Source organism: Oncorhynchus clarkii, chromosome 7, assembly GCF_045791955.1.
Source record: "Oncorhynchus clarkii lewisi isolate Uvic-CL-2024 chromosome 7, UVic_Ocla_1.0, whole genome shotgun sequence".
Lineage (NCBI taxonomy): Eukaryota > Metazoa > Chordata > Actinopteri > Salmoniformes > Salmonidae > Oncorhynchus > Oncorhynchus clarkii.
This window is the reverse complement of record NC_092153.1, coordinates 33,843,714-33,915,802: the sequence shown is the minus strand read 5'-3', so window position 1 is coordinate 33,915,802 and position 72,089 is coordinate 33,843,714. Positions and strand designations below refer to the sequence as shown.

General features: G+C 40.5%; 2 protein-coding genes across 3 annotated transcripts in view; one reads left to right on the top strand and one right to left on the bottom strand.

The window, feature by feature from the left end:
* The window catches only part of LOC139413218 (actin binding Rho activating protein a), an 8,129-nt gene extending 5,040 nt beyond the window's left edge, over positions 1-3,089 (top strand). Inside the window, exon 2 of the mRNA XM_071160339.1 lies at positions 1-3,089. This exon is cut by the window's left edge and continues 597 nt beyond it. The gene's annotated coding sequence lies outside the window, so the exon portion shown is untranslated.
* Positions 3,090-24,857: 21,768 nt separating this feature from the next.
* Positions 24,858-66,307, bottom strand: LOC139413217 (regulating synaptic membrane exocytosis 4). 2 transcript variants are annotated; one of them, XM_071160337.1, is made up of 6 exons: positions 66,105-66,307; positions 50,182-50,320; positions 28,417-28,529; positions 27,996-28,097; positions 27,562-27,701; positions 24,858-26,142 (listed from the first exon to the last, which is right to left on the bottom strand). In XM_071160337.1, the coding sequence occupies exons 1-6, from the start codon at positions 66,256-66,258 to the stop codon at positions 25,924-25,926; spliced, it is 867 nt and encodes a 288-aa protein (XP_071016438.1). In that variant the 5' UTR covers positions 66,259-66,307; the 3' UTR covers positions 24,858-25,923. The 2 variants fall into 2 exon arrangements, with proteins under 2 accessions (XP_071016438.1, XP_071016439.1); XM_071160338.1 differs by having other exon boundaries at positions 66,120-66,307.
* Positions 66,308-72,089: the final 5,782 nt, after the last annotated feature.

Below are 72,089 nucleotides of genomic sequence, written 5' to 3'. Positions count from 1 at the left end.
CCTCAGTAGGATATTCTAAACATGCTGCAGGCCATTTAAAAAAATTACATGACAAAATAAAGTGAGAAAAAAACATGTGGTTTGTGGACACAATAGTGATGTGTGGGTTGACTCAAAACCCGCAGTCGATGCAGTTGTCGATCCATGAATGTATAACTCTTGTGAAATTTATATCTATAGGCTACACTGAATTTTTTCATTAGTGTGTAAGCCTAAGCTTTAGGACCTAACTGTTCGTGCTCCAAATAGCCTAATGCCAAATGCTTATGGTAATGGGCAGAAAGAGTTCATGTTGATCCACTGATTAAATAAGAGAAACGTTTGCAAAAATGGAGAGTTGAAAATAAAGAAGTGGTAAAAAAATTGGTGAAGTGGTAAAAGAGGATGAAAGCAGTGTTACTGTATGTTACTGTATGTCTAATGATTGTGAGGCGCTATACAAATTTGACAGTCACAAGACAGGTACTTATAAAAGGCCTATGGCACATCATGGGAACTGTAGCCTACTGTTCAGGTGGGTTAAATGGAAACTGACATCTGGACACTGACTGTAGGTCTATAACCTTTGCTAGCGGTTAGAAGCATTGGGCCTGTAACCGAAAGGTCACAGAGTCATATCCCAGAGTAGACTAGGTGAAAAATCTGCCGATGTGCCCATGAGCAAGGCAATTAATCCCAATTGCTCCAGGGTCGCCATCAATAATGGCTGATCCCTAGCTCTGACCCCACTCTCATGGGGAGTAGGATACGCAAAAAAACGAATGTCCAATTCACACGTGTGAAATAGGAAAAATGCAAGTGTACATTTTGATTCGGGAAGAGGAGTGGCGAAAATGATTTCTTTCAGGATCTTGAAAGAATTTGAATGTGTAGTTAGTGACCTTCTGTAGAGGTGCTACATAAAATGTGGCTCCAAGCAGAACTGAAATCTTATCAGTGTCAAATGACCAAATCTTATTTGGTCATTTTCACAGCTTTCTATTTCCTTACGAGCGTGCAATGGCCAAGAACATACTTCCATTTTATTGCATTTTCTAGATTGTATCCTTCATTCTATCGATGTATTACATTATTATTGTCACGCCCTGATCTGTTTCACCTGTTCTTGTGATTGTCTCCACCTCCTCCAGCTGTCGCTTATTTTTCCCAGTGTATTTATCCCTGTGTTTCCTGTCTCTCTGTGCCAGTTTGTCTTGTATGTTTTCAAGTCAACCAGCGTGTTTTTCCCATACTCCTGTTCTCCATTCTCTTTTTCTAGTCTTCCCGGTTTTGACCCTTGCCTGTTTTTTCTGGACTCCGTACCCGCCTGCCTGACCCTTCTGCCTGCCATGACATCTAGCCTGTCTGCCACTCTTTACCTCTTGGACTCAGAATCTGTTTTTGACCATTTGCCTGTCCACGACCATACTCTTGCCTACTTTTGGATTAAATAAACAACAAAGACTCGAACCATCTGCCTCCTGTGTCTGTATCTGGGTCTCGCCTTGCGTCCTTATTGTACGAACTGGCCATGACAGACCCAGCAGACTTGGACCAGCTCCGCCACGCTGTCTGCCTGAAGTGAGCCATGTCTGGAAGGGCTCCGTTCCTTGACGTAACTCCACGACCAAGGGTTTAAGAAGATTATGGAGAAAATCAGGGAGTTAGATCAGAGGCTGCCTGGCACCTCTTAGAAACCCCAACCACCCAGTAATGTTTTTCCTATTAGTGGTAAGTTTGATCAGCCTTCCCCGGCTCCCCGAGAATCTCGCTTACCTCCTCTGGAGCAATATTCTGGTGATCCTGGTACCTGCTGGTTTTTTTCTCTCAGTGCTCTCCTATTTTTGAGCTACAGCCATCTTCGTTTCCTTCAGACCGATCTAACCGATCTCTGTTATTACGCTAATGTGGGGAAGGGCGCTCTCCTGGGCTACGGCAGTTTGGGAGCAACAATCCGTAATTTGTTGTCATCTGGAAGATTTCATGGCAGAAGTGAAGAAGGTATTCGATTCTCCGGTATCTGGGAGAGAGGCGGCCAGTAAACTTCTGGAATTACGTCAAAACTCCCATAGTGTGGCAGACTACGCGGCTGATTTTCACACATTGGCCGCCAAGAGTGCCTGGAATCCAGAGCGTCTTTTCGATACTTTTCTTCACGGATTATCTGAGGTGGTAAAAGGTGAGCTAGCTGCTCGGGAACTACCAGTGGACCTTGACTCTCTCATCGTCCTCACCATTAGAATTGATGGACGACTAAGGGAACGCATGAGTGAGAGGACTTCTGGTCTCTGGCACACTCGTTCATCCGCAGTGGCTCCCTCACCTCCGAGGGAACCCAGAAGTCCCCGAGGATGGTTTTTCCAAGAGGATCCGAAGCCACCCGAGATCCGTCGAGAATCATCGACGACGGGTGAATCGGATACACCAGAACCTATGCAACTGGGAAGAGCTAGATCCTGGTTGACGACATCCTGGTTTTCTCCCGTTTTGCCCAGGAACACGTTCTCCACGTGCGACAAGTTCTTCAATGCCTTCTGAAGAACCAGTTGTTTGTTAAAAACTTCTCAGGGATAGGCGCCCCATCAACGCGACAGTTGTAAATCATGCAGAGCCTTTTGTCACCATTGCAGATTTTAGAGAAACAACAAATGTCGGTACATATATATCGGCTGAAAGCTTACATTCTTGCTAATATAACTGCACTGTCCAATTTCCAGTAGCTATTACTTCGGGAAAAAAATGCTATGCTATTGTTTGAGGAGAGCTCCTAACAACAAAACACTTTTTTTCACCGCGATAGGGTTGATAAATTCACCTCTGAAGGTGAAATGTGAACTTACATTCTGAAATCTTGCTCTGATTTATCATCTGAAGGGTCCCAGAGAAAAGATGAAGCGTTGTTTTGTTAGATTAAATCCTTTTCATATCCTAAAAAGGTCCATATAGCATGCACGATCAATTTTGTATTTCCACTCGTTCAATTTGCAAAGAAAGGAGTCTATGAAAATCTAACCCTAAACATTGTTTCAACCAGTCAAATCACGTTCGTATTTACAGTGCCTTGCGAAAGTATTCGGCCCCCTTGAACTTGGCGACCTTTTGCCACATTTCAGGCTTCAAACATAAAGATATAAAACTGTATTTTTTGTGAAGAATCAACAACAAGTGGGACACAATCATGAAGTGGAACGACATTTATTGGATATTTTAAACTTTTTTAACAAATCAAAAACTGAAAAATTGGGCGTGCAAAATTATTCAGCCCCCTTAAGTTAATACTTTGTAGCGCCACCTTTTGCTGCGATTACAACTGTAAGTCGCTTGGGGTATGGCTCTATCAGTTTTGCACATCGAGAGACTGACATTTTTTCCCATTCCTCCTTGCAAAACAGCTCGAGCTCAGTGAGGTTGGATGGAGAGCATTTGTGAACAGCAGTTTTCAGTTCTTTCCACAGATTCTCGATTGGATTCAGGTCTGGACTTTGACTTGGCCATTCTAACACCTGGATATGTTTATTTTTGAACCATTCCATTGTAGATTTTGCTTTATGTTTTGGATCATTGTCTTGTTGGAAGACAAATCTCCGTCCCAGTCTCAGGTCTTTTGCAGACTCCATCAGGTTTTCTTCCAGAATGGTCCTGTATTTGGCTCCATCCATCTTCCCATCAATTTTAACCATCTTCCCTGTCCCTGCTGAAGAAAAGCAGGCCCAAACCATAATGCTGCCACCACCATGTTTGACAGTGGGGATGGTGTGTTCAGCTGTGTTGCTTTTACGCCAAACATAACGTTTTGCATTGTTGCCAAAAAGTTCAATTTTGGTTTCATCTGACCAGAGCACCTTCTTCCACATGTTTGGTGTGTCTCCCAGGTGGCTTGTGGCAAACTTTAAATGACACTTTTTATGGATATCTTTAAGAAATGGCTTTCTTCTTGCCACTCTTCCATAAAGGCCAGATTTGTGCAATATACGACTGATTGTTGTCCTATGGACAGAGTCTCCCACCTCAGCTGTAGATCTCTGCAGTTCATCCAGAGTGATCATGGGCCTCTTGGCTGCATCTCTGATCAGTCTTCTCCTTGTATGAGCTGAAAGTTTAGAGGGATGGCCAGGTCTTGGTAGATTTGCAGTGGTCTGATACTCCTTCCATTTCAATATTATCGCTTGCACAGTGCTCCTTGGGATGTTTAAAGCTTGGGAAATCTTTTTGTATCCAAATCCGGCTTTAAACTTCTTCACAACAGTATCTCGGACCTGCCTGGTGTGTTCCTTGTTCTTCATGATGCTCTCTGCGCTTTTGACGGACCTCTGAGTGCCTATCACAGTGCAGGTGCATTTATACGGAGACTTGATTACACACAGGTGGATTGTATTTATCATCATTAGTCATTTAGGTTAACATTGGATCATTCAGAGATCCTCACTGAACTTCTGGAGAGAGTTTGCTGCACTGAAAGTAAAGGGGCTGAATAATTTTGCACGCCCAATTTTTCAGTTTTTGATTTGTTAAAAAAGTTTGAAATATCCAATAAATGTTGTTCCACTTCATGATTGTGTCCCACTTGTTGTTGATTCTTCACAAAAAAATACAGTTTTATATCTTTATGTTTGAAGCCTGAAATGTGGCAAAAGGTCGCAAAGTTCAAGGGGGCGAATACTTTCGCAAGACACTGTAGGTTGTTTTGTTCTTTGTATTTTCTTCTACCAGATATATTGTGTTATATTCTCCCATATTCACATTTCCACAAACATCAATGTTCTTCCTTTCAAATGGTACCAACAATATTAATATCCTTGTTTCATTCCTGAGCTACAGGCCGTTAGATTTTGGTATGTCATTTTTGACAAAAATTGAAAAAAGGGGGCTATCCCTAAGAAGTTTTAAAGTGGAGAAGAGCAAGTTCCACCGCTCCACAATCACTTTTCCGGGATACATAATAAAAAATCCAAAAATCCTTTATTTAACTAGGCAAATCAGTAAAGAACAAATTCTTATTTTCAATGACAGCCTAGGAAAAGTGGGTTAACTGCCTTGTTCAGGGGCGGAACAACAGATGTTTAATTTGTCAGCTTGGGGATTCGATCTTGTAAACTTCCGGTTACTAATCAAACGCTCTAACCACTAGGCCACCTGCCGCCCCAAAATCATCTCTGAAGGGAATGTTCAGATTGATCTGTAAAAAGTGAGCGAGTGGTGGATTGGTTCCAACCCACGTACAGGGTGCAGCTACAGCGGTTTCTGGGGTTTCTCATTTTTACCGTTGTTTCATTCGGGGCTACAGCAACCTGGCTGCTCCCCTCTCTGCACTCACCTCTCCCACAGTACTTTTCACATGGTCCCCTGCAGCAAACAAGGCTTTTGTGGATTTGAAGCAACGATTCACCACTGCCACCATCCCCTTCCATCTAGATCCGACCCGTCAGTTTGTGGTGGAGTTTGATGCTTTTGACGTTGGAGTAGGGGCCGTTCTTTCTCAGCGATCCGTCCAGGACCAAAAGCTTCATCCCTGTGCCTTCATGTCCCATCGTCTCAACTCGGCGGAGAGGAACTATGACGTTGGCAACCGGGAACACCTAGCAGTAAATATGGCCCTGGAGGAGTGGAGGCACTGGCTGGAAGGGGCGGAACATCTCATTTGGAATATCTCCACACAACCAAGCGCCTTAACTCTAGGCAGGCCCGGTGGGCTCTGTTATTCACAGAGGTTTAATTTCACCTTCTCCTACCACCCAGGGTCCAAAAATGTGAAGCCGGACACCCTTTTCCACCTGTACAGTTCCGCTACCACACCCTTGGAATCAGAGACCATCCTCCCTGCCTCATGTTTGGCGGCTGCGCTTCTCTGGGGTATTGAGGCTCTGGTTCGCAAAGCACAACGTTCCCAGCTGGACCCTGGGGAAGGTCCCGCTAACCGGATGTTCGTTCCTGATTCAGTCCGGTCCCAAGTCCTGAAATGGGCTCATTCCTCCAGGCTTACCTGTCATCCTGGTTCTCGTCATACCCTGGCTTTCCTTCGACAGCGCCATGGCTCCTGATGTCTTGGCCTTCGTCACTGCATGCATGGTGTGTGCTCAAAGGAAGACTCTGCAGTAGGCTCCGTCTGGTCACCTTCACCTTCAGCCATTTCCTGTTCCTCATCACCCCTGGTTCCATATTTCCCTGGATTTTGTCACTGGGCTTCCTCCGTCAGATTTTTTTTATTTTTTTTTATTTTTTATTTCACCTTTATTTAACCAGGTAGGCTAGTTGAGAACAAGTTCTCATTTGCAACTGCGACCTGGCCAAGATAAGGCATAGCAGTGTGAACAGACAACACAGAGTTACACATGGAGTAAACAATTAACAAGTCAATAACACAGTAGAAAAAAGGGGAGTCTATATATACATTGTGTGCAAAAGGCATGAGAAGGTAGGCAAATAATTACAATTATGCAGATTAACACTGGAGTGATAAATGATCAGATGGTTATGTAAAGGTAGAGATATTGGTGTGCAAAAGAGCAGAAAAATAAATAAATAAAAACAGTATGGGGATGAGGTAGGTGAAAATGGGTGGGCTATTTACCAATAGACTATGTACAGCTGCAGCGATCGGTTAGCTGCTCAGATAGCAGATGTTTGAAGTTGGTGAGGGAGATAAAAGTCTCCAACTTCAGCGATTTTTGCAATTCGTTCCAATCACAGGCAGCAGAGAACTGGAACGAAAGGCGGCCAAATGAGGTGTTGGCTTTAGGGATGATCAGTGAGATACACCTGCTGGAGCGCGTGCTACGGATGGGTGTTGCCATCGTAACCAGTGAACTGAGATAAGGCGGAGCTTTACCTAGCATGGACTTGTAGATGAGCTGGAGCCAGTGGGTCTGGCGACGAATATGTAGCGAGGGCCAGCCGATTAGAGCATACAAGTCGCAGTGGTGGGTGGTATAAGGTGCTTTAGTGACAAAACGGATGGCACTGTGATAAACTGCATCCAGTTTGCTGAGTAGAGTGTTGGAAGCAATTTTGTAGATGACATCGCCGAAGTCGAGGATCGGTAGGATAGTCAGTTTTACTAGGGTAAGTTTGGCGGCGTGAGTGAAGGAGGCTTTGTTGCGGAATAGAAAGCCGACTCTTGATTTGATTTTCGATTGGAGATGTTTGATATGGGTCTGGAAGGAGAGTTTAGAGTCTAGCCAGACACCTAGGTACTTATAGATGTCCACATATTCAAGGTCGGAACCATCCAGGGTGGTGATGCTGGTCAGGCGTGCGGGTGCAGGCAGCGAACGGTTGAAAAGCATGCATTTGGTTTTACTAGCGTTTAAGAGCAGTTGGAGGCCACGGAAGGAGTGCTGTATGGCATTGAAGCTCGTTTGGAGGTTAGATAGCACAGTGTCCAAGGACGGGCCGGAAGTATATAGAATGGTGTCGTCTGCGTAGAGGTGGATCAGGGAATCGCCCGCAGCATGAGAAACATCATTGATATATACAGAGAAAAGAGTCGGCCCGAGAATTGAACCCTGTGGCACCCCCATAGAGACTGCCAGAGGACCGGACAGCATGCCCTCCGATTTGACACACTGAACTCTGTCTGCAAAGTAATTGGTGAACCAGGCAAGGCAGTCATCCGAAAAACCGAGGCTACTGAGTCTGCCAATAAGAATACGGTGATTGACAGAGTCGAAAGCCTTGGCAAGGTCTATGAAGACGGCTGCACAGTACTGTCTTTTATCGATGGCGGTTATGATATCGTTTAGTACCTTGAGCGTGGCTGAGGTACACCCGTGACCAGCTCGGAAACCAGATTGCACAGCGGAGAAGGTACGGTGGGATTCAAGATGGTCAGTGATCTGTTTGTTGACTTGGCTTTCGAAGACCTTAGATAGGCAGGGCAGGATGGATATTGGTCTGTAACAGTTTGGGTCCAGGGTGTCGCCCCCTTTGAAGAGGGGGATGACTGCGGCAGCTTTCCAATCCTTGGGGATCTCAGACGATATGAAAGAGAGGTTGAACAGGCTGGTAATAGGGGTTGCGACAATGGCGGCGGATAGTTTCAGGAATAGAGGGTCCAGATTGTCAAGCCCAGCTGATTTGTACGGGTCCAGGTTTTGCAGCTCTTTCAGAACATCTGCTATCTGGATTTGGGTAAGGGAGAACCTGGAGAGGCTTGGGCGAGTAGCTGCGGGGGGGGGGGGAGCTGTTGGACGAGGTTGGAGTAGCCAGGCGGAAGGCATGGCCAGCCGTTGAGAAATGCTTGTTGAAGTTTTCGATAATCATGGATTTATCGGTGGTGACCGTGTTACCTAGCCTCAGTGCAGTGGGCAGCTGGGAGGAGGTGCTCTTGTTCTCCATGGACTTCACAGTGTCCCAGAACTTTTTGGAGTTGGAGCTACAGGATGCAAACTTCTGCCTGAAGAAGTTGGCTTTAGCTTTCCTGACTGACTGTGTGTATTGGTTCCTGACTTCCCTGAACAGTTGCATATCGCGGGGACTGTTCGATGTTAGTGCAGTCCGCCACAGGATGTTTTTGTGCTGGTCGAGGGCAGTCAGGTCTGGAGTGAACCAGGGGCTATATCTGTTCTTAGTTCTGCATTTTTTGAACGGAGCATGTTTATCTAAAATGGTGAGGAAGTTACTTTTAAAGAAAGACCAGGCATCCTCAACTGACGGGATGAGGTCAATGTCCTTCCAGGATACCCGGGCCAGGTCGATTAGAAAGGCCTGCTCACAGAAGTGTTTTAGGGAGCGTTTGACAGTGATGAGGGGTGGTCGTTTGACTGCGGCTCCGTAGCGGATACAGGCAATGAGGCAGTGATCGCTGAGATCCTGGTTGAAGACAGCGGAGGTGTATTTGGAGGGCCAGTTGGTCAGGATGACGTCAATGAGGGTGCCCTTGTTTACAGAGTTAGGGTTGTACCTGGTGGGTTCCTTGATGATTTGAGTGAGATTGAGGGCATCTAGCTTAGATTGTAGGACTGCCGGGGTGTTAAGCATATCCCAGTTTAGGTCACCTAACAGAACAAACTCTGAAGCTAGATGGGGGGCGATCAATTCACAAATGGTGTCCAGGGCACAGCTGGGAGCTGAGGGGGGTCGGTAGCAGGCGGCAACAGTGAGAGACTTATTTCTGGAGAGAGTAATTTTCAAAATTAGTAGTTCGAACTGTTTGGGTATGGACCTGGAAAGTATGACATTACTTTGCAGGCTCTCTCTGCAGTAGACTGCAACTCCTCCTCCTTTGGCAGTTCTATCTTGACGGAAGATGTTATAGTTGGGTATGGAAATCTCCGAATTTTTGGTGGCCTTCCTGAGCCAGGATTCAGACACGGCAAGGACATCAGGGTTAGCAGAGTGTGCTAGAGCAGTGAGTAAGACAAACTTAGGGAGGAGGCTTCTGATGTTGACATGCATGAAACCAAGGCTTTTTCGATCACAGAAGTCAACAAATGAGGGTGCCTGGGGACATGCAGGGCCTGGGTTTACCTCCACATCACCCGCGGAACAGAGAAGGAGTAGTATGAGGGTGCGGCTGAAGGCTATCAAAACTGGTCGCCTAGGGCGTTGGGGACAGAGAATAAGAGGAGCAGGTTTCTGGGCATGGTAGAATATATTCAGGGCATAATGCGCAAACAGGGGTATGGTGGGGTGCGGGTACAGCGGAGGTAAGCCCAGGCACTGGGTGATGATGAGAGAGGTTGTATCTCTGGACATGCTGGTTGTAATGGGTGAGGTCACCGCATGTGTGGGGGGTGGGAGATGGCAACATCCTGACAGTGGTTGACAGGTTCTCCAAAGCCACCCATTTATCCCTCTTCCTAAATTACCTTCCGCCAAGGAGACGGCCCAGCTCATGGTGCATGGTGCCAGGAACACTCTCTCCTGCTCGGGTACTGGACTATCCCCCTTCGAATGCTCCAAGGGATATCAGCCCCCACTCTTCCCAGTGCAAGAAGTGGAGGTCAACCCATCTTCACCCCAGATGTTCATCCGTCGCAGTCGGCGTACCTGGAAAAGAGGTCCGACGGCTCTTCTCAAGACAACCTCCAGGTATCGTCCACAAGCAGATTGCCACCGGACTCTGGCTCCCCACTGTCGGGAAGAGGGTATGGTTATCCACTCAGGACCTACCCCTACTGGTAGAATCCCATAAACTTTCCCCAGTCTCCATTCTCTTTTTCTAGTCTTCCCGGTTTTTACCCTTGCCTGTTCTGGTCAGCAAAGGTTAATTTTGTCTTCTAAGGCAACATATTATAACAGGAGAGATGCTGCATATATCTAGTTACAGACAAATTGTTCTGCCGTCTCTGACTGTAGCCTACAGCGCATTTTCAATATTTCCTGGTTAGAGTCAGGTGCGGTCAGATTTTCACTTCGTCACATATAGTTGGGTGGTTGCGGAGGTTTATTAGCAAATGCGGGCGGGTGCAGGTAAACAATCAGCTGACACCACTAGAACACACGCTTGAACAAGTCACATCTGAAAAATGTCACGTGGATATTTTGTTTACATGAGTCAGACATGGTTTTCCGTGGTTTCACATTGATTTTCACATGTACATTTGTTTGTACATGTACATTTGTTTGTACACAAATAATCCTTTGCAAAATGTTAACTATGCAAGCCATTGGCAAATGGATACAGCTCTTCATCATGCAAACAATGATAGCCATTGAACATGAGTAGAAAGATCAAGGGAAAGTCAAGTCTGAAATTTCAAAGTGGAAATTACAAACTTCAGAAGCCTTTTTAAACCTTAAATACACTACAAGTCAAAAATGTCCTGCATATTGCATGAAAGTGCTCCTGCAACATTGCGATCAAATTAAGATCCGACATCTGTATTAAAGTAAAGGACACTTGTGATGTTCCACAAACTAACAGTGGTTGCAGTTCCTGAGTTTCGATTACCATTTATGCTAGAAGCTGGTTTTGAATAGAGCCTAATGATGTGGGAGGCAATCTTGAGTATGCTGAACATGATATGCTAAACATTTAAAACATTATAAGATCATGTTACTGGAACGTATAATAAGCTATCAGCAATCAGTGTAGTTTTTTCATTCCATGATTGAAATATGATATACAAGAAACAGCTCACATCTTTATATTAACAGGGATAGTTGCTTAACGTGAACATTTATTTCAAAATTAAAGCATGTAAGTCTTCTTACAGAAAGTCAATGTGTACATTTCCAGATTTGTATACAGTGATACAGGTTATTTATTTGTTTGTTCTTGACTGTATTATATTTCCCCCAAACAGCTGTATTTATAATGAAAATATTTTTGTGTTATTTGAAATATGTTTTTGGTGGGAAAATGTTGGTTTCCCTCTCTTTGATCATCTTTGACTTGTGGGTGACAGGTCTTTAGTTGTGAGCCAAAAGCCCCTTATCTAAGAATTGTGTGTGTGTGCGTGGGTGCATGTCTCTATGTACGTACAGTACCAGTTGAAAGTTTGGACACGCCTACTCATTCCAAGGGTTGATCTTTATTTTTACTATTTTCTACATTGTAGAATAATAGTGAAGACATCAAAACTATGAAATAGCACATATGGAATCAAGTAGTAACCAAAAAAGTGTTAAATAAATCAAAATATATTTTAGATTTTAGATTGTTCAAATAGCCACCATTTGCCTTGATGACAGCTTTGCACACTTTTGGTATTTTCTCAACCAGCTTCATGAGGTCACCTGGAATGCATTTAAATTAACAGGTGTGCCTTGTGAAATGTCTTTCCTTAATGTGTTTGAGCCAATCAGTTTTGTTGTGACAAGATAGGGGTGGGATACAGAAGATAGCCCTATTTGGTAAAATACCAAGTCCATATTATGGCAAGAACAGCTCAAATAAGCAAAATGACAGTCCATCATTACTTTAAGGCATGAAGGTCAGTCAATCCAGAAAATTTCAAGAACTAATATTTCGTCAATTGCAGTCACAAAAATCATCAAGCACTATGATGAAGCTGGCTCTCATGAGGACTGCCACAAGAACAGAAGACCCAGATTTACCTCTGCTGCAGAGGATAAGTTCATTAGAGTTACCAGCCTCAGAAATTGCAGCCCAAATAAATGCTTCACAGAGTTCAAGCAACAGACACATCTCAACATCAACTGTGCAGAGGAGACTGTATGCATCAGGCCTTCATGGTCAAATTGCTGCAAAGAAACCACTACTAAAGTACACCAAAAAGAAGGGACCTTCTTAGGCCAAGAAACACGAGCAATGGATATTAGACCGGTGAAAATCTGTCCTTTGGTCTGATGAGTCCAAATTTGAGGTTTTGGGTTCCAACCGCCATGTCTTTGTTAAATGCAGAGTAGGTCAACGGATTATCTCCTTATGTTTGGTTCCCACCGTGCAGCATAGAGGAGGAGGTGTGATGGTGTGGGGGTGCTTTGCTGGTGACACTGTCTGTGATTTATTTAGAATTCCAGGCACACTTAACCAGCATGGCTGCCACGGCATTCTGCAGCGATACACCATCCCATCTGGTTTGCGCTTAGTGGGACTGTCATTTGTTTTTCAACAGGACAATGACCCAGCACACCTCCAGGCTGTGTAAGGGCTATTTGACCAAGAAGAAGAGTGATGGAGTGCTGTATCAGATGACCTGGCCTCCACAATCACCTGATCTCAACCCAATTTAGATGGTTTGGGATGAGTTGGACTGCAGAGTGAAGGAAAAGCAGCCAACAAATGCTCAGTATGTGTGGGAACTCCTTCAAGGCTGTTTGAAAAGCATTCCAGGTGAAGCTGGTTGAGAGAATGCCAAGAGTGTGCAAAGCTGTCATAAATAGGAAGCTACTTTGGTTACTACATGATTTCATATGTGTTATATCATAGTTTTGATTCCTTCACCATTATTCGACAATGTAGAAAATAGAACAAATAAAGAAAAACCCTTGAATGAGTAGGTGTGTCCAAACATTTGACTGGTACTCTATATGAGGTGTGTATAGTCGGGTGTGTGGATGAGTGTGACCTTACATACCTTAAGGGAACATTTCGGCATTTCGTGTATGATCAGTGAGAAAGTCCATATTGCAAATGTACGGTCCCTTACTAGACGTCCGAAATCGTTTGTAAAATTCGCGGTCGGCGTCGGGCCGTGCGGTAGGGCCAGACCTACCGGGAAGTCATCAAATGAACTTTGTCGGACATTCGGTTTCCGTTTTAAAAAATAAACAAGTTTTTGACCGTTTTTCCGCTGTCCCGGAATTTCCCACAAGAGGGCATACGGAATCATATGGCAATTTGGCAAAACATCACGAATCACGACGGGGCCTTATCTCGAAAACGGAAAATATTTCGAAGCCGAAACTCGGTGAGCGTAGGTTTGGCATAATGGGCAGTTGGCCCCGAACAAGATGGCGTCTAGGCCTCGACGGTTTTTGAGTTATGGCCGTTTTTCTGGGATTAAAGGTCCTAAATGGAAATAGAGAAATTATTTTTCCACTTCAGGTCAAAGTCAAGGAGCCTCCGGTGTCAATAAAAAAAAAAACAGCCATTTATCTATCGTCATTTAAGAGAAACGGAACAATGACATCTTGGTGATGGTCACAAATAGGCGTTTTTTTTTTTCAACGGTTACAGATCCAGTTGCAGGGTGTTCATACGAATCTTTTTAAAGTGTGCTGCGGAGCTCTGCGACATTTCTGTGATTTTCTATGATTTTCTGAAATAACACACACATACTAAACCCTCCGTAAATAACTCAGTTCTTAACGTAAAGACTTAAAACTCAGGATTCTGTAAAAGCATACCCCAATGAGGATATGTGGTTAATTATAGCTTCCTGTGCCAACCGGAAGTGCCTTAAATGGTGTCTCAGGGGCTGTTTCGAAGGGTTAAAAAAGTCAGATCTGTCCAAAACTTCATATATGTGATTAGGCAACCCCCATGAACTGTAAATCAGTCATTTTTCCCAAAAAAATCAAAGGAAAAAAAAATCACACTAAAACACAACTTGAATGGAGGGACGTATTGGGGTGCGTAGAGACAGACAGTGGCTGCAATAGTTAGCTTTGTTGGAGCTAAAAAAGAACCGTCAGACCTAGAGTTCCGAAACTTTAGAAACCTGTTCTAGACCTCCGGTCGATGGTGCGTGGTGAGTTACGTGGCTCTAGACGGTTCTCGGACCGAGAAACAGCTTCGTACATTTGCAATACCTTCAATTCATTTTGACCATTACGAAAATGACGACGTTTAGAAAAGTCTCAGAGACGCAAGGCTAGGTGCATTGAAACCGGCTCGGCCCATAGAGACGGACCCCAACGTTTCTGTCCGATAGCTCGTTCAAGGACCCCGTAGGAAGGCATGGAAAATAGTGGATTTTCAGCACCAATTAGGGTTTTTCTCGGACGCCAAATGACCTATCGAGCCGAAACTCGGGATTCGGGGTCGCCTCACATAGGACTTCACATAATGTCCGAACTGGACCCGCAGCTAGAACGTAACTATGTGTTTTACCTTTTTATTATGTTTTAAACTGAAGACGCTGTGAATTATGGGCCTGCTCTGACATATGTGATAGTTGGCTACTAAATGAGTAGGAAAAAGTGGGTTTGGTGTCAATTGATATCCGTTTGGTGTCATAATGACATCTAATTGACTGATGGACACTGACTTGCTAGTTGACTTTTGTGCATTTGCAATATGTTTAAACGGAGAGGGACCATCACCAAAATGTCATTCTGAAATCAACACAAAAAATGGCATCACCATAGTCTCCAGACTGTGACGAGTTCAACGAGACGCCCCGCTTGACCGTAGCTCGTTCTGAGTGCAGCAAACTTGAAAAAAAGAAGGCCCAAAATGAAGCCTGCCCCACAATGTCATTTGATTTTGGGTGGCAGTGAGAGAACCGTTAGGGTGAGAAGCACAATTCGACCTCAGGTACGTTCCTGAGGTCCTCCCGATCCGTGCAAGCCTAAGCTTGACCGTGTGGCATTAACCCTTCACAGTAAAAAGAAGGTGTTTACTTGAAACAGCTTGCTTTGACTTCTCTCCCCATAGGAATACATTGCCTGCACCTCTAAATTCAACCTGAAGCCTATGTGGGTTATGAATGCCTTATGAACCTGTCTTCTATGACAGTCCATCAGACCACTATGAGGTCTACCTGTGTCGAATCTAAGCTTCCTGAAGCAACCGGAAGTGGTTAAAATGCCCCTAAAAGTGTTTACCCATACCCTGCCTGCAGTTTGATAGACATAGTGCATTCAACCCTTTGTAGATCAGTCAATTCTTAACGTAAAGACTTAAAACTCAGGATTCTGTAAGTGGCTATGTCATTCAAGATATGTGTTGACTTATAGCTTCCTGTGCCAACCGGAAGTGCCATAATTGGTGTCTCAGGGGCTGTTTCGAGGGGTTAAAAAAGTCTGATCTCTCCAAAATGTCATATGTGTGACTAGGTAACCCTTCTGAACTTTAAATCAGTCATTTCTCCCAACAGATGTCAAAGAAAGCTCCCTCACACACACACAGGAAGGATGGAGTGATAAAGTGCGGTGCTTAAAGACACAGAGAGCAGGAAATGGCATTACCATAGTCTCCAGACTGTGCTGAGTTCAACGAGCTATCCCGCTTGACCGTAGCTCGCTCGGTCTAGGCGCAGCGACCATTAGAATAGTAGGCCCAAAATGAAGCCTGCCCCACAACGTCATTTGATTTTGGGTGAGAGTGAGAGAACCGTTAGGGTGAGAAGCACAATTCCACCACATGAATGTTCCTAAGGTCCTCCCGATCTGAACAAGCCTAACCTTGACCGTGTGGCATTAACCCTTCACAGTAAAACAGGGTTTTTTGATCTCACAGATTACAGTGACATCTCTCCCCATAGGAATACATAGCCTGCACCACAAAATTCAACCTGAAGCCTATATGGGTTATGAATGCCGTATGAACCTGTCTTCGGTACCAGTCCATCAGGCCACTATGAGATCTACCTGTGTCGAATCTAAGCTTCCTGGAGTACCCGGAAGTGGTTAAAATGCCCCTAAAAGTGTTTACCCATACACTGCCTGCAGTTTGATAGACATAGTGCATTCAACCCTGTGTAGATCAGTCAATTCTTAACGTAAAGACTTAAAACTCGGGATTCTGTAAGTGGCTATGTAAATCAAGACATGTGTTTACTTATAGCTTCCTGTGCCAACCGGAAGTGCCTTTAATTGGGTCACACTCTCTGTTTCGAAGGGTTAAAAAAGTCACATCTCTCCAAAACTTCATATGTGTGACTAGGTAACCCTTCTGAACTGTAAATCAGTCATTAATCCCAACAGATGTCAAAGAAAAGCTCCCTCACACACACACAGGAAGGATGGAGTGATAAAGTGCGGTGCTTAAAGACACAGAGAGCAGGAAATGGCATTACCATAATCCCTAGGCCGTACCGAGTTCAGCGAGATATCCCGCTTGACCGTAGCTCGCTCGGTCTAGGCGCAGCGAGCATTAGAATAGTAGGCCCAAAATGAAGCCTGCACAACAATGTCATTTGCTTTTGGGTGACAGTGAGAGAACCGTTAGAGTGAGAAGAAAAATTGCACCACATGAATGTTCCTAAGGTCCTCCCGATCTGAACAAGCCTAACCTTGACCGTGTGGCATTAACCCTTAACAGTAAAACAGTGTTTTTTGATCTCACAGATTACAGTGTCATCTCTCCCCATAGGAATACATTGCCTGCACCCCTAATTTCAACCTGAGGCCTATGTGGGTTATGAATGCCGTATGAACCTGTCTTCGGTACCAGTCCATCAGGCCACTATGAGGTCTACCTGTGTTGATTCTAAGCTTCCTGGACCAACCGGAAGTGGTTAAAATGCCCCTAAAAGTGTTTACCCATACACTGCATGCAGTTTGATAGACATAGTGCATTCAACCCTGTGTAGATCAGTCAATTCTTAACGTAAGGACTTAAAACTCAGGATTCTGTAACAGCATACCCCAATGAGGATATGTGTTGATTTATAACTTCCTGTGCCAACCGGAAGTGCCATAATTGGTGTCTTAGGGGCTGTTTCGAAGGGTTAAAAAAGTCTGATCTTTCCAAAACTTCATATGTGTGATTAGGCAACCCCCATGAACTGTAAATCAGTCATTTTTCCCAAAAAAAATCAAAGGAAAAAAAAATCACACTAAAACACAACTTGGAAGGAGGGACGTATTGGGGTGCGTAGAGACAGACACTGGCTCCAATAGTTAGCTTTGTTGGAGCTAAAAAAGAACCGTCGGACCTAGAGTTCCGAAACTTTAGAAACCTGTTCTAGACCTCCCGTAGATGGTGCGTGGTGAGTTACGTGGCTCTAGAAGGTTCTCGGACCGAGAAACAGCCTCGTACATTTGAAATAACTTCAATTCATTTTTGCATCACGAAAATGACGACATTTAGAAATGTCCCAGAGTCGCAAGACTAGGTGCATTGCAAACGTCTCGGCCCATATAGACAGACCCCAACGTTTCTGTCCAATAGCTCATTCAAGGACCCCGTAGCAAGTCATGGAAAATAGTGGATTTTCAGCACCAATTAGGGTTTTTCTCGGACACCAAATGACCTATCGAGCCGAAACTTGGGATTCGGGGTCGCCTCAGCTAGGCCAACACATAACATAAGAAATGGACCCGCAGCTAGAACGTAACTACGTGTTTTATGGTTTTTTTATGGTTTGAACCGAAGGGGTTGTGAATTTTGGGCCAGCTCTGAAGTATGTAATAGTTGGCTACTAAACGAGTTGGAAAAAGTGGGTTTGGTGTCAGTTTGTATCAGTTTGGTGGTCAGAATGATATCTAATTGACTGATGGACTCTTGTCCACTTGACTCTTGTACATTTGCAATATGATCCTATAGTGAAAAAACATCACCAAAAGCGACATTCTGAAATCAACCCAAACGAGCGATTGAGATGACCCAGAATCACTGCAAAGCCATCCCGAGTTCATCGGGCCAGTCAATTTCACATTCCTGCAAGATTTTTATAGCATGACAAATTCGTGATGGTACCTGCCCTTTAAAACATATTGCAAATGCACAGTGACTTTGAAAAAGTAAGAAACAAAAAAAAATACATCTAAAAAATTTTGAGCATGACAAATTCGTGATGGTACCTGCCCATTGAAACATATTGCAAATGCACAGTGACTTTGAAAAAGTAAGGAAACATAAACAAAAAAAATCCAAAATTTTTATTTTTGGGTGACCAGTTGCACGTGCATTTGCAATATGATTCTATAGTGAAAAAACATATTGCAAATGCACAGTGACTTTGAAAAAGTAAGGAAACATAAACAAAAAAAATCTAAAATTTTTTGGGGGGGATGACCAGTTGCATGTGCATTTGCAATATGATTCTATAGTGAAAAAACATATTGCAAATGCACAGTGACTTTGAAAAAGTAAGGAAACATAAAAAAAATCTAAATTTTTTTGGGGGGGATGACCAGTTGCATGTGCATTTGCAATATGATTCTATAGTGAAAAAACATATTGCAAATGCACAGTGACTTTGAAAAAGTAAGGAAAAATAAACAAAAAAAATCTAAAAATTTTTTGGGGGGATGACCAGTTGCACGTGCATTTGCAATATGATTCTATAGTGAAAAAACATATTGCAAATGCACAGTGACTTTGAAAAAGTAAGGAAACATAAACAAAAAAAATCTAAAATTTTTTTGGGGGGATGACCAGTTGCATGTGCATTTGCAATATGATTCTATAGTGAAAAAACATATTGCAAATGCACAGTGACTTTGAAAAAGTAAGAAACAAAAAAAAATACATCTAAAAAATTTTGAGCATGACAAGTTCGTGATGGTACCTGCCCATTGAAACATATTGCAAATGCACAGTGACTTTGAAAAAGTAAGGAAACATAAACAAAAAAAATCCAAAATTTTTATTTTTGGGTGACCAGTTGCACGTGCATTTGCAATATGATTCTATAGTGAAAAAACATATTGCAAATGCACAGTGACTTTGAAAAAGTAAGGAAACATAAAAAAAATCTAAATTTTTTTGGGGGGGATGACCAGTTGCATGTGCATTTGCAATATGATTCTATAGTGAAAAAACATATTGCAAATGCACAGTGACTTTGAAAAAGTAAGGAAACATAAAAAAAATCTAATTTTTTGGGGGGGGGATGACCAGTTGCATGTGCATTTGCAATATGATTCTATAGTGAAAAAACATATTGCAAATGCACAGTGACTTTGAAAAAGTAAGGAAACATAAACAAAAAAAATCAAAAATTTTTTTGGGGGGGTGACCAGATGCACGTGCATTTGCAATATGATTCTATAGTGAAAAAACATATTGCAAATGCACAGTGACTTTGAAAAAGTAAGGAAACATAAACAAAAAAAATCAAATTTTTTTGGGGGGGGGTGACCAGATGCACGTGCATTTGCAATATGATTCTATAGTGAAAAAACATATTGCAAATGCACAGTGACTTTGAAAAAGTAAGAAACAAAAAAAAATACATCTAAAAAATTTTGAGCATGACAAATTCGTGATGGTACCTGCCCATTGAAACATATTGCAAATGCACAGTGACTTTGAAAAAGTAAGGAAACATAAACATTTTATTTTTATTTTTAGGTGACCAGTTGCACGTGCATTTGCAATATGATTCTATAGTGAAAAAACATATTGCAAATGCACAGTGACTTTGAAAAAGTAAGGAAACATAAACAAAAAAAATCAAAATTTTTTTTGGGGGGGGTGACCAGATGCACGTGCATTTGCAATATGATTCTATAGTGAAAAAACATATTGCAAATGCACAGTGACTTTGAAAAAGTAAGAAACAAAAAAAAATACATCTAAAAAATTTTGAGCATGACAAATTCGTGATGGTACCTGCCCATTGAAACATATTGCAAATGCACAGTGACTTTGAAAAAGTAAGGAAACATAAACAAAAAAACATCAACACATTTTTTGGGTAACCAGTTGCATATTTTAGATCACAAGATGACAAAGGTATAGTTTGAGCAAAGTAAAGCTTGAATTTTGAGCATGACAAATTCGTGATGGTACCTGCCCATTAAAACATATTGCAAATGCACAGTGACTTTGAAAAAGTAAGAAACAAAAAAAAATACATCTAAAATTTTTTGAGCATGACAAATTCGTGACGGTACCTGCCCATTGAAACATATTGCAAATGCACAGTGACTTTGAAAAAGTAAGGAAACATAAACAAAAAAACATCAACACATTTTTTGGGTAACCAGTTGCATATTTTAGATCACAAGATGACAAAGGTATAGTTTGAGCAAAGTAAAGCTTGAATTTTGAGCATGACAAATTCGTGATGGTACCTGCCCATTAAAACATATTGCAAATGCACAGTGACTTTGAAAAAGTAAGAAACAAAAAAAAATACATCTAAAATTTTTTGAGCATGACAAATTCGTGACGGTACCTGCCCATTGAAACATATTGCAAATGCACAGTGACTTTGAAAAAGTAAGGAAACATAAACAAAAAAACATCAACACATTTTTTGGGTAACCAGTTGCATATTTTAGATCACAAGATGACAAAGGTATAGTTTGAGCAAAGTAAAGCTTGAATTTTGAGCATGACAAATTCGTGATGGTACCTGCCCATTAAAACATATTGCAAATGCACAGTGACTTTGAAAAAGTAAGAAACAAAAAAAAATACATCTAAAAATTTTTGAGCATGACAAATTCGTGACGGTACCTGCCCATTGAAACATATTGCAAATGCACAGTGACTTTGAAAAAGTAAGGAAACATAAACAAAAAAACATCCAAAACATTTTTGGGTAACTTTGACTTTTGACTTCCTATGAAATCATATTGCAAATAGACAAATCATATTCCTTATGCACAAGTAAAAAAAAAAAATTATGATAATAACATTTTACAAAAGTATATTCATACACTTCTTACACATGATTAATTGTCTTAAAATCGAAACAATTTCGAAAAACGGTCCAGAAAGCACTTTTTTTAGTTTTTAAAGTTTAAAAAAAAAATCAAATTTTCGACTTTTGACTTCCTATGAAATCATATTCCAAATGGAGAAAACATATGCCTTATGCACAAGTAAAAAAAAAAAAAAAAAAATGATAATAAAGTATGACTAAAGTATGTTGATAAAGTTCTTATACATGTGTAATTGACACAAAAATTGAAAGAAATTTGAAAAACGGTCCAGAAAGCACTTTTTTAAGGATGTGTGAAGTTTTTTACCAAATTTTGACATTTTTGACTTTTGACTTTTGACTTCCTATGAAATCATATTCCAAATGGAGAAAACATATGCCTTATGCACAAGTAAAAAAAAAAAAAAATAGGATAATAAAGTATGACTAAAGTATGTTGATAAAGTTCTTATACATGTGTAATTGACATAAAAATTGAAAGAATTTTGAAAAACGGTCCAGAAAGCACTTTTTTAAGGATGTGTGAAGTTTTTTACCAAATTTTGACATTTTTGACTTTTGACTTTTGACTTCCTATGAAATCATATTGCAAATGTACAAAACATATGCCTTATGCGCATGTAATTAAAAAAATAAAAAAATATGATAAAAAAATTGGACAAAAGTATATTCATACAGCTCTTACACATGTGTAATTGACAAAAAAATCGAAAGAATTTCGAAAAAAGGCCCAGAAAGCACTTTTTTAAGGGGTGAAAAGTTTTTGAAAAAAATATCCTTTTTTCAAAAATTTTCTTTTGGATGTTGACTTGGGTTACATTTCCAATATGAAAAACCCCGGTGGAGCGCACTCGCCCCCTGTTGGATTTTTGAGGTGTTACAATTGGCAATTGCCATATGGCATTTGCCATATACTTTACACGAATCAACGCCGCTTTGGGTGGTATTGGACATCGTGTATATGGTTTGTCCAATGCCAATATCTTGCCATTCATTTTTGTACAATTCAGGGGGGTATTCCCTTACTGTACTACACACTAATCAAATCACACGAAGTTGAAGCGGATCTTAAAAGAGACTGAGAGCCAGGAAGGCTCCCAGACACAAGCAGAAGTCTGTTGTGTTGACATTCACACGAAAAAGGACTAGAGGCCAAATTATTCCGTGACCTTCGGAGGTCTATTCAAACATTTCAAACAAATCAATTAAAAAAGTAAGTTCCCTTATGTATGTTCATCCACTTCAAAGTAATTCCAGCATCCAAACTGCACTGTGCACTCGCAGCATTTGATTTACTGTATGTAACAGCTCAAAAAGTGTAATGACATTCAGCAATTGTCTTTGGGTGTACACTCTTGTAGCCTGAAATAATTTATGTGTCTTGCTGACAAAAGGATATTTTTTGTTGAAAGAAAAGTTGGGACACCTGAAGAGGGGCTGAAATACAAGACTGTCCTGGGAAGACATGTGCAGCCACATGGAATTAATTTTTTAAACCATGACACAGAGTAATGTGCACTCTACAAAGGACAACCAACAACCAGGCTGTGCTCTGTCTATGACCGCCATGGAGTGAGTGCCCTATACAGTCTACAAATGCTGTAGGTAACGTTATTCCTCAGGCCAACAGTCTGAAAATGCAGAAAATATGACTTTAGGCTAGGTTGCATTGTTTACATAATCCGTTCATAAATAATTAACATTGATGTATCGGTATAGATTTTATTGCTTACCATAATCTGTTGATTTCATGTTGTCTGTCAAAGATACACACAGCAATGTTCACAACATGTTGTTACAAATAGGAGTAAACTATTTTATTGACAGTTGGAATAGAATAATAATTCACCAAATTGTGCATTACTCAACAATTAGTTTGAAAGAATTTCAAATATTCATGTTATAAATGATTGTGAATAAACCAAGGATCCACATGCTTAACAGCATCAGAAAGGATGTGTTCCCCATTTCATCCCACACCTCTGCACAAGAAAATGATATGCTCTGGATCTAGTTGAAACACACCCATGTATTTTACGAACATAAAACAGTGCTTTCCTCTTTTAAATACCCAAACCCGCAAAGCAACAGAGGCGCATGGGGCAAATGAAACTGTGACAAAATAAGCATTGGACAAAATTGAATTCAAAATAAGTTGAGACATCGAAGAGAAAAAAAACAGTTCACATTTTCACACTTTTTTTTCCCTTGAATTACATTTTAGGATTGTTAAGTCATCTGGTATGATTCTTGTGTTTTTAAGGCCTCTACTTGCATCACAATTGATGGTAATGAATTTAGATGTGCATGACAGATACGAGTAAAACAAAAGGGATAAGGATTCTGAAGATAGCACATTTTTTGTGTTTTTGACATTCTCCACCAATTAACCATATTGAAACATCTCATTACAACAAACTCAAAGTCACACACCACTGCATCAGACCCATGAATTAAACTGTTGAATAGGCGATATCATACCTCTATGGCTGAGATACAGTATATGAGACAACCACAAGTTAAATTTGAAATCGGGTTGCACTTGTAAGTAGTTACATGGTTAATATTTTGAGCATTCTTCAAACATTTCCTACAATACCAATGTTTTTCATTCAATCATAACATGTATTTTTTATTATATCACAGTTGGTGAATTTTACAATAAACCATGTTCCATTCCATTTGGAAATCCAAAATGGTACACCGAAGTACTAAAGTAGGTGAATGACAACCATGCAATGTCAATATTATTTTATTAATTTTTCATATAGCTACTTTAAATTGATTTTGAAAGTAATGGTATAAGGAACAGAAGCCTGGAAGCTATTGTCTTTCATTGATAAAGGTTATTCCTCAAACTAAAACCTTCCATCAGTTTTTGATTGGAAAATGACTTCAGTTTTAAAATGGAGATTATTTAATGCCATGTGTATCTTTCAGTTGACATGGTACTAAATAATATCAGTTATTTTTGAAAACATAGATTTTTCCCCAAAGGTTTGTTTTACATATAAAAAGAAAATATTTTGGCACAAAGAAATAAAAAATACAAAAACATTCCATTTAAGATAAGTAGATTGATTTGATCTATACATTTTTTCATGTGTGAAATGTACAAAATACAATCGTACAGTACAATGCACTTTTTTACAAATGTTTTAAATCCTTAACTAGTTTTTCCAATATTCTTTAATAATATGGCGTCTTTCTTTTCATGTCTCTTCTATATAATATGTTCAGGCTAGTAAAGGTTCAATCCAAATGTTTTCTTGTTTGATTGTAAACTTGGTACAATGTGGTAAATGAGTTTTCTGGTCAGACTATGAGTGAAACTGTTTCTCAACATATCACCAACTCTGTTTAATTTTGTCCTCTTGTCCTATTGGGCCACCCTAATGATGTAGCATTTGTCAGTTCAAACACATGCATACACTTATACACTCACTCACACAAATGCATGCATACATACATACATACAGCACATACATACTTTACACACTTATTGTCTACACTGGATTGCATATAAATTACTTACAGGTTGTATTAGCTTAATAATAGTTTTAGCCTTATACATCACACTTCGAGGGACATAACATTTGTTGTGGATTGTTGTGGATGGGTGCTGCTACTTATTGCTTTACAAAATGAAGATATTGGTTGGAAAAATACATGTTTCAAAACAGTAAGTCTTGGTATCATATTCCTGTACCAGTGCTACCTGCTCTAGTGAACTCTTATCTTTATCACTTTGATGCTGTGCCTACAATTTAATGTTCATCTTAAGACTTGAATTTAGTCTTCAAGTTAATTCAGCATTTTCAAAATGTTGTCTCCATATTATTATAATTTTTTTACATTTCATAAAAATTTGACTTAATACATTATACACAACATGTAGGCTCATTCTAGCTAGACCCAGGTGTTCTGTGTAGTACTTAAACAGACCAAATACACTTGATTCTTTTGTGATAAGCTAATACGGTATTCTGTCATGCAGATGCTACCACCTAATGCTACAACCTTACTATGCTACCAAGTTCTGCGTCTCTGCCCTTTGAACATGAATAAATCAGAAAACACACTTTGGCTCACTCAAGACTAACATTCATAGAAAAACATCTATAATAAAGCGGCCAAATAAAATACATGTTATTTTCATTACCCTACAGCTCTACAATTTTCTGTAAATTCCTTTGATTTAATTATATATCTGTCATATTTCCTCTCAGACCTTTGTAGATGATGAAAAAATATATTTCAAGCTTTCCTCACTGCTTCACTTGTGGAGTTGTGTTAATCACTACCTGCTTTGACAGTGTCATAATGATGATTGTAATTTAAAAAAGGACAGCTCTAACTGAAGCTTCAGTGCCCCTGTCACGAGCTGTAATCAGATGTTTCCTTTCCAAAATTACCCTTTTGAACAATGGCACAAGCCACAAAGTCAAGACACTTACTGGTAAATTGGCACAGTTGAAACTGTTAAAATATTAGACAAGCTTCAAAGACAATCTTAAATCTATTCAAACAACACTTAAGCTCAATTTAAATTTGAATTCTCAGCTTGGCTTATTTAATTGTAGAGAGAATCTGCTTTCCTTGGTGGTAGATGTCTAGAACTTGTGTTGGCTTATTTGCTTCTGTACCAGCTACATTATAACCATGATATTGCACATTCCCCTCTGTGTTGCAACCTTCAGCTTCAGACCCAATGGCTGCCACCAGAACCTCTCTCTTGCTCCCATGACACGCATTGACATATTATCTGGGGCCATGTAAAAAAAACAGCCCAAGTCAAGAGTAAGAATAAGGAAATCCTATTCTCAAAGTCTTTCTAGAACTTTGGTGCCCCCTTTTTCTGCTGTTTCAAAGAAATTATTTCTGAAAAACAGTGCAAGGCCAGTGTCACTAACCATCTCAGAGCAGTACACTACGGTCAATATATGTCCCTCTGAAGGGGTAGTGCATTTCTTTTGGGGGGCACACAAAGGGAAGGGTGTGTTCAAAAAAGAGCCTGTTAGCAAAGTTCTTAAGAGCGCTCAAAGGATGGGCCCACGGTGCTCTCCAAGGACAGTTGGGAAGAGTGCCGGATCAATGGTGCCATCGTGGGGTCCACCATGGACGAGGTGGGGAAAAGCTTGTACCAGCCAATCACCATGCTCGTCAAATCCAGCTCCTCCAATAAGATGCGGGCGACACCCATGAAGCATTTACGATCCATGCGTCCATAGTTTCCCCAAACAATCACCTGTTGGAGAAATAAAATGGGAATGTCAGTGAGACAAACAGAGATGCTATTTCCTGCAGGACAAAATAATCAATGACCAAAATTGATTTCCTCTGTGACTCAGTAGACAAATCACTTCTACTAATGTCTCTCAATCTTTGGACGGAAGATTGTTTCCCTGCCTCGGCATCCACTACAAATATGGTTCCTCCTCAACCTCAGGTTTCCAGAGGACATTTTGCAGAGGGGCTGGGTTCTATTTAAGCCTATAATGTTTGTTATGACAGAAAGGAGTAAATGTTCTCCTCTGAAAATGTTATTTCAGATGAATGTTCAACATCCCCTTTCCTTTCTAATACCAGAAAACCAGGCAGTTTATCCCTGTGTTCCCATGCCAAGTCTCCTAGAGGCAGAAATGTGTCTGAACAGAATGATAAGGAGGGAGGTGCAAAGATCTAATTATGCAGTGATAGGACACCAAATCATTGCTGGGATTAATCACAAGCTGTCAAGTAAACAGTGACTGTTTCGAAAGGCTATTAACCTCTCTGTTCTGTTCTAACTGCTAGGGCATGACTTTAGTTAGCCATATCCATGCAGAGCCCTTTTGCGGCTTCAATAGAGAAACTAAACTTGGGATATACAGAGCCTGGCTCAAATGGATAAGGCTATCAAAATTTGAAAATAGGGCAGTCACTATACTTTATTCTTTCTTTGGCACAGTCACTAATGTGTGTCGGTGGAGTAAACTCAGCATGCCTTCAGTCCTTCCATTGTGCTTGTTCTCATAGCCGAATGGGCAAGCCTGATCCCATACTAATAGAAACGGATTTTGTATGTCTGTACTGCCACAGGTGTGTGTGTGAGAAGTAAACAGGAAGAAGGTGTGAGAGGGCGCAGGGAGGAAAGAATGAGTGGAGAAAAATCTCCCGTGGACTTGTATATCAGGCATCCTGGATCAATCGTCCAAATCATCACTTTTCATCGTCTGATTGCACCTTCGGGGCATGGAATTTGTTCCACTGGTAATGGTAGATGGTAGCTGACGCTACACTTATAGATGACACTTTACATGATGTTGTCTTTACATCTTCATAGGCTAGTCTGCAAAATTAGACAACAACACTAGTTAACATTAACCCGGTGTCCTGCATTTGAGGTTATCATCAACAGGAGTAAATATTCAGAGATACAGTATCTTTGATTGCCGCAGTCACTGCCATTGTAATTATCGTAGAGACCACCAGGGCCATGTTCATTGGGCACCAAGCGGAAGAAAACAGATGGAAAAGGGGAGGGACTACCTGGACCTGGATACTCATGATCAATTCCTGTTTCAAAACATTTTTAAACATTTTTCATTGCGTGCCCTTATGAACATGAAACTGATGAATATTACGTATATGGAGTGAATAGTGACTGAAATCTGTTTTACCTTACCTGAACGACTTTTGCCTGTGGACTCTCCGAGAACACCAGCACTTGGTTATACAGAGGGTCCAGGGATTTCCTAACCGACTTTGTCTTCTTTTTTGCAACACAGATCCCCTTTTCAAGTAGGTACACTTTAATGTAAGCCGCTGGCAACAAGAGAAGACAGGTATTATTGCATTGTGTGTCTCTGGGGAACGCGTAATACCTCAAAGCAATCAGATCACACAGATACGCTTTTCATCCCCCATTTCAGATTACAAGATTAAAGATTAGACTTTGACATCTTGAAATCTACCATGAGGAACAAGGTTTGCAGTGTCTCAAAAATTGTTTTGTTTCTTCCTCCACTGTAGCAATATATGGTTTATTTTGAGTTCTGATTGGATATCATCTCCCAGAGAACTAAAGGGATTAGATGATGGTTGCATCTCCTTGCTCACCTGGAGGTCCTTTGGATCCAGGTTTCTGTGTGAGTCCTCTGGCCTGCACAATCTCCACCTCCAAACCACCATTTCTCTCCAGCAGGCCTATTTCAACATCACCTGGATAATTATAAACATATCTATTACTATAGTCACTCACTCACACTCACAAACTTTACTACTATTGAATGTTGGCTGTATGGTTCATACACATTACCTAATTTTAATACATTTCCTAACTCATGAAACCACACAAATCTTTTTACTTTAAGACAAACAATATATATTTTGCTCATGTGGTGAAGTGTGGCCCCTTCTGTCCATTACTGCACAATATATCTGTCCAGTTAAATAAAGGTTAAATAAATCAAATCAAATCAAATTTAAGGGACTTCTTTTGGCTCCAGAGCTATCTCAAGCACAGCGTTGTAACTCTCACCCAATGATGTTGTGGCTAATGTCTGTCGCCCAACAAACTGTGCAGGGCCCATCCCATCTAGGAAGTCACTGAATTGGGCGTCAGAGGCAAGGCACATCCCACTGTAATTTAGACTGGCAAAAAGGAGAAAGAAAAATAATTGGGAGAAACTGTTAGCTTCGCTTCTCTAAAGAGCAATCCTAGTAAGGCTTTATTTAATTAAGCTTTGTTTTACAGCTCCCTGCCAGGTAGCTATGTAGGAATTACATTTTGGTTTCTTTGAGATTCAGTGACACAACTTTTGTTGAATTCTTAGTTAATAATACCTTGTAAATAAAAGTTAAGTATGAGTAAGCACCAGTGTTACCCTTTATTTTATGAGTATTTCTGAAAAATCATCGGATGTTTTGGAATCAAAACATTACTGCACGTAAGGCGCCAATCTAAAGTGAGATTTTTGGATATAAATAGGCACATTATCGAACAAAACATACATGTATTGTGTAACATTGTCTGGAAAAAAGGCTGTTTTTTTTACTTGGCTATGACCTAACATAATCAATCATATGTTCTGCTTTAGCTGTAAAGCATTTTTGAAATCGGACATGATGCGTAGATTAAAAAGGATGTTTATCTTTCATTTGCTGTATTGGACTTGTTAATGTGTGAGAGTTACATATTTAAAAAAAATATTTTTGAATTTCGTGCGCTGCCTTTTCAGCGGAATGTTGCCCCTAGCGAAACCCCTGCACTAGAAAAGTTCAAACTTGTTTTTCAACCACTCCACAAATGTATTTTTGGCAAGTCGGTTAGGACATCTACTTTGTGCATGACACAAGTAATTTTTCCAACAATTGTTTACAGACAGATTATTTCACTTATAATTCACTGTATCACAATTCCAGTGGGTCAGAAGTTTACATACATTAAGTTGACTGTGCCTTTAAACAGCTTGGAAAATTCCAGAAAATGATGTCATGGCTTTAGAAGCTTCTGATAGGCTAACTGACATCATTTGAGTCAATTGGAGGTGTACCTGTGGATGTATTTCAAGGCCTACCTTCAAACTCAGTGCCTCTTTGCTTGACATCATGGGAAAATCAAAAGAAATCAGCCAAGCCCTCAGAAAAAAATTGTAGACCTCCACAAGTCTGGTTCATCCTTGAGAGCAATTTCCAAAGGCCTGAATTTACCATGTTCATCTGTACAAACAATAGTACGCAAGTATAAACACCATGGGACCACGCAGCCTTCGAGACCTATATCAACACAACCTGAAAGGCCGCTCAGCAAGGAAGAAGCCACTGCTCCAAAACTGCCATAAAAAAGCTAGACTACAGTTTGCACTTGCACATGGAGACAAAGATCATACTTTTTGGAGAAATGTCCTCTCGTCTGACGAAACAAAAATAGAACTGTTTGGCCATAAAGACCATGGGATGAGCTGAGTATGGCCGAAAAAGGAGGAGGCTTGCAAGCCGAAGAACACCATCCCAACCGTGAAGCACGGGGGTGGCAGCATCATGTTATGGGGGTGATTTGCTGCAGGAGGGACTTGTGCACTTCACAAAATAGATGGCATCATGAGGTAGAGAAATTATGTGGATATATTGATGCAACATCTCAAGACATCAGTCAGGAAGTTGAAGCTTGGTCGCAAATGGGTCTTCCAAAAGTACAATGACCCCGAGCATACTTCCAAAGTTGTGTCAAAATGGCTTAAGGACAACAAAGTCAAGGTATTAGAGTGGCCATCACAAAGCCCTGATCTCAATCCCATTGAAAATGTGTGGGCAGAACTGAAAAAGCGTGTGCGAGCAAGGAATGGGCCAAAATTGACCCAACTTATTGTGGAAAGGTTGTGGAAGGCTACCCGAAATGTTTGACCCATGTTAAACAATTTAAAGGCAATGCTACCAAATACTAATTTAGTGTATGTAAACTTCTGACCCACTGGGAATGTGATGAAAGAAATTAAAGCTGAAATAATTTATTCTCTCTACTCTTATTCTGACATTTCACAGTCTTAAAATAAAGTGGTGATCCTAACTGACCTAAGACAGGGAATTTTTACTAAGATTAAATGTCAGGAATTGTGAAAACCTCAGTTTAAATGTATTTGGCTAAGGTGCATGTAATCTTCCGACTTCAGCTGTAAAATGTCTGCTAAATGGCATATGATAATTAGTTTTGAATAAAATTACTATTTTACTTCTTCACACCCCTCACTCAATCACAGTGATTGGAGAGGCACCTGAGCTCTTATACTCAGCTCATCCCGATTTCCTTTGTATTTTATTCCGTCAGAGACAAAATGCTGCCAAAAATCACACATCAAGTAATTCCCTTAATTCTGCCTCCAGGCTGGTGGTTTAGCTGCTCCTCAGTGCTGGCCTGCCGCCAGAGGACCACTCTGTTCTGCTTCCTGCCATAGACAGACCGCCCAAACTCCAGCCTCATTGTCAGACACCATTAAGCCAAAGCTGCCGCTATTATATAAGAGCACTGAGTTCCACTGCACCAATACAGTGGCAGTTCTCTATCGAATGTTTAATTGACATGAACCCACAGGGGTTTGCCTTGAATATTGGAGGGGGTAAGGCTGATGTTGTGTTGAAGGGAGGTGTATGAGGAGGGCATTTGTTATCGCTTTACTAGGGGTGGCCATTGCTATGTTTAGATGTTGTCATTGAATAACTCAGTCCATTACAGGACATGACAACTGACATACTGTAATAAAGTGTAATGCAGTGTGTGTTGTTGTGGCTCCCAGGTCAGTGTTACAGACTGCTGACATTGTGACTGCAGATACAATTATTCTTCTAGGTTCACAGGTGCATTTGATTTTACTGTGTTATTTACATTTCACTATATGTACACCATTGCAGCTTTGAAATATATTTAAAAAATGTACCATCCCAAACACTGGTACCCAGTTTGTTTTTGTTGAAGTACCAGAAATGTGATGAATTGTTACCACTTAATGAGTTGGACGCAAAGGATATAATGTTGCCCCCAGACAAGGCCCAAATCCCTGTCATTCACATGAAGAAAATAAGGAAATACAGAGGGAGGAGATCAGGGTGCCTTGTGAGAATCGTTGACGAGTGTGTAACCGCCTCTACCATCCGTTCTATTATCCAACGTGCAATCACTGGATAATAAACTGGATGAGCTCCATTCGAGATGATCCTACTGTCATGATGTGACAATCATTCATCTGATGACTGTTATTAATTTTATCAACTAACTATGTTTAATTGATGCTCTATTCAATTAACATAAACACACATGATATAGGTTATCGATCACTAACGTGATACAATGAAAACAGGTCCCTAGTGGACAAACAAAAGCATGACCATTTGCTTACACAAAGGGAAACAAGGGGTAGGTAAGGAGAGGGAGAGACAAAGTGAGTCAACTTATTGTACATACACCACCGTTCAAACGTTTGGGGTCCCTTAGAAACATCCTTGTTTTTGAAAGAAAATCAATTTTTTTGTCCATTAAAATAACATCAAATTGATAAAAAATACAGTGTAGACATTGTTAATGATGTAAATGACTATTGTATCTGGAAACAGCAGATTTGTAATGGAATATCTACATAGGCGTACAGAGGCCCACTATCAGCAACCATCAGTCCTGTGTTCCAATGGCACGTTGTGTTAGCTAATCCAAGTTCAGCATTTTAAAAGGCTAATTGATCATCACAGAAAACCCTTTTGCAATTATGTTAGCACAGCTGAAAACTGTTGTTCTGGCCTTCTTAAGACTAGTTGAGCATCTGGAGCATGGGATTGATAAAGGCTCAGAATGGCCAGAAACAAAGAACTTTCTTCTGAAACTCATCAGTCTATTCTTGTTCTGAGAAATGAAGGCTATTCCACGTGAGAAATTGCCAAGAAACTGAAGATCTGGTACAACGCTGTGTACTACTCCCTTCACAGAACAGTGCAAACTGGCTCTAACCAGAAATGAAAGAGGGTTGGGAGGCCCCAGTGCACAACTGAGCAAGAGGACAAGTACATTAGAGTGTCTAGTTTGAGAAACAGATGCCTCACAAATCCTCAACTGGCAGCTTCATTAAATAGTACCTGCAAAACACCAGTCTCAACGTCAACAGTGAAGAGGTGACTCCGGGATGCTGCCCTTCTAGGCAGCATTGCAAAGAAAAAGCTATTTCTCAGACAGGCCAATAAAAATAATAGATTGAGATGGGCAAAAGAACACAGACACTGGACAGAGGAACTCTGCCTATAAGGTCAGGATACTGGAGTCGCCTCTTCACTGTTGACGTTGACACTGGTGTTTTGAGATATTGCTTGCCTGAGGTAGAGTACCTGTAGACCACACTATCTACCAAGAGAGTTTTCATCAGTGGTGTAAAGTTTTTTTGGGTATGTGCACATTAATTTACTATTTATATTTTTGGCAACTTGTACTTTACCTTCACTACATTCCTAAAGACAATAATGCACTTTTTACTCCATACATTTTCCCTGACACCCAAAAGTATTCGTTACATTTTGACAAGAAAATGGTCCAATTCACACACTTATAAAGAGAACATCCCTGGTCGTCCCTACTGCCTCTGATCTGGCAGACGCACTATACACAAATGCTTCATTTGTAAATTATGTCTGAGTGTTGGAGTGTGCCCCTGGCTAACCATCAATAAAAAAAGTTTGCTTAATATAAGGAACTTTTACTTTAGATACTTAAGTACATTTTAGTAGTTCCATTTACTTTTGATAATTAAGTATATTTAAAATCATATACTTTTAGACTTTTACTCAATAAATATTTTACTGGGTGACTTTCTCTTTTACTTAGGTCATTTTCTATTAAGGTATCTTTACTTTTACTAAAGTATGACAATTGAATAATTTTTCCACCACTGGTTTTCATCTCTATTTTTTGTAGCCATCTATTTACCACCCCAAACTTGGACTAAGACCGCACTCAGTGAGTTGTATAAGGCCATAAGCAAACAAGAAAATGCTCATCCAGAAGCGGAGCTCCTAGTGTAGAGTGTTTAACACAAAATCTGGGGAGGGGTTAGCTTAGTTTAAGACTGCATCATCTGCATTTAAATGGATAAGAGAGCTTCCTACTGCCTGAGCTATGTAAATTGAGAAGAGCGTTGGGCCTAGGATCGAGCCATGAGGTACACCATTGGTGACAGGCAGTGGCTGAGACAGCAGATGTTCTGACATTATACACTGCACTCTTTGAGAGAGGTAGTTAGCAAACCAGGCCAAAGACCCCTCAGAGACACCAATACTCCTTGTTCGGCACACAATAATGGAATGGTCTACCGTATCAAAATCTTTGGCCAAGTCATTAAAAATAGCAGCACAACATTGCTTAGAATAAAGGGCAATGGTGACATCATTGAGGACATTTAAGGTTGCAGTGACACATCCATAACCTGAGCAGAAACCAGATTGCATACCAGAGAGAATACTATAGACATCAAGGAAGCAAGTCAATTGATTATTGAAAAGTTTTTCCAACACTTTTGATAAACAGGGCAAAATAGAAATAGGCCTATAACATTTAGGATCAGCTTGATCTCCCCCTTTAAATTAAGGACGAACAGTGACTGCCGTCCTAGCAATGGGAACCCCCCATAGAGAAGAGCCAGGTTAAGAAAGTCAGAGATAGGCTTGGCAATTATAGGGGCAGCAACATTAAAGAGGAAAGGGTCTAAACCATCTGACCCAGATGTTTTTTGGGGGGTCAAGTTTAAGATAGCTCCTTTAGCACCTCGGACTCAGTGACTGCCCGAAGGGAGAAACTTTGTTAGCTGAGCAGGGGGAAAAGAGGGAGGAGCATCAGGGCTAGTCACATTAGAAGGGTGAGAGATGAGGAAATGTTGGACAGGCAAGGGGGCATGGCTGAGTAAAATAGGAATCCTGACATAATGAAGTGGTGATTAAAAAGCTCAGCCATGTGCTTCTTGTCAGTAACAACAACATCATCAACTTTAAGGGACATGGGCAGCTACGAGGAGGAGGGTTTATTCTCCAGGTCTTCAACTGTTTTCCAGAACTTTTTGGGGTTAGACCCACAGAGAGAGAACTGCTCCTTAAAGTCACTAACTTTGGCTTTCCAGATAGCCCGAGTGGACTTATTTCTAATTTTCCTGAACGAGAGCCAGTCAGACTGAGTATGCATGTGCCGAGCATTTCGCCAAATGCAATTATTGAGGTGGAGTAACTCTGCAAGAACACGGTCGAACCAGGGGCTGAAGCTGTTATTAATTCTAATTTTCTTCATGGGGGTGTGTTTGTTAACAATATCAATTAAAATATCAAGAAAGAGGGTCGAAGCGACAAACTATCATGGCCCAAACACATCAAGAAAGTCGTGAAGAGGGCACGACAAAACCATCACAAATTTGTACAGATGCACAATTGAAAGCATCTGGTACAGAAAATGCACCGCCCACAACTGCAAGGCTCTCCAGAAGGTAGTGTGGTCTGCCCAACGCATTACTGGAGGCAAGCTAGGACACCGACAGCACCCGATGTCACAGGTAGGCCAAAAAGATCATCAAGGACATCAGCCACCCGAGCCACTGCCTGTTCATCCGCTATCATCCAGAAGGCGAGGTCAGTACAGGTGCATCAAAGCTGGGACCGAGAAACTGAAAAACAGCTTCTATCTCAAGGTCAACAGACTGTTAAACTTCCATCACTAGCACATTAAAACTTGTTGAGGATAGGGGGCAGTATTTTCACTTTGGATGAATTGCGTGCCCATAGTGAACTGCATCAAACTCTGTCCTAGATTGCTAATATATGCATTATTATTACTATTGAATAGAAAACACTCTGAAGTTTCTAAAACTGTTTGAATTATGTCTGTGAGTATAACAGAACTCATAGGGCAGGCAATCTTCCAAACAAGAAGTGAAATTCTGAAAGTTGGGGCAACTTTGATCGCCCCCTCCTTTCCCAACAAGATATGGATCTGGAAGCACTTCCTACGCCTTCCACTAGATATCCTCATTCAGTAGAAAGTGGAATGGAGCATTTGCTGTGAACTTTGACCGAATGGGAGGGGAAATAGTCAGTGTCCCGACAGAATGCCATTTTCCTGTGGCGCATTTCTCTGTGGGAGATATCGCTGTTCCATTTGGCTACAGATGAAAACATATGATCCGGTTGGAACGTTATTGGATATATATGATAATAACATCCTGAAGATTGATTCTCTACTTAGTTTGACCAGTTTATTCGACCTGGAATATATCTTTTGGAAGTTTTCGTGCGAGTTATCTTGGACCAGCAGTCAGTTTTTGGGCACGTGAGATGAAAGTGATAGCAAATGCAGCTACTTGGACACTAGTATTGGACATTATGGAACAAAACAACGATTTATTTGCACTACATTCTGATGAAAGATCATCAAAGGTAAGGGAATATTTATGTTGTAATTTTGTATTTCTGTTGACTCCAACATGGCGGAGAAATACTGTCTGAGCGCTGTCTCAGATTATTGCAATGTTAGGCTTTTTCCGTCTGTGAGTATAACATTTTTAAAAAATCTGACACAGCGGTTGCATTAAGAACCAGTGTATCTTTAATTATATGTAGAACATGTATCTTTAGTCAAAGTTTATGATAAGTATTTCTGTTATCTGGCGTTCTATAATTCCTCCGGATATTTTGTAGGAATTTCTGAAAATGGCATCAATGTAAACCGAGATTTGTGGATATAAAAATGCATATTATCGAACAAAACATAAATGTACTGTGTAACATGTCATATGACTGTCATCTGATGAAGATTTTCAAAAGGTTAGTGATTAATTTTATCTCTAATCCTGTTTTTGTGATTTTATCTTTGGCTGGAAAAAATGGCTGCTTTTTTCCTTTGATTTGGTGGTGGTCTAACATAAATATATGTTGTGTTTTCGCTGTAAAACATTTGAAAAATCTGACATGATGGGTAGATGAACAAGATGTTTATCATTCATTTGAGGTATTGGACTTGTTAATGTGTGAAAGTTAAATATTTCTAAAGAATATTTTTTAATTCCCTGTGCCACCTTTTCAGCTGAACGGGGGGGGGGGGGGGGGGGGGGGGCTGCTGCTGTCTATGGGCATATACTAGGAATTACTGGCCACTTTATGGTATCTTAGTCACTTAATGTTTACATATCTGGCAATACTCATCTCATGTGCATATACTGTTTTCTATACTATTCTATGGTATCTCATTCACCTAATAATGTTTACATAACTTGCATTACTCATCTCATATGTATATACTGTTTTCTATACTATTCTACTGTATCTTAGTCCATTCTGCTATGACATCGCTCATCCATATGTATATAGTCTTAATTCATTCCTACTTAGATTTGTGTGTTGGGTATATGTTGTGTAATTTGTTAGATATTACTTGTTAGATATTACTGCACTGTCGGAGCTAGAAACACAAGCATTTCGCTACACCCACAATAACATCTGCTGATCACGTGTTAATCACGTGTATGTGACCAGTAACATTTGATATGATTAGATCAGATTTTTCCACCTCAGGAGACTAAAAAGATTTGGCATGGGTCCCCAGATCCTCAAAAACTTATACTGACGCATCATCAAGAGCATGGTTGCATTCACCGCCTGGTATGGCGGTGAGTAAGCATTTCATGGTGGTCTACACTTGTTGTATTCTGCGCATGTGACAAATAAATGTGATTTGATTTGAATTATGGTCTTGATTATGATGAAGCAGCTTGACAGGAGGTTGGTGGCACCTTAATTGGGGAGAACAGACTTGTGGTAATTGCTGGAGCAGAATCAGTGTAGTGGTATCAAATACATCAAACATGGTTTCCATGTGTTTGATGGTATTCTATTTCCTCTGTTCCAGCCATTATTATGAGCCGTCCTCCCCTCGGTAGCCAACTATATAGCGGCTATACGACTGAGCTGATTAATGATTAATTTCTACTCATTAGCGGGCAATCCAGGACTCACTTTCTATAATTAGTTAACGCTGTTGTTACTTATTGTTAGATGATAGGGACATTTTGACGGTACATGTGTACATGTGTGCAATTAATTCAGTACAAACAATTAAAGCCACAATCTGTCATTTCAACTGCCTGACCCTGCCACAATGTTTAGGAAGTAGAGGGATGGGGGTGTGGAAATGTAACCACTCTTAAATGGATTGCTATGGGTCACTGAGTATAAATCATAACCTGATAGTTCAAAGATGTACTATGCCTTCAGAAAGTATTTTGTTGTGTTACAAATTGGGATTAAAATGGATGTTGAATTTTTTTTACAATCTATACAAAATACTCTGTAATGTCAAAGTGGAAGAAAATAAACTATTAATGAAAAATAAAACACTAATATATCTTCATTAGATAAGTTTTCAACCCCCTGAGTCATTACATATTAGAATCACCTTTGGCAGCAATTAGAGATGTGAGTCTTTTTGGGTAAGTGTCTAAGAGCTTTGCTCACCTGGATTGTACAATATTTTCCCAATATTGTTTTTGAAAATCTTTAAGCTCTGTCAAGTTGGTTGTTGATCATTGCCCAGACAGCCATTTTCAAGTCTTGCCATAGATGTTCAAGCCGCTTTAAGTCAAACCTGTAACTAGGCCACTCAGGAACATTCAATGTCGTCTTGGTAAGCAACTCCAGTCTATATTTGGCCTTGAGTATTAGGTTTAAGTCCTGCTGAAGGTGAATTTGTTTCCCGGTGTTTGTTGGAAAGCAGACTGAAACAGGTTGTCCTCCAGGATTTTGCCTGTGCTTAACTCTATTCTGTTTATTTTTATGGTAAAAAAAAACCCCTAGACCTTGCCGATGATGATCATATCCATAGCAGGATGCAACCACCACTATGCTTGAAAATGTGAAAATACTCATTGATGTGTTGGATTTGACCCAAACATAATGCTTTGTACTCAGTACAATAAGTAAATTTCTTTGCCACATTTTTTGCAGGATTACTTTCGTGCCTTGTTGCAAACATATGCATGTTTTGGAATATTTTTATTTGTAGTCTTCCTTTTTTCACTCTGTCTTTGTGGAGTAACTACAATGTTCATGATCCATCCTCAGTTTTCTCCAATCACAGCCATTAAACTCTGTAACTGTTTTAAAATCACCATTCGGTCTCATGGTGAAATCCCTGAGCAGTTTCCTTCCTCTCTGGCAACTGAGTTATGAACAACGCTTGTATCTTTGTAGTGACTGGGTGTAATGAAACACCTTCCAAAGCGTAATTAATATGCTCAAAGGGATATTCAGTGTCTGTTTTGTCTACCAATAGATGCCCTTCTTTGCGAAGCACTGGAAAACCTCCTTGGTCTGTGTGAATTTTTTCAAAAATCTAAATTTCACTTTGACATTGTGGGTTATTGTGTGTAGATCAGTGGCACAACATCTCAATTTAATGCATATTCAATTCAGGCTGTAACAACAAAATGTGGAGAGAGAAAAAATTAAGGGGTGTGAATACATTCAGAAGGCACTTTCTGAATATTCAAATGAAAACAAAAACAAAAACACTAGAATAAGCAAACCCCCCAACCCCCCACCCCTGTACCAACCTTGCTCATTGAGCTGAACATAGGTGCTGAAGACGCATAATGAATTTCCTCCCTGTGTTAAAGTTATGACCTCGATTCCTCGTTTTTTCCCCCTTCTCTCTGGTTCTTCGCTGATCTATTTTTAAAGCACTTCAGGGACAGTCCAAACCAGCTGCCACACATTTGGACAGGCAGTCTTGGGAGATTTCTCACCCTATCTCATCTATCTTCTGCCATCACTCTCGACTCAGGTTCACTGTTTCTTTATCAAATAGCGCTTGAAGAAACACGGACATTCTGGGTAATGAGTGGGATAACAAAATACAGACTGACCCAATAACTCTTTTGCACTCTGTTGCTATTATGCATTACATCCTGTTCCACTGAAATTAAAGTTTTACTCTTGATAAATGAAAATGATTACCCCTATGTCTCTAATGTACCGTATATTCTAGTTGGCAAACACAAAATATATTAGAATTTGACTAACAGGTCTATTTTCATGCATTAATAATGATCCTGTGCCCATTGCCTTATTAAAATACACATGCTCAATCACCATGCTTCATTACTTTGACAGCTGAAATATGCAGAGGTACACTACATGACCAAAATTATGTGGACACCTGCTCGTCAAACATCTCATTGCCAAATCATGGGCATTAAAATGGAGTTGATCCCCCTTTACTGCTATAACAGCCTCCACTCTTCTGGGAAGGCTTTCCACTAGATGACGGAACGTTGCTGCGGGGACTTGCTTCCTTTCAGCCGCAAGAGCATTAGTGAGGTTAGGCACTGATGTTGGACAATTAGGCCTGGCTCGCAGTCTGCGTTCCAATTCATTCCAAAGGTGTTCGATGGAGTTGAGGTCAGGGCTCTGTGCACATCAGTCAAGTTCTTCCACACCGGTCTCGACAAACCATTTCTGTATGGACCTTGCTTTGTGCACAGGGGCATTGTCATGCTGAAACAGGAAAGGGCCTTCCCCAAACTGTTGCCACAAAGTTGGAAGCATAGAATCGTCTAGAATGTCATTGATGCTGTAGCGTTAAGATTTCTCTTCACTGGAACTGAGGAGCCTGAACCATGACAAACAGCCTCAGACCAGTATTCTCATCCACCAAACTTTACAGTTGTCACTATTCATTCGTTCTGTGAGCTTGTGTGGCCTACCACTTCGCAGCTGAGACGTTGTTTCTCCTAGACGTTTCCACTTCACAATAACAGCACTTACAGTTGCCCGGGGCAGCTCTAGCAGGGCAGAAATGTAACGAACTGACTTGTAGGAAAGGTGGTATCCTATGACGGTGCCACGTTTAAGTCAATGAGCTCTTCAGTAAGGCCATTCTACTGCCAAGGTTTGTCTATAGAGATTGACTGGCTGTATTCTCGATTTTATACACCTGTCATCAACAGGTGTGCCTGAAATTAACGAATCCACTCATTTGAAGGGGTGTCCACATACTCAATCACATTTTAGATGTTTGTTTGTTGTGACAAAAACTAAGTCAACATATTTCAGCGACACTGAAACAAATACTATGGTCAAATCCTGCAATTTGTATCTAATGTTGTACGTCAGGGATTATGCACATATTTTTTAGAAAACGAGAGCCAATCTCACGCAACCTATGGTATATAAAATAGCTTTTGAAATTAGATTGGGTGAGTTGACTGAGAATACATTCTCATTTGCAACAACGACCTGGGGAAATGTACAAAACATAGGCCTAGTAACATACAAGATCTAAGCAAGCAAAAAAACACAACACAATACAAAATAAAAAAAACTTAAGATCAATCATAGAAATATAAAAACCAAACACATTATTCCTTAAAAAGGTTCTCACATAGCTCTCTGACTGCATCAGAGGCACCAATTCATGAAATTTAAACCATTCCACAAGCAACGTGCAAAATAGATATATAGACAGATTTACATATCTCTGTCAAGATCGAAGGGACCTCTAGAGTTTACCGTTCCCGAGATCTTGTCTGATAGCTTGTATCTCTATAGGTTACCAGAGAAGTAAGGTAGGGTGGTAGTTTACACAAGAGGGCTTTATAGACAAAAAAGCTTAATGCATAGATCTGTGAGACTTCGAATAGGGCCAGCCTACTTTCTCATACAGAGTACATTGATGTGTGCTGAACCTACTGCCCGTAAAGAAGCATTATGCACTATTATATACAGTGGCTTCAATACAGTGGCAGCTGCATTCATATAAATTATATTGCCATAGTCTAAAATCGGAATGAATATCGACTGAATGATTTGTTTTCTGCTATTTACCGTAAGGTACAGCCTATTCCTGTAAAATAAGCCAATTTTTATACTTAACTTTTTAACAACTCATTAACATGTATCGGGATATCCAGATACAAGAAGGGATCATGGAAATCTGCCTCAGTGGATTGTTTTTATATCAATCTCCAGCAAGGCATATAGCACATGACAAGTACAAAGTTGTTGAAATGAAAACAAAGATTCACCAGAAGAGAGGGAGGAGCCATCTACTGACTGACCAGGGCCAGCTAAACCAATATTTATTTCAAATTAAAATTGTACTGAGATAAAATCATGATTAAAAGCATCACTTATTTAATTTTTCCCAGTAATGATGCCAGAGTCTGACAGAATTTGCTTAGGCAGGGAAGGAGGGGAATTCCCAAACTTTATTGCATTTACTGTTTTTAAATATTTAGACGGATCACTAACAGTCAGAAATAGAACTTAGAAAGTAGCTGGATTCAACTTTCTAAATTGAGGAAGTACATGTATTTCTCAATTGTCTGAAAAGCTGCCAATTGGCTAACAAGTCTCTTTTTTTGTCTTTGCTCAGGCCTGATTTCTCATCATAATGAGATCTGAAAGTTCTATAGAGAATCATGTATTAGCTATATTTGTTACTCTAAGGTGTTTAAAGCGGGCGTTTGTCTCCCTCAGATTTACAAAGAGATTAGAAAATACCTGCTATAAACAAGTAACCAGAAATTCAAACTTTTTGGGAATAGTGACACTTAGGGAACATGATGCTACAAGAGTCAATTTCCCATACAGTACCAGTCAAAAGTTTGGACACACCTACTCATTCAATGGTTTTACTTTGTTTTTACTATTTTCTACATTGTAGAATAATAGTGAAGGCATCAAACTATGAAATAACACATATGGAATCATGTAGTAACCAAAAAAGTGTTAAACAAATATATTTTAGATTCTTCAAAGTTTTGCATTGACAGTTTTGCACACTCTTGACATTCTCTCAACCAGCTTCACCAGTAATGCTTTTCAGACAGTTTTGAAGGAGTTCCCTCTTATGCTGAGCATTTGTTGGCTGCTTTTCCTTCAATCTGCGGGTCAAACTCATCCCAAACCATCTCAATTGGGTTGAGGTCGAGTGATTGTGGAGGCCAGGTTATCTGATGCAGCACTCCATCACTCTCCTTCTTGGTCAAATAAACCTTACACAGCCTGGAGGTGTGTTGGGTCATCATCCTGTTGTAAAACAAATTATAGTCCCACTAACGGAAAACCAGATGGGATGGCGTATCGCTGCAGAATGCTGTGCCTTGAATTCTAAATAAATCACAGACCGGGTCACCAGCAAAGCACCCCCTCACCATCACACCTCCATGTTTCACGGTGGGAAACACACATGCGGAGATCATCCGTTTACCAACTCTGCATCTCACAAAGACACAGCGGATGGAAGCAAAAATCTATAATCTGGACCAAAGGACAGATTTCCACCGGTCTAATGTCCATTGCTAGTGTTTTCTTGGCCCAAGCAAATCTCTTCTTCTTATTGGTGTCCTTTAGTCGTGGTTTCTTTGCAGCAATTCAACCATGAAGGCCTGATTCTCGCAGTTTCCTCTAAACAGTTGATGTTGAGATGTGTCTGTTACTTGAACTCCGTGAAGGATTTACTTGGGCTGCAATCTGAGGTGCAGTTAACTCTAATGAACTTATCCTCTGCAGCAGAGGTAACTCTGAGTCTTCCTTTCCTGTGGTGGTCCTCATGAGGGCCAGTTTCATCATAGCGCTTGATGGTTTTTGCGACTGCACTTGAAATGTTCCACATTGACTGACCTTCATGTCTTAAAGTCATGATGGACTGTCGTTTCTCTTAGCTGTTCTTGCCATAATATGGACTTGGGTATTTTACCAAATAGGGCTATTTTCTGTATACCACCCAGTGTGTTATATGTGAAAATGTGATTGTATTATAAATTGTATTTTGATGTTTAAGGACTCTTGTGAGATTAGTCCAAATGAGGAATTAAAGAGATCCTAATAAAATCCAATAAAATCAACCCCTGCCTTTTCACAACAAAACGGATTGGCTCAAACGTAAAACACTAATTAACTTTTAACAAGGCACACCTGTTAATTGAAATCCATTCAATGTGACTACCTCATGAAGCTGATTGAGATAATACCAAGAGTGTGCACTTCTGGGACTATTCTATCAGTTTCATTATACATGCAACCCAAATTAAGCACAGCTCAAGTATTTAAACATTATTATTCTGCAATGTAGAAAACAGTAAAAATAAAGAAAAACCCTTGAATGTGTTTGTTTGTTCAAACCTTTGACTTGTACTGTATATAGCCACCCCTACACCTTTTTTCAGTCTATCACACCTGGAAATTTTGTAATCTGTTATTTCAATGTCCTTATCCATAATCAAGCAATTAACCAGGTCTCTGTGAGAACCAGAGTGTCAGGGTTAGTGTCATGCATGCAGACATCTATATGGTCCATCTTTGACATCACGTTTCTGTAGAACCATCCAAGCCCTCTACGTGCTTTGAAAACAGCAGGGGTATCCTTATACTGTAGGTATTTTTAAATAATAGCATTGGGTAAGCTGACCACAGCAGGCCTCTCGTTTTGGCTAACAGCAACATAGTTAAACTTTATGGGTACAAGATTACTACTGACAATACCCCAGGAAGCATGGAAATCTATAGCATTACGATGATAATGCTGTGAAATAGTTGGAATTGGAAGAATTACCTGAACCGTGGTTCGGCTGAGTAAATGTGTGATAAGAGCCTCTTCGATATTTTCTGAGGGAACTTTTGCACCTCTCATATTTAGATGCAAGCCCTTGTGAAGCTGGGGCCTCTCCCAGAAGTGGTCCAAATTGTCAATGAATTCCAAATCCATGGTGGAACAGTAGGATTCAACCCTTGTGTAGTCTTAACATTCTGTATACTCCCCTTGTCCTAAGGTTAAAAAATGACAGGCCTTCACTAAACCCTGAAAATAAAGCAGCTTAATTGAATTTTAAACCCCAAATCTATTATGCATGAAGAAACAACCTGTCATTCATCACAAACGTTGTGAATATCTGGGTTTTCTCTCTTCACAATTCAGAAAGACTGCATTTGATCAGTGGACACCACTTGTTTTTATTAAAACAGACCTGTCATAATGTTTTCTTTACTAAAGTAGAGGTTTATTATTATTATCATTGCTAAAGGTGCTGCATAGGTGTAAACATTAATTTTGTAGCAAGAGGTAGCACTTGTATAGCCTAAGAAAGTAGCAGAAATGTGCAGAAAGTAGTTTTGAATGCATTTTATTGAAGGGAAATAAAAGTCTTGAACTTTTTTGGGCAACATAGTGATATTCTTATATACTGTACAATGAGGAATTCAACTACAAAAAAAGTAGTCTTCTCACATTTTTTTACCATTTTCCCCACCAACAAGGTGTTTAAAACAACAACAATAAAAAATAATAAAATATGATAAAATATGATAATAGATACAAAACAAGAAACTTGATGAACATAAACTCTAATTATGACATGAAGGACAATATGCACGTGTGTGTGCATGGACTTTGCATGGTATTTGTTTTACAGTCCTTCTTTGGGGGACAGAATTGGCATCAGCCCCAGCTGCAGCCTCAGGTGGATCAGGACAAGATTCAGCCCCCTGAACAGCTTACACAAGCGCTGCAGAGGCTGCTGTTCGGGGGAGGCGCTCCCCCGAACAGCAGGAACAGCTGCTCCAGGAACACCCTCCTCTTGTTCCACTAATCAGGCAACCAAATGGGTTTTATCTTGTTCCATATCACGAAGGCATTGTATGAGGACACATCAACAATGTTATGAAAGATGAACAGGGGCCAGCGGGCAGTCATCCTCCTGCAGCTGTAAGTTCCCATCACCTTGTCCAGGTTGTCCATGCCTCCTTTCTTGTTTTTTATTTATTTTAATTTTACCTTTATTTTACTAGGCAAGTCAGTTAAGAACAAATTCTTATTTTCAATGACAGCCTAGGAACAGTGGCTTAACTGCCTGTTCAGGGGCAGGATGACAGATTTGTACCTTGTCAGCTCGGGGATTCGAACTTGCAACCTTTCGGTTACTAGTCCAACGCTCTAACCACCCTGCCGTCCAGGATGATCGCTGGCTTCCTGTCCTCGCGATCACTGATCTCAGCCATTTTGTGTAGTGCGCTCAGGAGAACCACATTCTTCTTCCTCTTTGGGAGGTAAGAAACTAGAGTGGTGGTGGGGGTGAAGGAAAACTTTGATGAGAAGGCCTTTCTCCCCCTTGTTGCAAGGACTGTGCCAACCATGGTGATCTTTCTCTTCTGGAGCTACTGGCTGAGTTCATAAGAGGTGAAGAAATTGTCACACTTGACATTGTGCCCCCTCTGTCCATCTATCACATCCCCTGGTTCTTCTCTGGGCCTCCACTGGTTGGCTTCCCTGTGTAGACTTGCATCTTCCACGCGTAGCTGGATTGTGCGTCACAGGCCACCCATATCTTGATGCCATACTTTGCTGGCTTGCTGGGCATATACTGCCGAAAAGGATAGCAAACTGTTAACAAAAGAGATTGCTATCAGTAATTAGTATCAGTGTCACAGAAAACAAATCACATAAATCAATTATATTACAGAAATACAATAAAATACAATAAAATGAACAGTGAAAATCACTTACATTACAGATATGAAATTAAAATGTACCTCTGAATGGAACCAGTTGCTCATCCTCTGTTACTTCAGGCCCAGGGTTGTAGAGGTACGACAGACGCTCTACCCACTTCTCCCAGACCTCTCTTATGGCCGCCAGTTTGTCTCTCACACGTCTTGCAGATCTTGACTCACGGTTACAGATTGTAGCATTCTTGAGAAAGTGTGAAAGACTTTCAGTGGCACCGTGGCACGGAAAATCGCCCTTCTACTCTCTGCATGCCAGGGACTACATGTAGCCTCACCTCGGGACCTATACACACCCGCTAAAATTAGCAGCCCTATGTAGGCACGCAGGTCAATCTTATCCATCCTTTTCCAGTTGTCTCCATATTTACAGAAACACTCCAAATTTGTAATCTCCAGGATTATTTTTTTTTTAAGGCTGGTGTGATTAACATGTAGAATGTTGAGGCGATGTCCTGAGCATGGGCAACTGCTTGTCTTGTGGGCCCTGGGGTCATGCTTGTTACATTTTGTGCTGACATCCTGTCATGGTTGTTATATGGTAACAAGGACCATGTTATTTTGCTGTAATTTGACAAAAATGTATCTCTTTCAGCTTGGGGGATTTCATCTTTATCTGAAGATGATGCATCGTGCTCTGGGTTGTATTTTTCCCCGTCTTCTTCTTCAGATACCTCCTCCTCTTCTAAATCATTGTTCTCTTGTTCCTCCTGGACATCTGAAAATTCAGATCTATGACCTGTTGGGCACTGAAACGTGCTCTCCTGGCTTCAGCAAAGATAGAACGTGGACGACGACTGTCATCTGCAGCACCTTTACAGCCTCTGACTGCATTACCAATTAGTAAACAATGCGTTCAAGAAATGTTTATTTTGTCTGAAATGTTGTTGATTTTTTTCTGTGAACTTGAGTCATATATGGTCTCGTGGAGGGGAGATGCTGCAGATGCACAAGAACGTTTTCATTTTGTCTGAGTTCACTCAGCAGCACTCAATCTCAATTTTGTGTGCGTGTGTGTGCGCGTGTGTGTGTTTTTTGTTGTGTTTAAATTATTTTATAACTGCCGGGTCAAAAATGACCCTAAGACAATTTTTGTACCCTGGTGGTGTACAGCTTTCATGGAAATATGAACATAGTGATGTTTAACTGGGTTAAACCAGCAGTGTAGACCGAGGAGACAACCAAAGCCATCAACTACGCAGCCTATTTTTGGTCCATGCCCAAGATATTATATGATCTACATTGTCGATGATCTACATTGTTCTTTAATCTCTGTTTGACCTCATCCCACCCTAACACCATGTTTTCCCTCTATTCTCATTGCTTACGCTGGGGGACTGGGGAAAGAAATATCAACAGAGTAGCAATTGATAGTTCATAGTTTGAGTATCTGTAGATCATCTATTGGGGACTAACCAAATATCTTTCCAGCATCAACATAAGGTGCTGACTTGTATAAACCTAAATTGATAAGAACGGAACTCACCTACTATAGAGGTTGCTGCAAAAAAGTTACTATTCATTTGGCTGTATAAGAGCCTCAGCCTATACAATCAAAACTGCAAACCATGCTTTCAGGTGAGATGGAAAAAAACAATGAAACTGATTGAATAGTGTGAGTGTTTGTTCATGTTCTGCATGAGTCCTCATCTGAACCGGAGCAGTCTTTTTGTTTGGATTGTTTAAATTGCACCCATTTCTTTGCCTTTCAAGAATGAACTTTCAGAGAGAAAACCAAATCAAGGTAATAGCCCATTTTTCCCTCGCCGGTCGGCCCCAGGTTTTTCGACGGCTTGTTTATGTAAAGATGTTATGTATTCTGTTCATGAGATCCAATAAAATATGGTGAACCATCCTCTGTGCCAAAAAAAGTAATCCCTGACTGTTCAATTCCCTGTTATCCAGCTTCAATGAGGTTGATTTCCCTCCCTGATGCTGTTTCCCCTGTCGGAGTAGCCACATATGTTACGTAACACTACAGTGTGCATGCAGTGGTCATCCCTGGTCCTTTGATGATGGCTCACTTTGCAGAGTACCGAGCTTGCTCACGTTTAGTAGGCGGCTGTCAACAAGGGAAACTTCCATAGAGGAAAGAAATACTGTATTTTCCTCTTACTCGTGATAAAATTAAAGCAAAAAAGGGCACCGATAATGCCACCCTTTTTCCCTTCTTTTGTGTAATGTGTGTAAGCATTGTTCTTTTAATAACACTACAGGACTATGACGCTGTTACACCAGCTACCATTGGTGTTAGTCTGAGCCAGCCAATCCACATGTTTTGTGTGGTATACATCAAAATCACACTGCACCTATCCACATTACATTCCCTATGGTTTAGAAAAAGAACAGCAACACTGGATACACAAAAGCTTAGCAGAGGCATTTTGCATTCTGACTCTGGATTAGTACTTGTAAGTGCAAATAACTTGTATTGAAATCACCGGTTCATCGGTTCACAACAATTCTTCAGGAATATTTATATTATAGTGCCATAAGCCACAACATTTCGGCCGGATCTCCTTCAATTATTTTTTATGTTTTCTTAATTTTAGGCATGAAAGAAGAAAATCATGTAGTGAGATGGCAATTTATGTTCTGCTTTGTTTGTATTTTTGTTTATTTTCAAATTGTTTTTGGGATGTTTTTTTGGGATGTTTGTAAATCGGAGCAACCTCAATGTAGGCCTGAAATCCAGAACCTGTTTTGTGCTGACATTTCACTCCTCTTACCCCGTGTCATTGCCAAATAGTCTAGCCTTTCTGCAATCTCAACGTTCAATATGCAGCTGGATTTTGTGCATGATCCCTGATTGGTTGTTAAACATAACATAAATAATTTCATGACAATCACTGCACCAAAGACAATAGTTTCAGTCTCCTAACTAGTCTTTCACCTCTGAAGACTAGATACTTCTATGCCAACTAATAATAATTTTGCACGCCCAATTTTTCAGTTTTTGATTTGTTAAAAAAGTTTGAAATATCCAATAAATGTCGTTCCACTTCATGATTGTGTCCCACTTGTTGTTGATTCTTCACAAAAAAATACAGTTTTATATCTTTATGTTTGAAGCCTGAAATGTGGCAAAAGGTCGCAAAGTTCAAGGGGGCCGAATACTTTCGCAAGGCACTGTATATATATACATATATTAGTTTGGATACACCTATTCATTCAAGGGTTTTTCTTTATTTTTACTATTTTCTAATTGTGTAGATCCAAACTATGAAATAACACATATGGAATCATGTAGTAACCAAAAAAGTGTTTCCAAATTGGCCTACAGTTTCCAAATTGGCCTACAATCTAATTAGGAGCTATGTTTTTCAATTTTGAATGTTGGATGCTTAGGAATATTACAATTGTGATGTGAGTTCCACAACCAACAAGACAGGTCGGTTGAGGGATGAGCGGTGACGCTCATGAGGAGTGACGCAACCTGTCGGAAGACAATGCTATTCTCCTCGTTCATTAATGATATAATGTTTATATTAGAAGGCCTTTCTCGGCCAATTTGGAAACTGTAGAATGATTTCCCAAAGTCTTATCTGCTTTTGTTCCATTATGCGCTGTATTTAAATGCATCATAATGGATGCATCTTAATACTTTTGATAAAATGACCAAACTATCGCAGGTGTTGGAGGTATAATGTGTCCACTCCCAAATCAACAACTGCATTTCATGGCCTATAGCTGCTCTGTTTTATCCTCTAATCCCTACTAATAAAGCAAGGTTCAAAATATAGACATCAAACGTGAGCTAGTAGATTAATCAGCCCACACTGGGGAGAGGGAAGTTTGACGCATTGCATTTCCAAGAGAAAGCCAGTGCCATGATTCCACAGGATTTATGGGAGTTTTTTCAAGATGAGAGATGAGAGATGAGCGCAATCAGCGGCATATCCAGACACCAAAAAGCTGAACAGATAAACATATTTTTGAGGAGGGGGGAATTGCATTGAATCAAATGATTAATTACCAATGATTTACCGGGCGGGTGCCACTAGTAACAATATACTTCACTATACTATACTTCACCTCACTTAGCAGATGGTTTTATCGAGAGGGACGTACAGTACAGTAAATGCATACACATTTAGTATGTTTATGTGATTTGCGCTGGAGTGGACCCACAAGCTTGGCTTTGTTAGTGCCACATGCATACCAACTGATCCACACAGAACCACTGTGAATCAGTGGGCGCCCCAAGTGCTAATGGTGCTGGTTATGTTGCTGTACTCACTTGCCCTCTGAGCCGTAGCTGTTCATGCTGTCTTCAATGGACTCGTGGCTGGCTTGGCGTACAGTGCGGCTGGGCATCTCTACAGCCAGTCCCGTCTCAGTGCTCCTTTGGATCCCCTTTAGCCTTCTACCCTCAGCATCTACAATTCACACAGGGAATAGACATGTTTGGTAAACAGAGGTAACACTTCACTGGCTAACTCTAGAGGTCCCGTTGATCTCTAGAGAATTAAGTAATTCTGCATTCCGTTTTTTGGCGCCCCGTAAATGGAATGATCTGCAGAGCTCTCTGCACCTTGATACTCTGGTGCATCTAGGGCAGTTCAAGCTATTAATGAAGGACCTCATTGTTAAGGAATGTGTTTGTTTCTTAAAGGTCAACAGCCCCTTGGAACCAATCTCTCTGGTTTTAAACAGCCAATGTGGCATTGACATGAGTCAGAAACTTGTACAAAAATGTACTACAAAGTGTAAATAGGATCATTTTATTCATAAAGTCAGTCTCGTCCAAAACAGATTTTGGTAACTGACTTACCTGAGGGTTTGGTTTGGATTACAATTATGTCATCAATTTATGCTCCCTTTTGCCTATTAATATGTGGTGGCGCCGTGTTTTCTGGGAAAAGACTGGGAGATTTCTATTTGCATGGAGCTTTCCTTAGGAGGACCAATGGAATGGTTGAAATGGAGCAAACCCCGCCCACCCGGCTTGATTTGCAATGCACATATTGATTGGGAAATAGCTACTCTAGTGAAAATGGGCTTCCGTAAAGTTCAACAATCAGATGGCCAGGATATGGATTACATCCAACGCTAGATACAAGTTCTGCGGGCTGTCAACCGTCAAACTTGAGACTATACGTGGTGTTGTTGGTGACGCTCAGTTGGTTACGCATGTCTTGTGGGGTATGCTTGGGTGTCTGAGCTGTGTGCTAGTAGTTTAAACAGACACCTCGGTACATTCAGCATGTCAACACTTCTTACAAAAACAAGTAGCTATGAAGTCAATCTCTCCTCCACTTTGAGCCATGAGAGATTTACATGCACATTATTAATGTTAGCTCTCTGTGTACATTTAAGGGCCAGCCGTGCTGTCTTGTTCTGAGCCAATTGTAATTTTCCATGGTGACTCTTTTGTGGCACCTGACCACACGACTGAACAGTAGTTCAGGTGTGACAAAACTAGGGCCTGTAGGACCTGCCTTGTTGATAGTGTTGTAAAAAGGCAGAGCAGCGCTACATTATGGACAAACTTCTCCCCATCTTAGCTACTGTTGTATCAACATGTTTTGACTATGATAGTTTATACAATCCAGGGTTACTCCAAGCAGTTTAGTCACCTCAACTTGCTCAAATTTCATATTATTTATTACAAGATTTAGTGTTGAGTCATCTGCATACATAGACACACTGGCTTTCCTCAAAGTTAGTGGAGTGTCATTAGTAAAGATTGAAATTAATTGTTTATTATGTTGGAGAGACTTCTATAAAGAACAACCTCTCTTTATCCACAATATAGCAGGGGGTGTAAAGCCATAACACATATGTTTTTCCAGCAGCAGACTATGAACGATAATGTCAAAACCCACACTGAAGTCGAACAAAACATCTCCCACTATATTTTTATCATAAATTTCTCTTAGCTAATCATCAGTAATTTGTGTAAGTGCTGTGCTTGTTGAATGTCTTTCCCTATAAGCATGCTGAAAGTCTGTTGTCTGTTGTCTATTTTTAGTTGAATCCTGGAATTTAAACAACAGCTATTGATGACTTCCCAAATGCTATATAGGCCTAAATAGCAATATTGATGATATATGATTGATAAAGTATGGTTACATTTAATTTGCTCTGTTAAATCTAACCTTTGGAATTACTTCGATAGCAATGGTAAATCTATTAAATGGAGATCTCTCAACAATCAATCTCAGGATTGCACATTGGTAATAGTCAGTTAAAGATATGAAAGCTAAGCAGTGCTGGGCTTGGTTAAAACCCTGGATGGGAGACCAAGGGGATAGCTGTAGACAGATCAACTCTCCAGTAGAAGGTGCAGCCCAGCCTATTGTTTTCTTGCTTATAGTGGATATTTTGGATATTATGTTGAAGAGCTGTTGTTTCAAAGGTACAAATTCAACATATTTTATACAAGGTTTGTTTATGTTTAAAATTGGTTACCATGATGACCTAATAGTGTGTTGGAAAATCCACCCTCAAAACAATAGTTCATATTTTAAAATCCAATGTCTTTTTCACGTAGATTCCACATCACAAGGTGTTGACAAATTACATTAAAACAACACAGATTTAACCAGTTTGTGCCTGTGTGGCAAGGGTCGATGGGTTGTGCCATTGGGTCATTTGAGGTTCATTATGTGCATCTGTCCGTTTCACATATGATCTTGTTTATTATGTAAGGATTTAGCCTGCATCAAAGTGTCAATGTTACATTCAAATCTCCACCCAAACCTCCTTTTCCAAAACCTAAAACAAAACAATAGGCTATATCAATAATAGGATAATGTTTGCTCCACATACTAGCTCATGAATCACTTCCTTGATTTAGCCTCCAACTGCAAACACACTAGCAACATTTAAAAACAGGGCTTTGATTTTTCAAAAGGCAGTATTTCTTAACTCAGAGGGAGAATTTTTCCAAATTGAGGTGTTGATGTACAGCAGTGCAAAACTTTAATTTGGAATTCTACAGAATGCCAGAACTGTTGTACAACAAGTGCCAACCACACAGCCACATTATTTACAGTAACAATTCATAGTTATTCCTGTCCATCAACGCATAACAATGAATTAAGAGGAACCTTACCGGTTCATGATGTCAAGGTAATAATAAATTGGCTACCCTGTACCTTGTTATAGAGACAAAGGTAGTTTTAGTTATAGAGACAAAGGTCGTTTTTTTCTATTTCTAATTCTCAGTAAATACAAGATGTTCACAGTAGTAGCCTCGCCTACCTAACATTTATCATTCTAAGCAAGAGACACTTTTTGATAGAGTGCTCCAACAGGCTTGATAAAAAGTCTTTGACATCGTCAATCTATTATTAAGGACAGGAAAATGTCCCCTTTTTACAGCCTGGTGGAGCAGACAGAGTGCAGTATCAGTTGCAGGTCATCCTAGTCTATGTTAACTTTGTACTGTGCCATTGTCTCACAACCATGCAGTACAGTACTGAACACTATAGACACCTTACCCAAAGATACAGAGAATTGGTCCATAGTCTTCCGTGCAATAATCATACAATTGAGATTTGATCATTTGGTGCGTGTAAAATAACTGTGATATCTGTACATGGCCCAGTCTTACATAGCAACTCCAGTAGGGGGTGTCAGGGATTAGGTTTTTAATATTGCTCAGATGTGACCCAGAACATTGCTATTTTCATGCTGTTCACTGGGAAATTAAACATAGGCATATTGGGGTTACTCAAAGACTGGTTTCAAATAATTGTGCATTGATACGCATCCTGTCTGCAGGTAACCAAATTCCACTCATTAAGAATGGGAATAAAATCATGTTCAGCATTCAAATCCTGAATCTTAGACACATTTCATATACTACCTGTACATGCTGTCTGAAACCATATCAACCCGAGTGTATTATATAAAAGCAATGAGCAGCATGCTGTCCTAACAACTTCTCTAAAGCTATGTCTGAAAAAGGACATTCTGCCACAAGAAGTATGAAAAGGATGTTGTTGCTATGGGAAACCACACCAAAGACATTCTGGAAGTGTGTCCCGTGGCTTTGAAAATGTTTTAACACTGTTAAAATTTTAGAGAAGGATCATTATGTCTTACTCATACTCTCTTAGAGTGTAACACTATTTCACCTTTCCAGCAAGATCCAGTTTAAGAATAGTGTTGTGCACAGCAGGTAGGACTATAATGGTTCTTGCAAGGTTGAGACAGATGTACAGTACAAATGGAATAAGAATTCATATACCATAGAAAGGGACAATAAACATTCAATAAACCCTGAATACAGAGACCTGTTCTGTTGCAAATAGTATAATAAATGACTTGCCATTAAAAATAGTGCTATAAACTGAAGGAAAATACACAGGCTCATTGATTTCTCATCATAAAAAGCATTATTGGTACAATGTTATATGTGCTCTAGTCTATGAACATTAAATTATCTGGCAACAGCTCTGTTGGACAGTCCTGCAATCCACATGTCAATTGCACACTCCCTTAAAAGTTTAAATATCTGTGGCATTGTGTTTTGTGACAAAACTGCACATATTAGAGTGGCCTTTTATGGTCCCCAGCACAAGGTGCACCTCTGTAGTGATCATGCTGTATAATCAGCTTCTTGATATGTCACACCTGTCAGGATGATGGATTATCTTGGCAAAGGAGAAATGCTCACTAACAGGAATATAAACAAATTTGTGCACAGAATTTGAGAGAAATTCCTGGGATCTTTTTCAACTCATGAAACATGGGACTTTACACCTTGTGTTTATATTTTTGTTTAGTATAGCAGCAATATAACAAATTGATAATGTATACAGTATTTAAATACATTTCAATTCTCTGTAACAAATGTACACTAAAAAACAGACTCAGAAAGCAATGCATTTTCAGCTGATTACCTTGTTTTGTCATTTCAACATAGGTTTGTTTTCAAGCATCTGCTTTTTTTTTTTACATTATAAGAGACTTTGTCTTTACTTAGAGGCCTCTAGGAAACCACCAATCTACAATGCTTGCATATGAAGACAAGAATCGGGACCGTATGACACACATACCTTCCCATCAATGTGAACCAGATTGATAACTTTGGTGTCCAGTCTAATGTAGCACATGTACAAGTAGGTCTCATTACAGAGGTCCCTAGTGTGGGGATATAAATGAAATAGAGCACATTGATTAAGTTGGCTGAATTCATTTAGCACATAAATTTGAAACAGGGAAAGGGAGAGAAGGGGTATTTTTAAAGCACCTGCTGATAATTTTTCTTATTAAATGGTTCACAAGATAGCAGTAGCGGTACATGGGTAAAATCACTGCTGAAGCCAAGCAAAGCCTATGTTGTGATAATTGCGATTTTTGCTCTTTAACCCATTTGTTCATACGGCACCATGATATACAATAAGGCCAAGACAACAAAAAGACAACAGTCACACAGTGGCGGTTTTGTGTTTCATTACAAAACCGGAGAGCAACATCTGTCCAGTCCACAAAGCAAATATCGCATGGTCAAGCAACTTAATGTTTTCGACAGTTTACTAAACAACTACTGATTTAGAACAACGGAGTTATTGCAAGTCAGCACAAAGTCCACTGCCACAGCTATTCCAGCACCATTTAAACTTAAACGTCATCAAATAAACAAGGCTATATATGCTTAATTTAATACAAACAAAACAAACTTAAAGATACTGAAAACTATTTAGTCCAATCAATGTTCCTAAATATGGTGTGGCTGTCCATGGTACTGATTTGTGTGTGTGTGTGTGCGTGTGTGTGTGTGTGTGTGTGTGTGTGTGTGTGTGTGTGTGTGTGTGTGTGTGTGTATGTGTGTGTGTGTGTGTGTGTGTGTGTGGACTACTTGTAGACTAGTTGAACGCCAATGCCATCCTCCTCACTTTCAGGTTGGCAAAACGGTCTATGGCTCTATCATAAAGTACACTTTTAGTTTTTGTTGTCATAGGCTACCTAGCTTAAATGCTTGCAAGCCTAACTTCGTCGCATGGGAAACAATGAACCAGCTAAGTTAGCTAGCTAGTTGACATGAGCCTAGGTAGGCTACATATTGAACATATTGTCTCAGGCCAGAGGCACAATATATGATTCAGGCACTTGTGAATTGAAGGAAAATTATCCAAACAGTCTTTTGTCTGCAATGTATTTTTCGTTATGTGTTAGATCCCAGTAAAACTAGCAGTCACTAATGAGGATCCTAATAAAAACATATAAAATATATACATTATTTTATCATCTTTATTTTTTATTTGTCAAATATTTGGGGATATTTGGGGCTTTCCTTGGCATCCTTGAACACACGACACTACAAAACAGGCACAGGCCTTGTAAATGCCTGTGGTGTGAAAATCCCATTGATTGATGAAATACATTCTAGTTTTTTAAGTTCACGAAACTGAACATTGTATTTCTTATCTTCAAAAACTCATGCATCAGAAACAACATGTTTTATCACTATCTCTATCAACATCTGTATCTTCTTCTCCTCCCACAGAGAATGGCTTGTGAAATGGATATTTTCTAATGTTTTAATATAATTAAATGTACCATTCCTATCACCATTCCTATCACCTGTTATCGATCCCAAACCCCAGTCGTCAATGCTCTATTTAATTCTGATCATTGATTGGGCCATCATATAGCACTCCATTACTCACTCTTCCATGAATGAACCATTAAGCAGGTGATGGATTGGTGGTGCCTGTAACTCATCAATCCCTAATGATTTCAAGGAATGGTCTGCCAGAGATAAGGGTATTGCTGTAGACCACTCTGCCTCTGGGGTGTCTTCTGTGTTAGATGGTTTGATCAGATGACCCAGGTCATGAAGTTTGAAAGTCACTGAACAGAATATGCAATCCTACATCTGATGAAGGATATACACAGGGTTTCAGATGTCTCTGATGAAACAGACTCTGATCCTTTGTTTGGAACTCATCCATACACAATATTACAATTTCCCAACCTGTGCAACTCTATTTTGTTGTAACTTGTCTGACTTGATATAGTTATTCTGGTCAATGGCATCTAAATCAAATACCATGAGTAATAACATCCCATAATACACTAGAAATGAAACTTGACATTGATGTGGAGGATACAGATGTCCTAATAACAATGCTGCAGTAAGGCCAATGGGTTTGGGATGGGCTCATTGTGTTAAGCCCTAAGTAGTCCCATTTTGCAAAGCCGATAAGAGCATGTTATGTAAATGCCTAAAACAAAACAAGCAGCCATCCTAATAGACGACCAAGAGAAACATATGATTTAGGTCTGTCACACAGTCCTGGGCCACATTCAGTAGGCTAACGTGGAACATTGCAGATAGAAATGTCATGAAGAGGGCCAACATGATTCCTCATTCTACATGTAAGAGAGGCATGTTTGTTCTACATCATATATTTATATCTGAATGTTCCACAGCTCCTGTTATAGGCTAGCTCCGAATGGGGAGGTGTAGCTGTAGCACACATTTGCTTAAAGGTCAGATCAGTGCTTGTTCTGTACAGACCTTGCTTTCATAGAACACATGTTTGTGCATATCCACAGCATTGTATTAGCTGGAACAAAGCAAGCAATGAAAGGGGGAGGAGGTGGAGGGGTTGATGCAGGCAAGCTGCATGAATGGGTTTCACATGGCTAACAAGAGAACATCAATAGATTGCTAACAGGGTTACTTCATCTCATCTATCTCATGTTTGTGTAAATCAAATATGGAGTTGCCATTTTTAGAGGATTGCTCTAGGATGAAATCTCGTACATAGTGACAGATTATATAAATCTTGGAAGGATTATACACTTGATAAAGCATAAAAAAGTCACATTGCCACTGAGTAACTTCAGATACACATATTTTTTCATTCAAAATCCATTAGGGGCTAAGGGATATTTACCCCCTACACACATATGACAACTTGACAACATTAATTCCTCATTGTTTAATACAATGGAGACTGCAAGTGCATAGGTATGGGAACTACATTTCTCGAGACAGTGTCTATTTCACTCTCTATAGAGAGAACTCTCTATTTCTCTCTCTCTCTCTCAGTCTCAATAATATTTTGAGAGGCAGCATCAAACCAGGCTTGACAGTGAGGGAGTGGTAACAAGCATAGGAAGTTCTGAGATTTTTTTCAATAGATCCCAGTTCCTCTCCTGGAGGCGCTAGAAAACAGGCTTGGCATATAGATCCTCAGTAGTGCGTCAATACGAGTGGTAAACACAAACATTTGAAGTAAAAGATGATACTTTAAATACATTGGGAGAAGGTTGTGCGGTGGGTTGGATCTGAATACACATTTCTTGCATGTAGTCCATTATGGGACCCTATGAACACAGCTGAGACACTGACCTTGGGAAAGGTAATAGATACTTGACCTTTGAGGCATTGGTTGAGCTGAGGACCCAATAGAGAGATTATTCATTCATGCCATGAGGCTATGAAGTGAACATGGAGATAACTGTAAACTGACCCAGAAAAGACCACACATTTCTGAATCTGGATGACAGTACTTCTAGGTCTCAGGATGGCAGTAGTGATGCACTTAGCCATCCACCACACTTTGGCCTCATCTAGCAGCAACCCCAACAGTCAGATGAAACCCGACTGTGTGATTTGAGTAAGTGCACCAGGGCTTGAACTCACAACCTAACATAACATGCCCAAGAAGCACCATCAATCTCACTGACCACGAAAAGCCAAGGCATTTCTGTTACCGCAACAGTAATTCTAGGTGTCATGAAGGCAGTAGTGATGCACTTAGCCATCTGCTGCATAACCAGAGGCGCCTGAGCAATGGAGCCAATGGAGCAGCTGCACTTCCACTTTCAAAATAAGGGTGCAAATGTATTGTTTTGCAGATTATCATATTCCATTGGGAAATCTGTCATTTTTTTTATATTTGTAATGTTTTGTAATGTAATGTAATGTAATACTATAGATATGACAATTGTATATATGATATAAAAATGAACAGATTCCATTTTTCACCCCCTCCCCCAATGGACTCAAGATTAATGGTTTTGAGCACTGGAAAGTTCTGCTTCCCTCCTGTGTGCCACTGTTTTAGTTTAGTTAGAAAGGGGTGGCAGGTAGCCTAGTGGTTAGAACGTTGAGCCAGTAACCAAAAGGTTGCTAGGCCGAATCCCCGAGATGACAAGGTAAAAATCTGCCGTTCTGCCCATGAACAAGGCATTAAACCCACTGTTTCTAGGCCGTCATTGTAAATAAGAATTTGTTCTTAACTGACTTGCCTGGTTAAAAAAAAAGCTCTAGTTGCACCACTGGTGTTTAAAATGAAAAGGCACCTGCAAAATAAAATGGTTTATACATTTTTTTGTGCTGTTGTTACATTTTTATTGATGGTGTTGGTCCAAAGGTGCTGCTACATATAATTTGAGCTGCGTGCACCACCAGCAAATTCATTGTATCGTTTCACTCTGCCTGTTAGAACCATGATGAGCATGGGCATGTCTGATTAGGCTTCACTGTAGTGCAAACTCTTGACTCTGAGTAGCCATCCTTCAGCCTACCAAAGGTTGCACCTGAGCAGAAAACTGCCTGTCCGGTAGCTCACAGGCTGTCAATGAGTAGCTCGCAAGTATATAGTGATATTAGGCCTAATATTACATAATTAAATCAGATAAATAATTTTCCTCCCAAGTTGTTTACAGGCATTTAACAGCATTCTGCCTTTTTGACATCTACTAATGATTATTTTAATGATTTTCATGATTATGATGTTTCTTCAGCATTTGTTGACAGATATGTAGCCTACTCACGGTGGTTATTGTTCAAGAGGCCACTATTAAACAGAACGACAATTTAACAATAATTGGAAAATAATTGATAGTAGCCTTGTCCTGCAGGGACTGTTCAAACCAGTTTGTTCTCTCATCTTAAAAAGGCAAGATTCTCAATGTGGGCTACAATAGAATGATTTTTGTAAAAACTACGTGTGGTTTTAAGAACCAAAATGCAATTAAGTTATGAATGTTCTTTGTTTTTAGTCATCAAATTTGGCCTACACAATAACAAAATATGCAAGCTGTATATGATTAGCTTGCGAAAACATGTTTTAGTATGAAGTAGCTTTTATGAAAGAAAAGGTTGGAGAACCCAGCTCTAGCCCAAACTGTTCAAATATGACCCATATTACCGGAGCAACATTTTATTATTTCTATTGCAGATTCAGGGCCGCAAGTTATGGATATTTATATAGTATAATATGTTTGCAATATTTTATGTGAACATAATCAATTACCAAATTTAAATGCAAAACTCCAGTTTGCATTTGCAAGTTGACAGTTATTTTTCAATGCCCTCACATGCCTTATTTAGAAAGAAAATTGTCAAAAGATCTATCAAAGTCACATTGGTAATTGTACTGCATTATTGTGACTGCATTATTTGTGACAAAAAAAGATGACAACTTAATGTAATTTAATTTAAAAATGTTTTTTTCTGAACCTACCATGTACAACATTCTAATTCAAATCCATTTTGGGTAAAACAATATTATTCCTCCCATTTTGCCATGGCAAATTCTCTCCATAATAGTGATCATAAATGTTGACACTATAAATTACCTGAGTTTTATGATATGGAAATGTGAAGTGCACATCTCGACTCACAGGTTTTTGGCTTGTTTGTATGACATCAAAGCAGTATTTACTATAATTCTCAATGTCTCATCTTTCAAAATACATGGAGTCCTCTTAATTTACGGCATTTCCCTCACTCAGACAATAAAAATTTGCATAAATTGCTGAAATAGCGGGAGGGATGGGGGCAACTTCTTGTCATGCTCAAGTTCAGAATGGCTGTCAATCAAAACCCATACAGTGTTGTGAATCGCAGAGCCAGAGCTCTTAACCATGACAAGTTAACTGGGAATATGGCTGAATACAAACACTCTAGTTATTCCCTCCGTAAGGCAATCAAACAGGCAAAACGTCAGTACAGAGACAAAGTGGAGTCGCAATTCAACGGCTCAGACACAAGGATCTACAGACAATCACGGACTACAAAGGGAAAACCAGCCATGTCGCGGACACCGATGTCTTGCTTGCGGACAAGCTAAACACCTTCTTTGCCCGCTTTGAGGGTAACACAGTGCCAACAATGTGGCCCGCTACCAAGAACTGTGGGCTTTCCTTCTCCGTGGCCGACATTTAAGCGTGTTAACCCTTGCAAAGTTGCCAGCCCAGACGGCATCCCTTGCGGCGTCCTCAGAGCATGCACAGACCAGCTGGCTGGAGTGTTTATGGACAAATTCAATCTCTACCTATCCCAGTCTGCTGTCCACGCTTCAAAATGTCCACCATTGTTCCTGTACCCAAGAAAGCAAAGATAACTGATCTAAATTACTATTGCCCCGTAGCACTCACTTCGGTCATCATGAAGTGCTTTGAGAGGCTAGTTAAGGTTCATATCACCTCTATCATATCACCTCTACCTTACCTGACACCCTAGACCCATTTCAATTTGCATACCGCCCCAATAGATCCACAGACGATGCAATCGCCATCGCACTGCACACTGCCTTATCCCATCTGGACAAGAGGAATACCTACAGTATGCAAGAATGCTGTGCATTGACTATAGCTCAGCATTCAAGACCATAGTACCATCCAGCACATCATTAAGCTCAGGCCCTGGGTCTTAATCAGCCCTGTACAACTGGGTCCTGGACTTCCTGATGGGCCGCCCCCAGGTGATGAAGGTAGGAAACAACACCTCCACTTCGCTGATCCTCGACACAGGGACTCCACAAGGGTGCGTGCTCAACCCCCTCCTGTACTCCCTGTTCACCCATGACTGCGTGGCCACACACGCCTCCAACTCAGTCATCAAGTTTGCAGACAACACAACAGCAGTAGGCCTGATTACCAACATTGATGAGACAGCCTACAGGGAGGAGGTGAGGGCCCTGGGAGAGTGGTGCCAGGAAAAAACATCTCACTCAATGTCAACTAAACAAAGAAGCTGATCATGGACTTCAGGAAACAGCAGAGGGAACACGCCCCTGTCCACATCGACAGGACTGCAGTGGAGAAGGTGGAAAGCTTCAAGTTCCTCTGCGTACACATCACTGACGATCTGAAATGGTCCACCCACACAGACAGTGTGGCGATGAAGTCGCAACAGCGCCTCTTCAACCTCAGGAGGCTGAAGAAATTTGGCTTGGCCCCTAAAACCCTCACAAACCTTTACAGATGCACAATTGAGAGCATCCTGTTGGGCTATATCACCGCCTGGTACGGCAACTGTACCGCCTGCAACCCCAGGGCTCTCCAAAGGGTGGTGCAGTCTGCCAAACGTGTCACCAGAGGCAAATTACCTGCCCTCCAGGACACCTACAGCACCCGATGTCACTGGAAGGCCAAAAAGATCAAGGACATCAACCACCCGAGCCACGGCCTGTTCACCCATTATATTCCAGAAGGCTAGGTCAGTACAGGTGCATCAAAGCTGGGACCAAGAGACTGAAAAACAGCTTCCATCTCAAGGCTGTCAGATTGTTAAATAGCCATCACTAACCGGCTTCCACCTGGTTACGCAACCGTGCACCTTAGAGGCTGCTGCCCTATATACTTGGAATCACTGGCCACTTTAATAATGGAACACTAGTCACTTTAATAATAACTTTAATAACATACTGCTCTGCTCATTTAGTCAATGCTACTCTGACATTGCTCAATCTAATATTTATATATTTCTTAATTACATTATTTTACTTTTAGATTTGTGTGTATTGTTGTGAATTGTTAGATACTACTGCGCTGTAGGAGCTAGGAACACAAGCATTTCTCTAAACCCGCAATAACATCTGCTAAATCTGTGTATGTGACCAATCAAATTTTATTTTATTTGATGTATAGCATGTTACTGCACAGCCTCTACATTCCAATTTAGGCATTTATCAGTGCCCAAATCTGCCATTTTCAACCCGTATACTGGAACAAGTCTAAAGGGTTAAGAAAAACAGTGTAGAAAAAACATTTAAAATGCAAAAATAGTCTGGGTGCACCACCAAGAGTTTTCACCCCCACTTTCAGACAGTCAGGCGCCCATGTGCAAAACAAGATGTTAATAATGTTAGTGTTGTTACTGCTATACTACACAGATATAAGAACAACTTAGTGCAAAGTGTTAGAGTATATGTAAACAAAGCTTACTGAATGCATAAATGGCAAACAGTTAATAACACTATCACTAGATTGTTAAGTGATTATTTCATTTTTAAGCCCACCCTTAAGGAAATCAACTCTACCGACACTGAAAAACGATGCAATGCAAAATATCACAGGAATTGGTAGATATAATGTACAGTATGTTATTCAATGGATTGCCTATTTTCACCACTGACTAGACCTACTTTTCTGCAAATAAACTTTTTATTGGTGACTTTTCTGTTGTTGTTTCTCCAACATGGCCGCCAAGGGAACCTTTTTTCCTCCATGTTCTAGCACTGTCTAAAACATAGACCTGACTGATTGAACAACATAAAATGTTCAGTTTCCTCTGGATATAACTGATGTGTAATTATTAGCTTTGTCATTACCTGCAAATGTATAGATCACCACAACCAATACAAAAGTTGTTTCATTTTTTTCATCAATGTGTGTTTCTATATTGTGCCCAATTTCTCCTCTTAGAAATAGATTTATGGTAGGTATTAGTAGGAGGGTGTCCTGGGGTTATTTCCCTAATTAGTCCAATGTTGTTGGTTTTTGCTGTTGTTTCATCCAATGTTCTGTTAGAAACGTCACAGCGTTCTTCAACTCCTGTTTAAGGTTAATTTGTAGATATTTAGAGTTGCTGTTTTACTTTTCTGTCAAACCAAATTTGACAGATTTGGTGGATTTAGAAGCATCCCTCATCCATATGAAATGGCTTATAGTACTGCATCTATATGACAGTATCAAATATTATGAAACAGGATTCTTTCCATGACCGTTTAATTTCCTCCGTCACTCTGTTTTTATTTGTTCCCCATTTTCCTCACTTTTGGCATTAAAATGCTGCCCGTAACAATTGGGCCCCAGATATATTCCCAAATACAGTATATTCATATTTATTCACTTCTTCCCCTGGCTGAGACATGGTGACAGGGGTCAGCGATGGTTTTCAAGCTGTAATCAAGGCTGAGTGCCAGTACATGTCTCAACAGGCAATAATCCTCCTCTTTGGCTCCCAGCACCACTAGGTTTGCTACGCTATAGCCACAGCAATGCATTCTGCCAGCATTAGCTTCACAGTTGCATCACTACCATATGCTCACCTGCTGCATTCTATTCCGGTGATTCTTACAGTACACGCAAGAAAATGACCATGATGAAAAGTCTATGTCTGCTGTCTGACAAGATTAAGTCTAATGAGATGCAAGTTATGGAAAGCGGATGAGATCCTGAAATAGAGAAACATATAATACATGTAGGCTACATACGTAGATCAGTGACCATGGGTTTTAGCTATACATGCAAGGATTCAATCATGTAATAAAACGTCTGCCATTTAATCGATTGTAATGACATACTAGCATGGAAGGGCTGATGATGAAATCCCAGAGATTTCTATCTGTGAAAAATCTGTGACAACGGGCTGCTGTGTGTGACTCTTCTGACTGTACGTAGAGCTAGAGCTTGATGGGGAGGTGCAGTCTGATGTGCTGTTCCTGTTGGCGGTGAGGTTTAGCTGGGGAGATGTGATGTCTGGCCTGGTAGCACTTTGTCTCACATGCAGATCCTCAGGGAGAGGATATGGAGACATATACAGATACTGTACAATGCCTTCAGAAAGAATTTACACCCCTTGACACATTTGGTTGTGTCTTTAAAATGGAATAAATTAAGATTTTGTGTCATCACAACATCAATGTGGAAATATGTTAGATTTTTTTTTTATGTATATAAAAGGAAAAGCTGAAATGTATTTAACCCCTTTGTTATGGCAAGCCTAAATACATTCAGGAGTAAAAATGTGCTTAACAAGTCACATAATAAGTTGTGTGGACTCAATCTCAATAATAGTGTTTAACATGATTTTTGAATTCATCTCTGTATCCCACACATACAATTATCTGTAAGGTCCGTCAGTCAAGCAATGAATTTCAAACACAGATTCAACCTCAAAGACCACAGAGGTTTTTAAATTCCTCGTAAAGAAAAAAAATAGCAATTTAATAAATGTTGAATCCAGGCTGTAATAGAACAAAATGTCGAAAAAGTCAAGGGGTAGGAATATTTTCTGAAGGCACTGCATACAGTGAAAGAGAGGGGAGATAGAGACATAAAACTGAGGAGATTATGGAGATTGAGATATACAATGAAAGTGAATGGGAGAGAAGGAGATGGAGACAGTGAAAGGGAGGGGGAGATAGAGACATAAAACTGAGGAGATAATGGAGATTGAGGTATACAATGAAAGCGAATGGGAGAGAAGGAGATGGAGACAGTGAAAGGGAGGGGGAGATGGAGAGAGTGAAAGAGGGGGAGATGGAGTCATGAAAGAGAGGGGGAGATGGAGACAGTGAAAAAGAGGGGGAGACGGAGACAGAACACACAGTAAAAGAGAGGGCAAGATGGAGACATACACAGTGAAAAGAGAGGAGGAGCGATGAGATAAAACAGCGACAGTAGTGATCTCACAATCAATTCTCCTCACCTTCACACGTTTGGCTGGCAATGTGCACCAGGGAGAGTCCAAATCAGCCTAAATATAATGACAGCAATAGATTGAATGAGAAGTAAAATGATGAGGGCATATTTGTGGCTCAACTCAACAGAGGAGAAATGAACCTGTAATCAGTGGGTGTTGAACTTGAGAAGTGTAGTTTGTCAAATCACAAAGGAATTAGCATTTTAATTGCCATTCAGACACAGAACTACTACTCTCTTTTCCATGCGTCCATCTGATTACAGTAGTTAAAGTAGCCAACTTTTGTTTGATCTGCACAAATGGTTTATTAGACATGCAAACCACCACTAAACCATAAGACTCACAAATACACTTGAATTGAGTTCAAGAGAGGGATACCAACATGCAAAACCATGCTCCTCTCACAAACTTTCACAACCTTGTCTACCAACCTGTCACAACAATTATGAGCTACTATGAGAAACCCACGAGCAGTGAAGATGGAAATGATGGAAGTAGTGAATGAGGAGGCCCGTGGAGGCTGCTGCTAGCACCTTTAGGCTGCTTACCGACATCGTCCTCATCAAAAGAGTTCATACAGGGGAAGTAGATGGCCAGGGCCTCGAAGGAGGCCGACAGGCTGATGCGACTCTGCGAGCGCTCCATGTAGAGCCCAGGTGTTGGCGCTGGCTCAGCCGGCTTAGCCATCCTCGCCTGGGCATTCTTCACGCGGAGCACGGCACGCGGCGTCTTGACAGACTTTCACAGACCCACCAGAAGAGAGAAAAATCCCCAAATCCCCTCTTTCTCTCCCCAAATGTCACTCTCTCTCTGCACTGGAAGGCCACCGTATATCCGGCCGTAAAGATAGGATTCTCTCCAAAGTTGATAGGTTTCCACAACTTTTGTTTGGTCAGACTGGGGTGTCCTGGTGTGTTGTGGGAGTGTCTGCTTCGAAGGTAGTCGCTGAGGAGAGGAGCAATGCTGTCCTAGAATGAGAAAATATAATAATTCTGGGGAGAATTGAATGAAAAAACAGACTCTCAGTTCAGTGGAGTCTGTTGTTTTGTTGAAGAGAAGGTATATTCCTACGTAGCATGCTCTATTGATGTAGCTTCACCCAGGGTAGGTTTCTCCTGTGCACTGCAATGGCGTCGGTATCTGTCTGGTTGCTCTGGGTGATAGATCGGCGGAGAGAGGCTTTTACGATTTCAACAGCTTGTGCTTGACTCAGTTCATTCACTGGTAAGTCCTTTGTGGAGAAAGAGAGGGGAGGAGAGATAGCAGGCTGTTGCTGGGATTTTGTGGATCAGCCAATAGGAAAGCTGATGTGGGAAACTGGGTGTGGTTTAGTGCTGTCAGCAGAACTCCCCCGGCACAATGGGGCTGCGCAAGTTTATTACATCCCCTATCCATCTTTCGCTCTCACTGGCTCTCTTTTTCTCTCTCTCTCTCTGCATCTGTCTTTCTCTCTCTCTCTCACCTTCTCTCTCTCTCTTTTCTGGACTTCCATTTGTCTCCTTCTCTCTCTCTTGCTCTGTCTCTCCTCTTTCTCTCTGTTACTATTTTTCAGTACCTCTATCTATCTCATCCGTCATTGTTCAGCCCAGTGTTGCTCAACCACCTCCATGTCAACATTCAAACACCGCGCCTTCACTTTCGAAATGTTTGCTCCGCTGAATAGCATATCACATCCAATCATCCGCCTAGCATTGGCTCTTCCAGCAGCAGCCTAACGTGTCACATGTACATTTGGAAAGTATTCAGACCCCTTGACTTTTTCCACATTTTGTTACGTTGCAGCCTTATTCTAAAATTGATAAAGAAAACAATTTCCTCATCAATCTACACACAATACCCGATAATTTCAAAGCAAAAACAGAAAAACCTTATTTACATAAGTATTCAGACCCTTTGAGAATCGAAATTGAGCTCAGGTACATCCTGTTTCCATTGATCATCCTTGAGATGTTTCTACAACTTGATTGGAGTCCACCTGTGGTAAATACAATTTATTGGATATGTTTTGGAAAGGCACACACCTGTCTATATAAGGTCCCACAGTTGACAGTGCATGTCATAGCAAAAACCAAGCCATGCGGTTGATGGAATTGTCCGGAGAGCTCTGAGACACGATTTTGTCGAGGCACAGATCTGGGGAACGGTAACAAAACATTTCTGCAGCATTGGAGGTCCCCAAAAACACAGTGGCCTCCATCATTCTTAAATGGAAGAAGTTTGGAACCACCAAGCCTCTTCCTAGAGCTGGCCGCCCAGCCAAACTGAGCAATCAGGGGAGAAGGGCCTTGGTCAAGGAGGTGACCAAGAACCTGATGGTCACTCTGACAGAGCTCCAGAGTTCCTGTGTGGGGATGGGAGAACCTTTCAGATGGACAATCATTTCTGCAGCACTCCACCAATCAGGCCTTTAAACCACTCCTCAGTAAAAAGGCACATGGCAGCCCATTTGGAATTTCTCAGACCATGAGAAACAAGATTCTCTGGTCTGATTAAACCAAGATTAATCTTTTTGGCCTGAATGCCAAGCGTCACGCCTGGAGGAAACCTGACACCGTCCCTACGGTGAAGCATGGTGTTGGCAGCATCATCCTGTGGGGATGTTTTTCAGAGGCAGGAACTGGGAGACTAGTCAGGATCGAGGGAAAGATGAACGGAGCAAAGTACAGAGAGTTCCTTGATTAAAACCTGCTAGGACTGTCTGGGAGTGGTCTGAGTGGGGAGGTGAAAACAGAAAATTTGCTGTTTTTGACAGAGAGGTTTGGAACTCTCTTTCTTATTGGTCTATTAACTTATTTAACGCATGGTGATGTCACCATGGGAGGCCAAAAATCCATCCCACCAAATCGGGCTGAAATTTCAGGCAGTCTTTTCAAACAGCGCTTACACTAACATGGTATTTTAGTGTGTAAATATACACTGAGTGTTCAAAACAATGAGGACACCTTCTCTTTCCATAACATACACTGACCAGGTGAATCCAGGTGAAAGCTATGATAGCTAATTTATTTGTAATTTGTTAAATCCACTTCAATCAGTTTACTGTAGATGAAGGGGGGGGGGGGGCTTTTTAAGCCTTGAGACCATTGAGACATGGATTGTGTGTGTACCATTCAGTGTGTGAATAGGTAAAACAAAATATTTAAGTGCCTTTGAATGGGGTGTGGTGGCAGGCGCACCTGTTTGTGTCAAGAACTGCAATGCTGCTGGGTTACTCCTGCTCAACAGTTTCCTGTGTGTATCAAACACAGCAGGGGTATAGACTGTGGAACCCAGTTCCTACATTTAAATATAAAAATCAATTTTATCAAACAGAACTATGCTACATTTTATCTCTGTGACCCTCAGGATGACAAATCAGAACAAGATTACTGAATGTAAGTACATTATTTACCTTCAGAGGGGAATGTATCAAATCAGTTGTCATGATACAAGTGTTTAGTGCACTCTCCTCAAACAATAGCATGGTATTTTTTTTACTGTAATAGCTACTGGAAACTGGAAACTTCAGTTAGATTAACGCGAATTTAAGCTTTTAACAACTGAGGTTTTAATGTGACAGTTTTTGGGCAAATGAGGAAATGACCATCTGTGAAGTTCAGAGGAAAATGGGTTCGTATTGACATACCTTGCATAATGGAGAAGATCTGATATCCTTCTTTCCAAAGTCGCAAAATACTTTATTTTCAAGGGGAGCCATATACTTAACAAAGATTTGATTTTGACACGGATGCTGGCTCATTTTGTGTCACATTTTGACCAACTACTGTCTGACGCCAGCATCTGCAGTGCAGTTGTGCTATGGCACAGTGTCACTCATACCAATGCAGAATCCAATTAAAGGATTAGGTGAACATTGTGTCCGTTCACTGGCAAATCCTCCAAACAGATTTTTCTGTAGTAACAGCAGACCAGGAGCATTTTGATTACTCCTGGCCTCTGTACCTAGTTACCGGCAGGTCCCTTTCCCAAGGGAATTTCAATGGGACTCCATAGAGCGAGTGGAGTAGAAGAAACTCAGCTAAGAATTACAATGTGCAGGTCCATTGTCTGATCCAAGTCTTTAAGGGCCTCTCCAACACCACATAACTCTCAGTTCAACAGCCAACACTGCCCCTGTTTAGCCTGTGGGGATTATGCAATGAAATGTTTGTTATTTCCAAGTAATCCCGATCCTGTCGGTATTAACATTCCAACTTTTATATGTACGTAGAGCAGTTCAACAGTTTTTTTGCAACCTTGGGAAAAAATGGTAACCTGCAGGCTTACTGCAATGTTTGGTTCAGTACAAGATTGTTATTGTGTATGTACAGTGTAGTATGTTAAAAAAGTGCCATTTTGGGTCACACAACACAATGCGATTGGCTACATGCAATTTTCAAATTCCTCTAACATTGCAAGACCGTCAAGTAAGTTTTGATACAAGTTGCAAAATGCAAGGAATTTAGTGTAGAACATCTGCATTTGCATTGGGGACAACATTTAGGGTAACACATGAAGGATAACAAATAGAGCAGAGCAACTGTAGGCTAGCATTTCAACTGGATCTTGCAAACTCACTTAGATTCTTGACAACGTGAAAATGGAAATGTCAAAACTGACACAAATGTGAAAATGCTAGGCTGTCAAATGTTTGTGCAAGAAAGAGGATGCAAAATCCTCAAATAAGGTTAGGCAAAACCCCCTAAATGGCTAAGTTATGGTACTCTTAAACCTGCAAGCCACAGCTTGCGCTCACCGTCCACCACAACTCTAGAAAACAAATCTGCTACAACAAGGTGCTCGGCCACCCTCTCATGGACGAACTGCCTCTTCGTGTCCCTACAATACGTAAAACGACCTTAAAACATCTAAAAACGCAGTTTAAAGCTCAGAGACCAGGCATTGCATTGGCCTACGCAAATGTTATTCATGGGGGACCAAATCAACACAAAAGCTAGTTACACCATCTACATTTTTTAAGGTTTAGTTTATTGTCATGGTCAACAACATTGGCGGAGCTGCATTATTATTTTTTTGCCCATGCTACAAACGACTATATTGGTCTGTTAATACAGGTCTAGTAATATATATTTTTTAATTATTATTATTATTACATTTTTTGAGCATGCTGCAGCACCCCTACTTCCCGCGGCTATGCAAGGCATGTTATACAGCAGCACACTTTACCATACGCAGCATTTACTGTGAATGCAATATCTGCAAACATTGTGGAAAAGGGTGACTGCACTTCCTGATTTGGCCTCGTTTTAGATTTGGTTCATTAAGAAATTCTAGCAGCCAGGACTGAATTCAAACGTGAGTTGGTTTTGGGGTGTAGTTTGATGTGGGTGTCTCGTGTGTGTGTTCCCACATGGGAAGAGTTAGCCCAATGATTTAGCCAATTAGCTTTAGCCGGCTGGTGTGCAACCGTGGCAAAGTTGGCTTAACTTTCTCCGGGGCTAGTTAGGGACCATCAATAAATTATTTATTTATTCATTTTTATTTTACTTTTATTTATCTAGGAAAGTCACAATGTAAATGAGACAATATTTTCATGTTGCACACCTTTTTGTTTTCTCATTATTAATAAATGCTTTCAATATTTGTATATGAATTCTTATAATTTATAGATGTTTGAGGTTTTTAAGTCATTGAAATTTGGAGCTATTGGAATTTTTACATGTTGTCCCATGAACATTAATTCCAACCTTCATTTAAATTGTGACATACTATCACGAGTTACTAGGAGTGAAAGTTAGGAGTCAGGCACAGAGAGCAGAGGGTTCAATGATTCATAATAATTTAATACTACGGAGAAAACGGTCACGCCATACACACTGACCAACCCAAAACACAGGGCAAACGATACAGAGAACAAAAACACATCCACAATCGACAGAGAACACAAAATAATCCTGCACAAACCTAGGCGAGCCTAACAGACTTAAATAGACCAAAAATCAAGAAACACAAAAGGAACAGGTGCAACTAATAAGACTAAACAAACAGAAAAGGAAAAAGGGATCGGTGGCGGCTAGTAGACCGGCGACTACGACCGCCGAGTAGGCAGGGGAGCCACCTTCGGTGGGAGTCGTGACACATACTCATGTATTTTTTTACATTTAATTTAACCTTTATTTAATTAGGCAAGTCACAGTTAAGAATACATTCGTATTTACAATGACGGCTTACCCCGGCCAAACCCTAATGGCGCTGGGCCAATTATGCGCCGTCCTATGGGAATCCCAATCACGGCCAGTTGTGATAAAGCCTGGAATTTAACCAGGGTCTATAGGGACGTCTCTAGCCCTGAGATGCAGTGCCTTAGACTGCTGCGCCACTCGGGAGCCCTATAAAAACTAATCTCAGACGAGACTGACTTTAATGACCAAAATGAACCTAATAACACTTTGTAGTAAATAGTTACAGTAGAATTCATGTTTCTGACTCATATCGATGAGACTATACATTTTCTAAATGACAAGTTTGTTTTTAGGGGCAGTTGCTCTTTAAAAGGTGCAATGTTGACTGTCTAGTGC

Excerpts from the sequence above, each read along its gene's own strand:
- LOC139413217 (XM_071160337.1), bottom strand. The coding sequence starts at position 66,258 with ATGGCTAAGCCGGCTGAGCCAGCGCCAACACCTGGGCTCTACATGGAG. Across the intron at positions 28,530-50,181 it reads AGCTACGGCTCAGAGGGCAA|TCTAAATTACAGTGGGATGT; the intron begins GTGAGTACAGCA and ends CCTTTTTGCCAG. Across the intron at positions 26,143-27,561 it reads CACAGGCAAAAGTCGTTCAG|GTGATTGTTTGGGGAAACTA; the intron begins GTAAGGTAAAAC and ends TTTCTCCAACAG.